The sequence below is a fragment of the Pistacia vera genome, unplaced genomic scaffold, assembly GCF_008641045.1.
Source record: "Pistacia vera cultivar Batoury unplaced genomic scaffold, PisVer_v2 Contig212, whole genome shotgun sequence".
Classification (NCBI taxonomy): domain Eukaryota; kingdom Viridiplantae; phylum Streptophyta; class Magnoliopsida; order Sapindales; family Anacardiaceae; genus Pistacia; species Pistacia vera.
Window position 1 is genome coordinate 989,300 of NW_022196016.1, and position 71,190 is coordinate 1,060,489.

The following is a 71,190-nucleotide window of genomic DNA, read 5'->3' on the forward strand; positions in this document are numbered from 1 at the left end:
ACCTGGTCTATTGAGCTTGTAAGTAGAATGATGTTACTTGGTCTTCCACAATTTACCGTAATAGACCCTATTTAATTCTTTTCAACTTAATTACAACTTTGTCCTTTATTAAAACTACTAAGTATGATATAGTTTTCCTTTCTAATCACAAACCTTAACTCAAAATTTTGTCTTTTAATCATAAATCTTAACCCTAATTTTTTTTTACTCTTCTATCGATTCACACTTAAAAACTAGACGAATTCAAGAGTATGTCATTCTTACCAAGCTTCAAAGATTTTGTGTTCTATTTAAAGCATTTTGTATTATAATCTTAGAAAACATATTCATTGAAAGGAAGAAATTTAAATACCTACAATGTTTCATATTGAAAAGCAAGGAAATATTACTACTAAAGTTTTTTTCAAATAAGAGGAAATTATTTAAAACTCAATACACCAAAGTAAAAGACAAATATGATATATGGTTGATATAGATAATGAAGAATATATAATCGATAAAGTATACTATTTGATGTGGAAAAATGACCAAAAGGGTATATTTAGATATTTTTATTTATTTATTTAAAAATTTTAATGAAGTAAAATTAGATCTAAGTCAACTAAGATAAAAAAGGAGAGGTGTCAATAACACCGCTTTTAAAAATATCTAAAATATAATAAAATATTACATCACTTAAATAATGCCTTATATATTATAGTTAATTATTAATTATTGAAACAAATTTCTTGATTGCCGTCCACCCAATTATTCTGAATTTTGACTAAGGAACCCAGAGTCAAATTATAAATAATTCAACCACATTCTAGCCGTCCAATTATCTGCTCTCGCAGTGGCCAGTAATGGAGACCACGCCACAAACCACCACAACTTTTTTTTTTTTTTTTTTTCAAAAACCAAGTGTTCGGATCAATTCACGTGCACTTCAACTAATCTTCTCAGTTATTAATATTTCTTAAACACAAAAAATCAAATAAGCTAAAATATTATTATCGTAGATGATCCCAAGTTTGAATCAGAAACTCAAATAAGATACAAATATCTTTGACCATCATGTCAACCAGGGGCGGATTCAACAAGTTTGGGTGGGCCATGATTTAAAAAAATACTAACATATATAGTTTTGGATTGGTCTACCATACAAAATATTAATGTGTAATTAGTTTTTATTTTAGTCCATCTAATAAAAATTTATGGATCTGCCACTGATGTCAACCTTTTAGGGTTACAACAACTTATTCTTTTCTATTTGATAATGTAAATTAAATTACATGCTGTTTAAATATTGGCACGGTGTCATAATTAAATTAGTTGTTAATCTTGATTAAGACCATGATAATTTTTATTATGTGTTTTTGGAATTATTTTTGTGAAATTCCCACCAATAATGTATCCTCTTGTGTTTGCCATTTAACTTAAACATATTTTATAGCTATCCAATCAACTTCTCTTGTAGTGACTAATAATAAGGAGCACAATAGTTTACTTTATTTTTGCCTTTCAAATGTCAACCCATCTCCAATTGGTCTTTACTTTCTCTGTAATTAATAATTATTTAAGTTTTTTAATCTTAATTACGTCTCTTTCTTTACCCTTCCAACCAACAAAATTTCTTATATTTGAGGATACAAGTCAAGTCAAATAATAATTATTTTACCATATTACTTGACCAATAATTCAAAGAGAAATAATTACTCTTTTACTAATTTCTTTCAATGTAAAACTCAACGCACTACTTACGTTAAACCTCTCATTAAGAGCTTTATTAGGCCTTGGCTCCCACAAAATTTTTAAAATCGATATAGAAAAATAACAATTTAAACTCTATAAATGTAGCCCTTTCTAGCCACCCCTACTTTTGAAGGGACCACTTAGTCCAATTAATTCAAAGAGAAAATATTACCTTTACTAATTTCTTTTCAATATCAGACTCAACCCACTTACTTACGTTAAACCCTCATTAAGAGCTTTATTAGGCCTTGGCTCCCACAATTTTTTAAAATCGATATAGAAAAATAATAATTTAACCTCTGTAAATGTAGCTCTTTTCTAACCACCCCTACTTTTTGAAGGTACCACTTTAGGCCCAGTAAATATCCCTCCCCCCCCCCCCCGAAACACAAAAAAAAAAAAATGATTTGTTTTTTTATTTTGGATATGATTTGGGAATAATATTGGGTTGTTGAAGAAGTGAGTATTACAGTTAAAATTTAAAATTTAAGAAAATACCCCTAGGTTGCTAATTTAGCTAAACACCCCAATATATAAAAATTTTGTAAAATGACAAAAACACCCAACCCACCACAGTGCCAGATTTCGGCCACCACAGCCGGAATCTGGTTGGAATATGCCGTTACGACACAGACGGTCAGATCTAGTTGGTGGTGTGTCGATCTGGCATTTTTTGGCCAGATTCACCACACAGATCTGGCGGAAAATGCCAGATCTACGAACCAATTGGCTGTCGACGACCGCAAAAGGCAGATCGATGAATAAACGGCTAGTTTCGGTCGTTTTTTAGGCCATTGTGACAGATTTCGACCACCATCGACGATGGTTGCTAGAATCTAGATGGTTGCCAGAATCTAGTAACTATGGTTTCGGCCGGATCCACCACCACAGATTTGGCCAGAAAATGCCAGATCTACGACCAAATTTGGCTGTCGACGACCGCAAAAGGCCAGATCGATGAAAAAACAGCCACTTTCGGTCATTTTTTAGGCATTGTGACAGATTCTGACCACCACCGAAGATGGTTGCCAAATCTAGTAACTATGGGGGGGGGTTGTTTTTGTTATTTTTAAACCTTTTTCTGGGGGTGTTATTAAGTTAATAAACTTAAGGGGTCTAAAAGTAATTAAAAAAAGAATAGATTCCCAAATAATTAAACAAACAAGTATTTTGGGATATGTTTTGAAAATAAAACAAACGGAGCCACAAATTCTTAACTAAATTCCTACTATTTTTTTAAATTTAAGAAGGGTTTATTTCATTTGCACTCTAAAAGATACTAAGTGTAAAACGTCCCAACGACGTTCTCAAAGTATTAAATACCCCCATAAAATTCCCCCCCCCCCCCCCCCCCCCCCCCCCCCAAAAAAAAAAAAACTATATATATATAATATAAAAATCAATAAAAAGACCTAAAAATAGATTTTTTTAGATAAACCCATTATTATCTCTTATAAGACTCGAATACAAGACTCATAGGATAAAAGACTTACCATCCCACCACAAGGAAACGAGAAAAAAAAAAAAGAGATATTTAATAGTTTCTAAGAGGGGCCGGAACGGTTTGACTCCTGGAGGCGTAAAACTGGCCAAAAAAACATCTCCTAGATTCTGTATGTCTTTGCTGCTCTTCTCAAAACGCCAACACAACTTAACTATTCCAAGTAAAAAAACTTGTCTCAAATTGTAATCTCACAATTCCAATTTAAGCAAAACCTGTTTCTTTTTGCCGTCAACACTCAACACCTCCCAGTCCCACCAATTATATGAAACAAAACCCAATTGGACCACGGTCTTTGATAAAGATTGAAGCATGTAAGGGCAAAATGGCTAATGGTTAATGGCTATGGCTATGGCTAACACATCAACACAACACTATCATGAAATTGATGCAAAGATTGAAACTGGAATTGGACCCAGAAATCCATACTTATCCATCCAAAATTTCCATTATAGAAGAGAGAGAATTCCTCATTCTCAAATGGGTCAACTTCAAAATTTAATGAATATATGATAATTATCTCTTAAGTATTTATTAGCCACATGGGTTAAATTAAGAAAGCTGACTCGACTAGAGTTGAAAGGTCCTGTAATGGGACATGGGTGACTCATTCGTGCTCAACTTAACCCCTAATTAAGCAAAGAGTTGAAGTGTCACAACTTGGAATAAAGCCAAATCTCTTAAAATCTTCAACACCAATAGATTCGCTATTTTATGCAAGATTTTCAAGGTGATTTTACGCCACAAATTGATGTAACCCACGCTTCAACTTTTGTTATATGTCAAAGAATTGGTGGGTTTATGGGTACTATAATTTACTTTTGATTTTTTTTTTTTTTAATAATTAAGGTATTTGGGTCAATTTACACAGACCTTAATTAATCTTTTAAGATCTTAAAATTACTAGTCAGATAAAAGCTCTAGTAGTCATCCCTATTGACAACCGTGAAGACTTTAACTCGAGAGACCATGTTAGATCCGAGTCTTACTCTTTTATCATCAAGAGAACTCGAAGTTCAGAGACTATATTAAATCATTTTTTGCTCTTTTACTATAAGATCATCAATTGGTGGTTCTTTTTATTTTTTTTCACTAAGCCATTGTCACATCCAACATTTTACTTTGTATTATTAGGTTTAATTTTTTTTTTTTTGAATTAATTATGTAATGTTCATATAAAGAGTAAAAGACTTTTTCCTATCCAAATAATGACTTAATGACATTTTTCCACCTACAGACATTTAAAATACTATTTTACTATCCAAATTTATATTTCGTTTCTAATTTCGACATCGTTGCAACCTCACACCATCACCATTCTCTTCCTGATCATCACTCACCAAAACCCTTCAAACCCTACTCATGCCAACCTTGCCAATCACCGACAATTGCACGATTAGGGTTTGCGCAGCCGCCATTCCCAAATCAAATTTCGATCAATCCCAACCATCAAATTCCAACCTTCCACTACCAAAAGACTTATCAGTCTCCCCACTTCAAAAGCCCTAATAGACTGGATTGTGTTTGTTTTTTGTTCGCTATCGAAGTATAAATTTAAATAATAAAGTGATATTTTAAAAGTCTGTGAGTAAGAAAGTATCATTAAACCATTATTTTGGTGAGAAAAAATCATTACTCTCATGTAAACTTTAAAGTTTATTGGGTTTTGAGAATATTGTTAATAATACACTTAGATAATAATTGAAGTTTTTATTTATTTATTTATTTTGTAATATTATTTAGAATCGATGATAATATTTATATGGTCTAAAGTTCATTCAAAACTCTTTACAAAATATCAGAACCACTTGCAATCTTTTTTAATATATAAAGTTAAACCACCCACCCACTTGTGGCTGAAATATATATATAGGTTTTTTTTTTTTTTTTTAACAGGTTTTTTATGAAAAAATAAAAAAAGTATTGGCAAAAGTGTTTTTGTTTTATATAAACATGTCAACTCATGGAAAGCTTTTGAGAAAAGTATTTTATCGTTTAGAAGAAGCACTTATTTTCACCTGCTCGATTTTATAATGCATGACAATATGTTGTCTTACAAGATTATCGCTCAGCTTAATATTATCTTTTATAAATGCTTAGATTTAGATGGATAATGTTTTTTTCGACACAATAATACTATGTGTTAATGCTTGATTTTAGACACTAACAATTCGCACATATAAAGTATTAAGAGAGCCTTAAAAATTACACGTGATGGATCATGAGATTTGAATATAGAGCTGAGAATATATATGTTCCAGAAAACATAAATAATAGGCTAACAAGAAATGTTTTTATAATGGTTCGGATGTTCAAACAAGCAACTCTTATATCCACTGTTATTTTATTGATCTCTGACTATATCTATGATATTGTCTGTAAGGCATACAAATATGAAGAAATACAGTGTTTACTGAGAGAAAGAATTGAACTCAAATTTATGTTTAGCTCTCATATGTCCAATTCCCACTTTTTGGAAAGAGAAGTGTCAATTTATACACCTTTGAATTCAATGTAATGAGTGTTTTGTGAGTTAATTACCTTGACACATGGAAGACTTTCGTCATTTATCTCTTGAAATGAGATAGGATTTGTATGAATATATTTAAAGAGATATGGGCTTGGTAGCTAGTACAAAAAGATATTTATTGAGTTGATATAAACGTGACTTTTTAGACATAATATTATACATATAGAGTTACAAATACTAAAGTGATTGAATAAATATTGAGAGATATGGTTAAAGTACACCGTCTTAGATTTGAATTTCTTTTAAGATTTAAGTAAAAAACATGAGACAATGGATTTATACGTTAGTCTTAAACTTCTCCCAAGAGTTAATTAAAATGCATATAAACTGATTGTAAACTTTGGTTAAGAAAAAAAAAAATAATAAAGTCGAGGAAGAAACAAACAATGAGAATAAAACAATCGAGAACCTTTTTCCTTGAGCCGGGGAGACTTGGGAAATGGGGCGTGACCCATCGAGACATAGTTGAGCCAGTCTTACTTTGTATTAACTTAAGACTCATCAAATTACATTCGGTTTCAAAAGTGCGCCGGACACCTGTGAAGGAAGGGCTGGTAACTGAGCGACAAGTAGTTGTCAGATTTAGACAAGGACTTTTCATGCCTGCGCCTGCGCCTGCGGCCTGACAAGAAAAGGCGTATTAATTAATATTTTTTTAATAAATAAATAAATAAGGCTGTGTTTGGGTCGGTCCTGTTTGAGACGTTAAGAGGGATTTACAGTTTAACACATGTCACTATCCCTAACTTTTGCTAATACGGTACGGCTATTAACAGTATTGTGATTATGAGTTAACAACTGTTTTCTATTTAACATACTTTTTCGACCATAAACAAAAAACAAACTTAAATCATCCGGTTTATGGGGATTGTTGAGAAAAAGAGGTTAACGAGTCTTTTAATTAAAAAAATTAGATTTGGATGATTGAGATCGAATCAGAATTTGATTTAGAAAGAGTGATTATACAAACCTTAATCACTTGATTATCGATAATCGATCGGGTCAGTGAGAATAAAATTTGAGGAGTTTTGATTAATGATGATCGATAAAGAAAATGGTGATGATGTTAGGTCGTAATGATACCAGAATAAAAAAACATAAATTTAGATAATAAAATGATATTTTAAAAGTCTGTGCATAAAAAAGGTGGGAAAAATAGTCGTTTACTCTTGTGATTATTTTGTTAATTCACTTTAATTAAGATTACAACTTTACTATTTCGGGAAGGGTTATACTACATATACAAAGAATTATATAAAGATTTCTGGTATAAAGTGACGTGTCAAGAGATTAATCAAAGTAAATATTTTGGCTTTTTATATTCACCCTTCCATTCATTTTTTGCCAAAAATTTTCTTTTTTGTATATTTTTTTCTTCTTACATTTGGCATTACTGTTCGTGAATGTAGTAAGATTACTATTTGGATTATATCATGTGCGTCCACCAAACTTTTGTTAAAATAAAAATACCCTTAAACAATTATAAAACTTCAACAACACCATCGTTCTCGTAACACTGTTTGTTTTATTTTGTATTTTATATAACATACACACTTTCACTGTCGAAAAAGATAAACTCGTGTTGATGTTTATCAAATAATTGGAAGAACATGAACCACAAAGTTTGATAAAAAAAGAAGACACAAATTATATGCAAATGTAATTAATACTCACTTTAATTCCCAAACCATGGCAAATTATATGCAGCTTCTTCTTCAAAATGCATATAATTACGTGATGAATTCTGNAGACTGTTTGTTTTATTTTGTATTTTATATAACAGACACACTTTTACTGTCGAAAAAGATAAATTCGTGTTGATGTTTATCAAATAATTGGAAGAACATGCACCAAAAAGTTTGATAAAAAAGAGACACAAATTATATGCAAATGTAATTAATACTCACTTTAATTCCCAAACCATGGCAAATTATATGCAGCTTCTTCTTCAAAATGCATATAATTACGTGATGAATTCTTAAGCTTAATAATCACAAACACAAACACACTTGTTCTTCGTCTTCTTCTTCTTCTTCTTCTTCAACCACCTTATCATAAGCTTTAGCTAGTAAACTCAAAGATAGTGACGGTACTGCTTGTTTTCAGTGGACACGGCATCTCTATCCCTCTTTTTTGAGTCTTTTACATTTTTTATTTAAATTAAAAAAAAAAAAATCGCTTTTTGAGAGAATTAGAATCTGTGCTCACCATGTGTTCGATGAATAACCCAAGAGTTGACCCCACCACAAAAAGAAACATCCAACAACAACAACAACAATAACAGTCTCAGGCTCTCAGCCATTACCCGCACCAAACAACACATCTCTCTCTTTCTCTCTATATTTAATATTTTAAAAAGTTTTTGAAGTAAACCCATATTCTCTTTTTTTTTTTTTTTTTAAATCTCTCTCTCTATATATATATAAATATATATATATTTTTTAAGTACACGTGTTACTTTGTTTGGTTTGTTTCTGTGTTTGTTGGCTTATTAAACTGGCCGGCGATGCCGACGCCGGTGGACTTGGTGAGGCAATGCTTGACGGAGGCAGCGGCGCGTGTTTTGGATGAGGCGGTAGTGGTGGCGCGTCGAAGGAGTCATGCTCAGACCACTTCGCTTCATGTGGTCTCTGCTTTGCTAGCTCTACCGTCGTCCATTCTACGCGACGCTTGTGCACGTGCCAGGAGCATCCCGTACAACTCGCGCTTGCAGTTTCGCGCGCTGGAGCTCTGTGTCGGGGTCTCGCTGGACCGGCTGCAGAGTTCGAAATCGGTGGAGCGACCTCCGATTTCGAATTCACTGACGGCGGCAATCAAACGGGGACAAGCGAGCCAGCGGAGGAATCCGGAGAACTATCACCTGCAACAGATTCACTGTAACCAACAAACGCCGTCGCTTTTGAAGGTTGAACTAAAATATTTTGTTTTATCGATTCTAGATGATCCTATTGTGAATCGCGTGTTTGGTGAAGCCGGGTTCCAAAGCTTTGAAATAAAAAGAGCGATACTTCAACCGCCTGTTGCTCAATTATCTTCCAAAATTCTGCGAACTCCCCGGTGCCCGCCAATTTTTCTTGGTAATTTGACTGACTCGGGTTTGGGTCTGGATCCGGTCCGAGCTGGGCCGAGCTTCCCTTTTGATTTTGAAGATGTTGACGAGAGTTGTAGGAGAATTGGTGAAGTTCTACTGAAGAGAAACGAGAAAAATGGGAAGAACCCGTTGCTTGTTGGGGATTATGCAAGTAAAGCTTTGAGGGGATTTATTAAAAATGTAACTTCTAGGAAACCGGGGGTTTTGCCTAAAGAAGTATATGGGGTGGATGTGGTTTGTATTGAGGAGGAGATAAGTGAGTTTGTCCTTGAGAATGGAAGTGAAGAGAGGATGCCGTCAAGGTTTAAGGAATTGGAGACTACTGTGGAGCAATGTTCAGGGCCTGGTGTTGTTGTGAATTTTGGTGAATTGAAAGCTTTGGTTGGTGACAATGTGTCAAGTGAGGCTGTTAAGTTTGTTGTTTCAAAATTGACCAGTTTGTTGGAGATGAATAGTAGGAACTTATGGTTGATAGGAGCGGCGGCGAATTATGAAGCTTATTCAAAGTTTTCGAACATGTTTCCGAGTATAGAGAAGGACTGGGGTCTGCAACTTTTGCCTATTCACTTCAAATCCAGGTGAGTTTTAATAAATATTAGTTGTCATTGCCTTAGCTCAAGTTTTGATATGTTTTCTTTTGTTTAATGGTTTGTCAATTTTTTTTTATTTTTTTTATTTTTATTTTGAATGTGTTGGGTGTGTTCTTTTTTAATAACCCTTTTCATTATATTTTAATGTCTTGTCCTTAATGGATTTCTAATTCCAAGCAAACATGCTGCATACATCATGGTTTATGCTTTGGCTCAAAACATGTAAAGCATTTGCTGCTATGTGAAGACGTGCTTTGCTGGCTGATTGGCGTCCGTTAACATGAAATGTAGCAAATGCTAGTTGACACTTGTACTGTCGGATACTGTAGCAAGAGCTTCCAACGCCGTAGTGACAAGTGCAGTTTGCATCTGACAATGCATATATTAATCATTCTTCTTTTGGACCTGTGTCTATTCAGTTCTTAACATGTTATTAGGTTTTGGTGCATTTCCACAATATTTTTATATATTGTATGTATGCATAAATTTGTGTGTGTGCACTGTAGCTTCTGACTGTTTCAATCAACTGGATCTCACAGTTCCATGCTCATGATATACTTACAGCTTGATGGGGTCCTTTGTTCCATTTGGTGGGTTCTTTTCTTTGCCACTTGACCCTAAAAATCCAATGAGAAGCAAGAATCAACATAGCCCTTGTTACCTTTGCACTGAGAAGTTTGAACATGAAGTTGCAGCTATTTTGAAGGAACGATCAATTACTTCAGTTGCAGATCGGTGCTCAGAAAAACTTCCTTCTTGGTTAGAAAGGGCAGAACTTGACACCAGAAAGGGTGTTGATATGGCCAAGGTGTGAGGTCCTTCAAATTGTGGAATCTTTGACCAATGTAGAAATATTGCACATGCACTTGTTCACGATAACAATTGTCTATACCTATACTTTGCACTAATGAACTTAATGTTTGATAAATCTACTGTATTTCATTGATTGATTTGTGAAATATTTATGTAAGAATGTGCCGCATCATTCAGTGCAGGCCAAGGAAGATGGCACGGCATTGCATGCTGAAGTCTTGGAGCTGCAAAAGAAATGGAATGATACTTGTCGTCTTCATCACCCTCAAGTACTCCCCAAATTAGATACTCCCGAAACAAGGTCCCAAGTCCCAATTCCCGAGGTCTTTCAATTTATTGCAGATAAGAAGGAAAGCAGCAGTAAAGATCCTGCGTCAAATGAAAATCTGTGTGCTAATCCAAATCTCAGTATGCAAATAGATTTGCGAAAGGTTTTACCCACAATACCGAATACTTCAATAGCATCAACTTCTCAAGCTGCGAATGTTAATTCCCAATCTAGGGTTCAGGTAAACTTTTCAAAAGATCAGCAACAGCAAATAGAGAATGAAGGCCACCCAGTTCCCCCTCACCCTCCGTCCAATCCAACCAATCCTCCTCACAACCCACCTTCTTCATCCCCAATTGCAGTAACCACAGATTTGGGATTGGGAACAATCTATGCTTCAATCAGGCAGGCGGCAGAAACTCCAGAATTAAAATATCAGAGTCTTTCTCCCCCCAAATCTCCTAAGTTTGATGCAGTTTGTGAGGGTAACTCTCAACATTTTGCCAAACATGGTTCGTGCTCCGGCGGCTCCATATCTAAGTTAGCAGAGCTAGCACATGACGGAGATGACAAGACACTTAGGAAAATACTTGCTGAAAAGGTCGGAAGGCAAGATGAAGCCATAATTACTATTACTCAGGCTGTATCACGTTGTAGAAATGGACATGGACGGCATCATGGCTCAAGTGGTAGAGGAGACATTTGGTTTACTTTCCTTGGGCCTGACAGAGCTGGAAAGAAACTAATTGCTTCAACTCTTGCTGAGATAATATTTGGTGACCAGGAAAACATAATTTGCATGGATTTTAGTTCCCAAGATAGGGGTAGCCGTCAGGAAAATATTTTTCAATGCCAACAATTGGATGGTTGTGATATGGAGTTTCGGGGGCACTATGTTGATTATATTGCCGAGGAGTTGAGAAAGAAACCAGATTCAGTTGTCTTCCTCGAAAACGTGGAGAAGGCTGATCTTGTGACCCAAAATGCATTATCCGAGGCTGTGAAAATAGGTAAATTTCATGACTCATTCAGGAGAGTAGTCAGCATCAGCAAAGTGATCTTTGTTACAACATCAACAATCATGCAAGGTAACGATAATGAATTTTCAGAGAGGAAAGCTGGTAGATTTTCTGAGGAAATAATTTTTGGAGCCAAAAAGTGGCAAATGCAATTGTCAATTAGTTGGCACTCCCAGGATGTCAGCAGACCTCATGAGCTGAAAGCGAATGTAACACCAAGCAAAAAAACTCCAAAAGCTGAATCTCGGAATAAAAGAAAGTTTATTGACAATGATGACTCTTCGGCTGAGTTGCAGGAAAGGAGTCACAAGTCGATAAGATCCAATCTAGATCTTAACCTTCCTATAGAGGAGGCAGAAGAGGAAATCAATTCTATAGACTATGACAGTGATGCGATCTCTGAAAGCACAGAAGCTTGGTTGGAAGATTTCTGTGATCAAGTGGATGCAAAGGTGTATTTCAAGCCATTGAATTTTGACTTGATTGCAGCGAAATTAACCAGGGACATCTATATACGATTTCAGAGAGCAATGGGATCTGAGGTAGTCCTTGAGATTGATGATGAAGTCATGATAGAAATACTTGCAGCGACGTGGTTATCAAACAAGAAGATGGCAATAGAGTTTTGGATTGAAGATGTTCTGAGCAGACACTTTGTCCAATTTCAGCAGATGTATCATCCCAAACCCGGGTCTGTTGTGAAACTAGCTGTTTGTGACGGTCGTCCTTTTGAACTGGAATCTTCTGAAATTTGCCTTCCCATAAAAATCAACATGTAACTGATTCTGGCTGTATCATCTATGCTTCTTCTTCTTGTAATTAAAATGTACAATGTAGATCTTAGCTAGCATCCAAAAAGCCTCGTTTGGCTATGTGTATTCTCCTGAGTTTTTTGGGATAATAGTTGTGTTATGTTTAGCTGTTGTTAAAGAATATGCATAATGTTCCCTTTTTGTGGAAAATTATTGACATGTTGCCCTTCACTGCTTCTTGTTAACCTTCAATTAACTGACCTCTAGTTAAAGAGTAATGTTACGTCCACAAGTCACAACTTATTCTCACAAATTTCTCTTATAATCCTGACGTGATAGTTGAGTTGGTACGGTTATGTCAGCTCTATCATACTCAAAATGCAAAATGATTTTTACTAGATTTAAGAATTTACCGTTTTTTCATATTGAATGGTCGTTCTTTATTGAAGGAATGTTCGTTCCTCTTTACGGAACGACCATTCTTTCCTTACAAAATGGCATGGTCGTTTCCTTAATGAAGGTATGGCCATTCCTTACGTTGTTCCTTAATGAACGTATGGTCATACCTTATGCCGTTCGTTTCTAATAGTGTATTGGGTGTCTTAGTGAGTGGTGTGAGCTGACGTGATAGTATACATATGCTAACACGTTAAGGCTGTAAGAGAAGTTCATGATATTAGGTTGTAAAAACGTAGTATTTTTCCTACCTAAATACTCAACGCCTTGGGCCATTAAATAGTCCAGTTCAAACCCAGATTGGAGTAATTTTGCAATCACAAGATGAGAGAAGCCCATTCATTTGCATTATAATAGTAAAAGATATACTTTAGAACTCTATTATTATTTATAAACAAATCATTTAAGATTTAATTAGAAAAAGGGTTTTTAATGTTGAAAGATGATTTCAATGTTTAATTCTTCAATAGCATTAATTTAAAACAAACAAAAGGGCTTTTTTTTTTTTCTTTTTTTCTTTTTTGGGGATTAAAAATAATTTATATTTTAAGTGTTCCTTTAAAGAACTTTTAATGGGTGCTTTTTTCAAAAGTAGTTTTCATATTATATATATTTAATAAAAAGTTTAAAGGAGTGGTTTTCAAATTGTAAAAGCATTTTAAATATTCTTTATCTTATAAATTACTTTACTTCATTTCCATTAAATACTTTAAAGTTAAATTAAACACATTCTTAATAGTACAAAAATGTTTTTTTATTTGAAGAAATATGCATAAAAACCCAACTTAGGGGGTATTGTGGAAGACCAACAAATCTCACTAATTGATATGGACACTTTTGTCAAAAAAGATGCCATCAAGGGGGCATTTTTGTCATAAAAAAATTATTCGATGAAATTGATAAAAATTATCAAGATTTGTATATTTTTTAGAGTTAAAAGAGATTTCAACTTTCTGTCTCGATTGATATAAACATTAATATATAATTATCCCAGTGTTAACATATAAGTATAACTAATTTTTACTTTTGCTCACTCTTTAAGAAAATTTCCCCATAATTTATTTAATTTTCATTATGTTTTCTCTATAGCCAAACACTCATTCTACGGTCGAAGATTTTAATATCCTTTTAACAATAAAAAATTGAGAAGGAACATTTGAAAGTGAGATGGGTATTTTTGTAATTTAGCAATGAGAGTCAAGCACGTGTTCACACTTTCTGGTAGTGATGACCCAATTCCTTTGGAAAAATCTACAAAGCAAACCTCCACTTTGCCTCTCTTTTATTGGATTTTGTTTTTAAAGTCAAGTCCACTCTTTCTTCCTCCTTTTCTGTATTGTCTTTGTCTCCATTCCCCGCAAAATCCCCTTTAATTTATTATATAAGATTATAGACCGAACGACTTACACATACCTAAGATCTGTGGTAATGATAAATTGGTACTCAAAATATTTTGAAATAACAAATAGATACCTTCTGTCATGTGCTGTTAGTAATTTCTGTTTGGTAATAGTGAAAAGACTAGAATGTCCTTGAAAGTTTGATATTTTAGTTTTTTGTAAATTTAAAAATTTCTAAAAAACCCCCTAGGTTTGCTAATTTAACTAAACACTCCAATATATAAAAATTTTGTTAAATAACAAAAACACCCCCACCACCTGCAGTACCAGATTTCGGCCACCACCGTCGGAATCTGACCGAAAAATTCCATTACGACACAGATCCGTCGGATCTGTGTCGTAACGTGTCGATCCGGATCTGGTCGGAAAAGCCAGATTTACGGCCAGATATGGCTGTCAAGGCCGCAAAACTCTCAACGGCCAGATCTGGATGTAGATCTGGCCTTTTCCAGTCAAATCGACGTGTTACGACATAGATCCGACGGGTCTGTGTCGTAACGCAATTTACCGGCCAGATTCCGGCAGTGGTGGCTGAAATCTGGCACTGCAGGTGGTGGAGGCGTTTTTGTTATTTTACAAAAAATTTATATGTTGGGGTGTTTAGTTAAATTAGCAAACTTTAGGGGCTTTTATAAATTTTTAAATTTATAAAAAACTAAAATATCAAACTTTCAAGGACATTATAGTCTTTTCACCATTACCAAACGGAAATCACTATCAGCGCATGACAAAAGATACCTATTTGTCATTTCAAAACCTTTTGGATACCACTTTGTCGTTACGGTAAACCTTCGGTATGTGTAAGTCGTTCGGCCAAGATTATATGGTATTAATTTCTATAATAAATTCTAACTCTAATCACTATTTCAAGAAACCATGCAATGCCGTCTTGGTTCGTTCTTACCGTTGTGCTACTCATGGGTGGGTCGTCCAAGGATTTGCTATTCATTAACAATTTTTTTTTTTTTTTTTTTTTTTGTCTCACAACAATTTGCTATTTCGCTAAACCTTGGGTGGGAACAATCGTTTGCTCTTTCTATGATAACTTTAATTTATTGGCTAATGTAAGTTTAACCGGTTAAATATGATTGTTTTAATAATATTCCTTAATGTAATGACTATTCCAAAGATATCTCTATATTCACCGATAATTTTTAGGGTTTTATCCGAAATTGGGTTTACGATAACATAAGAAGCTTTGATTTATAGACAATATTACATTTACAAATAAATATTGAAAATTTATATTTTAAGTGTTATGATGTCAGATTTTTAATAAAATTTTACTATACTACATTGTTTTATTATTTACGTCATCTGATAAATTACAATATCAGATTAGTTATTTCCCTAAAATCATTGTAAAAGGAATGGAATAATTTAAAAAAAATCTATTTATAGTATTTTCTTGTGAAACTAAAGTATACATGTTTTCAATTATGTTATTATTATCATTATTTTTTATAACTGGGGTATTCAAATGTACACCTCGATGAATTCTTGGATCTATTGAATATTTTATAAACCTAAAAGATCAAATAAATTACAATATAATAAATAACTTAAATGTTTTGAGCCTAGAACCTCAAGATAGGTGGATCAAGTATGTTAACATGTATAAAGTAATATATAAAATAACTGAAAGCTCGAGACTTTTTTTTCTTCACTTTAAATAAAATATTAAATAAAGTAAAAGTCACACCGACCTGATAATATTACCGTATCATTGTTCATGTTTATAATGAAACACTAAAAATTCTTAATTTTCAAAGAAAATTTCAGGAGTTTTTTATTAAAAGATATTTTAATTTAATAACACATTTTAAATAAAATAAATATATTATGTACAAAAATACGGTGCCTGTGCCTCCGTTGCTCCACATATTTCCAACATTATTTAATAATAAAAATCGTAACATAAACTGATCGCCCCATAAGGTGTTAATTATCACTACAACATCAACTGCTATGCAGTGCAGCTTTTCTCCACCGTCTGATAAAGACATCAGATGCCTTCCCCTAGCTTTCAGGGGCCCCCACTCGATGTGATATCATCATTGTCGTTTAATGCTTTTGTGGTGTGATGGGACCCGATGCATTGACTTTTCTCAATGTCGACGGATTCACACACTATATTAGCCAAAAGATTGTACTACGAGACCTCAGCCGTTGGATTTGTTTGACTATTTTGAATTGTCAAGTGTACAATCAGGATTTGCACTCTGCTGAGGTGTCCATTTGTGGAAATTTAAAAAGGCTGGGCCTCAGAGTACAACCGTTGAAGCATGATATTTATATTGGTGATTGGTCTGTATGCTTATCCGTTTAGAGTCAAATTACGGTTTGGTCCTTGTCTTTTATCTAGATTTTAAATTCCACCCTCCCTCTAATTTGTTAATTAATTAAATTATTATAAAATTTTCATCGTCATCCAATATTTTTATATAGGAAGTTGATAGGATATTTATTAATTAATTAGGATTCCATTTATAAATTAAATTAAATTAATTATAATTCAAATTTTAAATAAATAAATATTAGAGATATTTATTTTACCAAAGTTATTTAAAAAGAAAAAAAAATAAAAGTATTCTTCTAGAAGCCATCGAAGTGCCCTTGATGGCTCGATGGATTCAAGAAATTCGTCGATAAATCAATTTCTAATTTAGAAGAGTTATTCTCACTGACACAAACCTTTCCAGAACAGTCCTAGACCAATCAGACGCTGTCAGCTAATAGTTTTCTCCGAAATCGTACTCACGTGTCGTGTAGACTTAAAAGACAGGCAGTGAGAATAGCAAAACAAGGGAACGAATTAAGTTTTAAAAACATGCTGACGGTGCTAAATAAGGCCACGTCATCAACCAAGACAAAAACGCGTAAAGCATGGAATCTCGATACGGTCACCTTTTGGTGAAACCGTTTCAATAGGGTTTTTCGACACGTGGCATTGCATCACTCAAAGATGGTTTAGATATTAATATAATGAAATGGACCCACCACTTTGAAGTAAAAAAATAAATAAAAAAATAAAAATTTGGAAAGACATTCTCCGAGGTTTCGTCATTTCATTTGAATTTGCATTTGCATTTGCATTTGAATTTCACACAGACATTTGAATTTAACTCCATAATATTTAAATAAAATAAAATAAAATAAAAATGGAAAATTTAGAGGTGCAGTAGGCTGGCCTTTTTGACCCAGAACACATAAAAGGAGACGAAGCAAAAGTCTAGCTTTACTTCTTCTTCTCTTTCTCTATAGCTTGGTAGGCATTGTTGTTAATTGTATTGGTAATAATACTCAAATTATAATAACAATAGTAATAATTATAATAAAGTTTGAAGTTGAAGAAGAGAAACAAATCTGGGTTTGCTTTGCTTCAGGCTCTCTTTGTAAGGTATGTTTTGAGTTTTAAGTTGTGGGTTTTTTTATTTTTTATTTTTGTAGTTTTGGTGGTTTAAATTATGGGTGGTCTAAATTTGGAAATGAAGGAAGAAAGAGCTGTGGGAGTTCTGAGTTGAGTTTTGGTTTTGTGTGTGAGAACCAAATAAGAAGGGAGTGTGATGTTGTTTGTGTAGTTATGTTTGTTAAGGTTGTAACGGGTTTCTGTTCTGGTTATTGGTGTTTATTTGTGGATAAGTTTATTATGTGCTTATGGGTTAGCTAAAGTTAACATAGTTTAGTGGTAGTTCGTTTAATATAAATTTTGTGTTAAATGGTTGGATTAATTGTAATCTCCATGTCCATCTCTTTGTTTGTTAGTTTATCAGTTCTTGTTATTTCTTTTTTCGTTTGTTTAATTTTTTTTGTATGTAATATAGGCTTTCAAGGACATGTTAATAACCAAATGTTTCTGATTCTTGGAGCACCATTTGTGAATATTGTCTGTTTTACGATTTTGCAGAAAGAAGAGTTCGAAGAAGAAAAAGATTTCCATGTGCAGCGGTTCTAAAAGGAAACCAACACAGACTTGTTTCATCATGGATACTGATTCTCATAAACAAGACGGGTTGTGTTATAATTTCTCAATTTTGCTTGAATTGACGGCCTCTGATGATTTGCTTGGCTTTAAAATTGCTATCGAAGAAGAGGGTCTTGATATTGATGAGCCTGGTTTGTGGTATGGTAGGAGAACTGGGTCTAGAAAGATGGGGTTTGAAGAAAGAACCCCCCTCATGGTTGCTGCCATGTATGGAAGCAAAGATGTGCTTTGTTATATTATTGAGACTGGACGTGTTGATGTTAATAGGGCTTGTGGTTCTGATGGGGCTACTGCGTTGCACTGTGCTGCCTCTGGTGGTGCTTCTAGTTCACCTGAGATTGTCAAGCTCTTGCTTGATGCTTCTGCTGATATTGACTCTGTCGATGCTAATGGAAACCGGCCTGCTGACTTGATTGCCAGAGGTTGTCTTTTGGGTTTCCATTCAAGGAAGAAGGTATTGGAGTCTCTGTTGAGAGGCGATGCTGGTGTGGTAGAAATAGATGTTTTTTGTGATGGAGTGGTTTATGAAACGGGGGTACAAGAACAGCCTGAGATTTTGACACCCCGAATATCTAAAGATGGAACTGAGAAGAAAGAATATCCTATTGATCTCACCCTTCCAGATATCAAGAATGGGATATATGGGACAGATGAGTTTAGGATGTATACTTTCAAGGTCAAACCTTGCTCTAGGGCTTACTCGCATGATTGGACAGAGTGCCCGTTTGTTCATCCTGGGGAGAATGCTAGGCGCCGTGATCCAAGGAAGTATCATTATAGCTGTGTCCCATGCCCTGAGTTCCGAAAGGGTTCCTGTAGGCAGGGTGATGCTTGTGAATATGCACATGGTATTTTTGAGTGCTGGCTCCACCCTGCCCAGTATCGGACACGTCTGTGTAAGGATGAGACTAATTGCAACAGGAGAGTATGCTTCTTTGCTCACAAGCGTGAAGAGCTTCGTCCTTTATATGCCTCAACGGGTTCAGCAGTGCCGTCTCCCAGATCATTCTCAGCCAAAGGTTCTTCCCTGGACATGGTGTCTATCACCCCACTTGCCCTTGGTTCTCCATCAGGTGTGATGCCACCTACGACTACCCCACCCTTGACGCCCTCTGGGGTCTCTTCTCCAATGGGTGGATCGATCTGGCAGACCCAGCCTACTGTACCTACACTGCAGCTTCCTGGTAGCAGGCTGAAATCTGCAGTTCATGCCAGAGATATGGATTTTGACATGGAGTTGCTTGGTCTAGAGAATCATCGACGTCGACACCAACAATTGATTGATGAGATTTCTGGTCTCTCATCACCATCCAGCTGGAGCAATGGCATGTCTGCTGCATCACCCTTTTGTTCTTCTGGTGATCGAACTGGAGAATTAAATAGGCTCGGCGGAGTGAAACCAACTAACCTTGATGACATTTTTGGATCTCTCGATCCTACGATTTTGCCTCAATTACAAGGACTCTCATTGGATGCTCAAGCAACCAAATTGCAGTCACCCCCTGGCATCCAGATGCGTCAGAACATTAACCAGCAGCTCCGATCTAGTTATCCTTCCAATCTCTCTTCCTCTCCTGCAAGGACGTCTCAGTCCTTGGGGATTGATCCTGCCGGGGCCACTGCAGCTGCAGTTTTGAGTTCAAGGTCAGCTGCCTTTTCAAAGCGAAGCCAGAGCTTCATTGAGCGGACTGCTGTGAATCTTCATTCTGGGCTTTCTTCACCAGCTGCTACCACGACTCTGATGCCTTCTAACCTGGCCGATTGGGGTTCTCCTGATGGTAAGTTGGACTGGGGTGTGCAGGGAGAAGAGCTGAACAAGCTGCGAAAATCTGCTTCTTTTGGATTTAGAAGTGGTGGCAGCAATTTGGCCGCCCCTGCGGCCTCAGAGCCAGCAACTGCTGACGAGCCAGACGTGTCTTGGGTTCAGTCCTTGGTGAAGGACACCCCTTCTGTGAAATCTGGTCAACTTGGCTTCGAGGATCAGCAGCAGCAGTGTCATCTTGACACTGGAGTTTCAGAAATTCTTCCCGCTTGGGTGGAGCAAATGTATATGGAGCAGGAGCAGATGGTGGCTTAGTCCTGATAAGCCCAATATTGGTTTTCTAAAGTTTAACTTAACTAGTTTTTTTTTTTGCCATTTTTTGAATTTTTATTAATATTCATCATCTGTAAGTGGAAAGAGACGGGGTTTGGAGAGCATCAAAGTATGCACCAAGGAAGTTGAGTAGGATTAAAGCTTCTGCTCTTACCACTCTTTAGGTTCTAATCTAAGAATAAGTAGTTTACTTCTTTTCCCCTTTATTTTGGTTCTCTTTTTAGCTGTTCTCATAGTCATCCCAAAATGGAAGATGTGGGAAGCACAATCTCCTGCTGATGGGAGTAGAGAAGCAGATTAGTTCAAACTGCCTGGATTCAATTATTTCAATTTACAGATGGAAGATAAAAAGACATACTGATTTATTGGTTTATTTTTGAATATGTATCTACCTCAACTTGTAAAATTAATTACGCACCTAATAAAATCTTAGCATATTATTGAGTAATATCTTTATCTTTTCTTTCAGTGTTGATCATTTATTTGTTTACAGATTTGCTTCTGCATTCTTTAGCATCAGCACCTGGGCTTCAAAGCTCAACATTCTGCACATATATCAGATTTAATGGAACTTCGAATATGCTTCTGTCACATCTTTTTCTTTTTTTCACTCTCATCCTGTTATCGCCTTTTCTAATTCATCCTGCATATTACTTTGGGCATTCATAAAGTTGAGGGTGAGGTTCATTGATTCCATGATTCTCAATTGGGTAGATTGTTGAGCACTAAGAAAAAGGCCGGCATCCCTGCGGATGTTTAAACTTATTTTGTGTATTTAGTGGCATAAGCACTACCAGAAGAAAAGATGGTAATGCTATCATTTAGCTGAAGATGACCAATGTTTTGGTTCTTAAACTACCACTTATCTAATGGTGATGCAGAAATTAAAATATTAATCCCGTGTTTCCTAAAACTGAAAACGAATTCATCTTCATCAGGGTGCTTTTGACTGCTGCCGGCTTCATCAATGCAGAATTAAATAAACAGAACAGATGATGACACCATTGACAATATTTAACCTCACTGCGTATAGAATACGTAACATTCTTCCAAGTTTGCCGTTTCAAAAATATTCCCCCACACACCTCAAATTCAGCTCAGAATTTGGCGTAGTCTAGCTTGACTTAATATTTTAATTGAAATGTTGGGATATAAAAGATAAGGACAAAAAACAAGAGGTCATTTGTTCATCGAAAAAGAGAAAAACAATGTCATGTTCAAACAAAGCCACTACTAGAAGGTAAAGTTTGGCTGCTCAAGACTGCTCATGATGTCAATTTCAACATTCCTGGCACTTAAAAATTTGCTAATCAATCATTACTCATCCATAATTTAATATAAAACAAGGTCTAAGATATGATAATGTGATTGAAAATTCTTCAAAGGTGTGAAAACTTGTAGCCCACCATGTTCAAATTTGAATTCTGCAGGTGGGGTATTACTGTTGAACAAGAATGAATTGAAATTCTGAAAAAGGGTTTAAGAAGTTGTTCCTTTAGTTTAATATCAAAATTTACAGAATCTTACATGTATTAAGTCTACATTACATGGCAAGTCCAATAAGTTGATGAACCAGCTCATCTAGTGATTGATCAAGGATTTGTGACCCTAAATCTGCAGAAATTTCTTCAAAATCTTCATGCCTCATCATGTTCTTTCTGTGTAACCAATTTGATTCAGCTACCTCACCATCTGTCATCTTGTAAATTTGATCACAAATGTTGAAGTAATTGTGACTACGGATATATCTCTTTCTTGATCCAACACATTTGCCTTCAGATTTCTTTGGCTTTGGAACATCAAGGATCATCAAATTATTGTCGTTTCTTGGAGATTGGCAGTCGTAGTTTTGATCAGGCTCTGGTGATAATTTTCTTCTTGAATTTGACTCCACCAAGTTTGAACAATCCAACTCTGTTCACAATGTGATTGGCCAAACCAAAGTGAGAAATACATTTCGAAATTGTTATAAGAATTAAATATAAAAATTGAACTAAAAGCAAAACACACTATACCTGACATAATGAATTGATCAAAATCAAGAACAGAAACTGGGCTTGAATCTTCTGAACTGGACTCAAGTTCAATACTTTGAACTTGTGATGCTTCTGCTGATATTGACTCTGTCGATGCTAATGGAAACCGGCCTGCTGACTTGATTGCCAGAGGTTGTCTTTTGGGTTTCCATTCAAGGAAGAAGGTATTGGAGTCTCTGTTGAGAGGCGATGTTGGTGTGGTAGAAATAGATGTTTTTTGTGATGGAGTGGTTTATGAAACGGGGGTACAAGAACAGCCTGAGATTTTGACACCCCGAATATCTAAAGATGGAACTGAGAAGAAAGAATATCCTATTGATCTCACCCTTCCAGATATCAAGAATGGGATATATGGGACAGATGAGTTTAGGATGTATACTTTCAAGGTCAAACCTTGCTCTAGGGCTTACTCGCATGATTGGACAGAGTGCCCGTTTGTTCATCCTGGGGAGAATGCTAGGCGCCGTGATCCAAGGAAGTATCATTATAGCTGTGTCCCATGCCCTGAGTTCCGAAAGGGTTCCTGTAGGCAGGGTGATGCTTGTGAATATGCACATGGTATTTTTGAGTGCTGGCTCCACCCTGCCCAGTATCGGACACGTCTGTGTAAGGATGAGACTAATTGCAACAGGAGAGTATGCTTCTTTGCTCACAAGCGTGAAGAGCTTCGTCCTTTATATGCCTCAACGGGTTCAGCAGTGCCGTCTCCCAGATCATTCTCAGCCAAAGGTTCTTCCCTGGACATGGTGTCTATCACCCCACTTGCCCTTGGTTCTCCATCAGGTGTGATGCCACCTACGACTACCCCACCCTTGACGCCCTCTGGGGTCTCTTCTCCAATGGGTGGATCGATCTGGCAGACCCAGCCTACTGTACCTACACTGCAGCTTCCTGGTAGCAGGCTGAAATCTGCAGTTCATGCCAGAGATATGGATTTTGACATGGAGTTGCTTGGTCTAGAGAATCATCGACGTCGACACCAACAATTGATTGATGAGATTTCTGGTCTCTCATCACCATCCAGCTGGAGCAATGGCATGTCTGCTGCATCACCCTTTTGTTCTTCTGGTGATCGAACTGGAGAATTAAATAGGCTCGGCGGAGTGAAACCAACTAACCTTGATGACATTTTTGGATCTCTCGATCCTACGATTTTGCCTCAATTACAAGGACTCTCATTGGATGCTCAAGCAACCAAATTGCAGTCACCCCCTGGCATCCAGATGCGTCAGAACATTAACCAGCAGCTCCGATCTAGTTATCCTTCCAATCTCTCTTCCTCTCCTGCAAGGACGTCTCAGTCCTTGGGGATTGATCCTGCCGGGGCCACTGCAGCTGCAGTTTTGAGTTCAAGGTCAGCTGCCTTTTCAAAGCGAAGCCAGAGCTTCATTGAGCGGACTGCTGTGAATCTTCATTCTGGGCTTTCTTCACCAGCTGCTACCACGACTCTGATGCCTTCTAACCTGGCCGATTGGGGTTCTCCTGATGGTAAGTTGGACTGGGGTGTGCAGGGAGAAGAGCTGAACAAGCTGCGAAAATCTGCTTCTTTTGGATTTAGAAGTGGTGGCAGCAATTTGGCCGCCCCTGCGGCCTCAGAGCCAGCAACTGCTGACGAGCCAGACGTGTCTTGGGTTCAGTCCTTGGTGAAGGACACCCCTTCTGTGAAATCTGGTCAACTTGGCTTCGAGGATCAGCAGCAGCAGTGTCATCTTGACACTGGAGTTTCAGAAATTCTTCCCGCTTGGGTGGAGCAAATGTATATGGAGCAGGAGCAGATGGTGGCTTAGTCCTGATAAGCCCAATATTGGTTTTCTAAAGTTTAACTTAACTAGTTTTTTTTTTTGCCATTTTTTGAATTTTTATTAATATTCATCATCTGTAAGTGGAAAGAGACGGGGTTTGGAGAGCATCAAAGTATGCACCAAGGAAGTTGAGTAGGATTAAAGCTTCTGCTCTTACCACTCTTTAGGTTCTAATCTAAGAATAAGTAGTTTACTTCTTTTCCCCTTTATTTTGGTTCTCTTTTTAGCTGTTCTCATAGTCATCCCAAAATGGAAGATGTGGGAAGCACAATCTCCTGCTGATGGGAGTAGAGAAGCAGATTAGTTCAAACTGCCTGGATTCAATTATTTCAATTTACAGATGGAAGATAAAAAGACATACTGATTTATTGGTTTATTTTTGAATATGTATCTACCTCAACTTGTAAAATTAATTACGCACCTAATAAAATCTTAGCATATTATTGAGTAATATCTTTATCTTTTCTTTCAGTGTTGATCATTTATTTGTTTACAGATTTGCTTCTGCATTCTTTAGCATCAGCACCTGGGCTTCAAAGCTCAACATTCTGCACATATATCAGATTTAATGGAACTTCGAATATGCTTCTGTCACATCTTTTTCTTTTTTTCACTCTCATCCTGTTATCGCCTTTTCTAATTCATCCTGCATATTACTTTGGGCATTCATAAAGTTGAGGGTGAGGTTCATTGATTCCATGATTCTCAATTGGGTAGATTGTTGAGCACTAAGAAAAAGGCCGGCATCCCTGCGGATGTTTAAACTTATTTTGTGTATTTAGTGGCATAAGCACTACCAGAAGAAAAGATGGTAATGCTATCATTTAGCTGAAGATGACCAATGTTTTGGTTCTTAAACTACCACTTATCTAATGGTGATGCAGAAATTAAAATATTAATCCCGTGTTTCCTAAAACTGAAAACGAATTCATCTTCATCAGGGTGCTTTTGACTGCTGCCGGCTTCATCAATGCAGAATTAAATAAACAGAACAGATGATGACACCATTGACAATATTTAACCTCACTGCGTATAGAATACGTAACATTCTTCCAAGTTTGCCGTTTCAAAAATATTCCCCCACACACCTCAAATTCAGCTCAGAATTTGGCGTAGTCTAGCTTGACTTAATATTTTAATTGAAATGTTGGGATATAAAAGATAAGGACAAAAAACAAGAGGTCATTTGTTCATCGAAAAAGAGAAAAACAATGTCATGTTCAAACAAAGCCACTACTAGAAGGTAAAGTTTGGCTGCTCAAGACTGCTCATGATGTCAATTTCAACATTCCTGGCACTTAAAAATTTGCTAATCAATCATTACTCATCCATAATTTAATATAAAACAAGGTCTAAGATATGATAATGTGATTGAAAATTCTTCAAAGGTGTGAAAACTTGTAGCCCACCATGTTCAAATTTGAATTCTGCAGGTGGGGTATTACTGTTGAACAAGAATGAATTGAAATTCTGAAAAAGGGTTTAAGAAGTTGTTCCTTTAGTTTAATATCAAAATTTACAGAATCTTACATGTATTAAGTCTACATTACATGGCAAGTCCAATAAGTTGATGAACCAGCTCATCTAGTGATTGATCAAGGATTTGTGACCCTAAATCTGCAGAAATTTCTTCAAAATCTTCATGCCTCATCATGTTCTTTCTGTGTAACCAATTTGATTCAGCTACCTCACCATCTGTCATCTTGTAAATTTGATCACAAATGTTGAAGTAATTGTGACTACGGATATATCTCTTTCTTGATCCAACACATTTGCCTTCAGATTTCTTTGGCTTTGGAACATCAAGGATCATCAAATTATTGTCGTTTCTTGGAGATTGGCAGTCGTAGTTTTGATCAGGCTCTGGTGATAATTTTCTTCTTGAATTTGACTCCACCAAGTTTGAACAATCCAACTCTGTTCACAATGTGATTGGCCAAACCAAAGTGAGAAATACATTTCGAAATTGTTATAAGAATTAAATATAAAAATTGAACTAAAAGCAAAACACACTATACCTGACATAATGAATTGATCAAAATCAAGAACAGAAACTGGGCTTGAATCTTCTGAATTGGACTCAAGTTCAATACTTTGAACTTTCTTCTTCTTCTTCTTCCTTCTTCTCCTTAATTTTGCTCCTTCATATACTTCATTGTTCTTTATAGGTGTTGAAAACTCCATAATTTCTGAGCCAACACATGGATTTTCAGGCTTATTAAAGACTCCCTGCTCCTTGTTTCGACATCTGTCTCCTCTTCTCTGCTTCAATTCTCCACGACCCATCTCACATTTCTTCCTTCTTGTCCTTTTTTCTTCATCTTCATTTCTATTACCAAAGCTGAGAACAAAGAATTCTTCATTTTCTACCTCAAAAAAAGTCGGCATCTCTTGAATCGACAATGTACTACTCTTTACTCTTCTATGCTTATTATCATCACCTTCCGTCTGACCACTACTTGCCTCAAAATCCAATGAATTCATTGATCGACTTCGAGATATTTTACCAGTACTCGAATTAGGAACGCCTTCCAAACCCATTAATCTTGCAACAAGACTGGGCATAGCCTTGTCTTCAGACTTCCATTCTAGGTCCTTTTCACATAAAATAGAACCAACCTGAGTGTCAGTGTTAGTGATTTGATCAGAAGGGAGAGTCTTAGAGCAAAGAATTCTACGTAAAATGGCAGCTAGACAACCAGGAGTTGTGGCGCTTTTTGAAGCGGAAATGTTATTACTATTATTATTATTGGGATCAAAAGACGCAGAAGAAGATGATGACATAGAAGAAGAATTATATGATAACAACTTCAACTTCAGGTTGAAAGAAAGAAAAGACATTATTATTATTATTACGAGTAAACAAAACAAAAGAAATATCAAAAACCCACTTTGAAAACAGTAGTTTTCTTTTCTTTTCTTTTTGTTGGGATTTTAATCTTACTTTGCTGAAAGAATACAACTTTAACAAGAAAAAAGTAAAAGACAAAGTTGATTTGAATGTTGGTTTGTGGAAGAAAGTAAAAGACCAAAGAGCAAATGGCGGGCTTTGGATTTGAATGCTGTGTCTGTGTGTGGTTGGCAGATTGAATAGAGGAAATTTGCAGTATTTTCACGCGCGTTGACAGGTCAATTCTGCAATTTCATGGGTTAAAACTGTTTTAACACTCTCACAGCGCGCCCACAGGAAGAAGGACAGAGGTTTGTTTCATTTGAGCATCTTTTTCTAACTATACATAAAAGCAGATTGGCCTTGGATTTTGTGCTCATTATTTTCATGTTACACTTTGATACCTATTCTGGATATCCTGAACAATCTGATAAAACTTGAATTCAAGAACTCATATTATACCCTTTTGCTCTTTTATCATCCAGTAATAATTTAGATGACACTAATGATGCAAAACCCTTTATTATCGGTTATAACATACCCTCAAAGGGGGGTTTAAGTCTGGGCATACTTTGGGGGATTTACAGTAGTTATCTCATCCTTATCTAGAAAATACAACTTTGAAAAAACAAAAAAGACAGAAAAAGAGAAAAGAAGAAGAGTTATTGGAATTGGTGCAGGGGGGGCAGTAGAAAAGAAATTCTTTTGGGTTTGGAGCCGAAGATGCTGACTTTCTTACATTGTGTTTCTGTTTCTTTCAAACCAACTTTACCTTTTTTTTTTTTTTTTTTTGTTTGTGTTTTTTTTTAACTCTGCATCACTAAATGACTAATGTTAGACCAACTCTTCCGACCAACTCTGTTCCTTTTGCTTTCCATCTACTTTTTTGGTTGGTTCCATTTTCGTTTAATGCCTATAAATTGATGTGACTTGCCCCTGAAACATTGTTATCCAGGGATGTTGAACACTTGAACTGCCTACTAAATTTGACAATTTCATATATTGAAAATGGGTGCAAAACTACTGGGCCTTTGTTTCAATCAGTTTCTGTGGACTCAATATGGCCTGCAGAAAGTTCAACAATCCATGGGCTTTAGTGAGTGTGCAAAAGGATCCATTGCCACATGATTGCAGTTACATATGGAAGACGGTAATCGTTAAGATCACGGTTTTAAAACCCGGCCTAGCCTGGCCGGTTGAACTGGTTTGATCAGGAACCGGTGGCTAGACCAGATCGATTCATGTTAAAAATTAGAAATAGTAATTGACCTGCTTCCATTCGCAATTGAACCGGTTTTTTTTCTAACTAACCACCGATCCAACCGGTATAACCTGGGTAGCTACAGTAAAATATTAAAAAGGGTAAAATTAAAAGTAACCCTTTTAAGCTTTTCTCTTCTCCCTTCCCCATTTTTATTCGACAAAACCAACACTAGCAGAGAAGAAAAAAAAAAACCATTAAAATTTAAAATCTGCATTTTTTGTTTTGTTTTTTTGCTAATGTCATACTGACATCAGCATGATGATGTCATGGTCCGACCCGCCAATCGAACATTTCGACCCGTAAAACCCGTGACCCGGTGGCTTGGACGGGTTGCTCCCCGAGTCGAGTTTTAAAACCTTGGTTAAGATCTCATATCGACATCTCACACCCACCAAGTATGATACTTAAGACTAAGGACTCTCTCGTCTATCAGGCGAGTCTTTTGGGTTGGGCAGAAAGTGCTATTTATAGACTAGATTTAGGTGCAGTGTGTTTTTCTTAGAAGAGGGTATTGCATCGAATAATTGATAGATGAGTGAAGCCACCCGAATGGGAAAAAGGGCTACAATCAGGTCAATGTCAATATACTTAAGCGTAAAAGCTCTCCTTCCTATTGGGTCGATCCACAATAATAGTTTATGTGTGGTTTCCATAGCTATCTTATGACCTTCGAATTTTGTTGTAGTTGTTATTTATTATTATTATTTTTTTTTTGGTGAGATTGATAGACTTTGATTGAGATCTTCAAGAGGACCAGGTTAAGTCATATACAGAGAGGTAAGATAGCATCTCTTTTCAACAAAGAGAACACTATTTATTTCTCAGTGTGAAAGAGTATTGAAGGCAATCTGAAATAGTAATTAATAATATAATGGTTGTGGTTATATACAGAGGGTAGAGGGTATACATTCTCTACAAAGAGAATGGAATCGTCTGTCTTTCTAGAGAATCGACTGTTTGCTTGCCATCTCTCACGATAAACATTTCTTTCATTTATTAATGGGCATATCTCGTTTCAACGTCAGATCTTCTTTAATTGCTCCTGTTATACTATAGAGTTAATGCACCAGTAAAACAGCTAGCTACCCAACCAACCAACCAACTTCCTTATATAAATGCAGGAATCACTTCTTGATTCAATGGAGAAAGAAAGAAAGTTGAAGATGGTTTCAGCCAAAGCTGCCATCATGTGTTGGTGGGTGAAGATGAGTCCGCACATAAAAGTCTACTGGTTTAGATTGGTTTATAAAAGGGGTAACCCTCCCATTCAATAAGGTTTTATTAGGTGAAGAGTCAAGCCCATCTTAAATTCTATACCTAGTTGAGTTGAGTGCGCAACTACCTCCATTAACAAGCATGAAATCACGTACATGCCAGTAAACATGACCCAAGCTGAAGCCATGTTCTGTTCTTGGACATAATTGAATTATATGTGTCCCAAAACAAAAATGGCTAACCTTGAGCCAGTGAGAAAAGTGACTAGAAGAACCAACTGAAGAAGTGCAGTGCAGTTGCCATCAATGCGAAACCCACAAACACATCTTTTAAAACTACATAACTCACGCACTTCCATTGGTTCTTCATTCTCTACCAATGCTCAACAAGGGCAGTTTGTATTGTACTCATGCCTTTTGATTGATGCAACCAATGCACGATTTCGATGGCTTGGTACATTACAGAGCGCAGACCTTCCTGAAATATTGCGCAGGACCTATTTCTTGATTCAACGGAGAAAAAGATGGATAAAAAGGAAAAAAGTTTCAGTAATGAAGATGGTTTCGACCCAAGTGCACCTCCTCCATTCAGTATAAACAGATCGAAGCTGCCATTCCTGAGCATTGCGAAGTGAAGAACTCATGGAGGTCACTTAGTTGTGTCTAAGGGATGTAAATTCGAATGATAATTAATAATGAAAATATTATCATTCTTCTAACAAAATCAAACTCACTCACATCAGTTCATCACTTACACAGATGATTATAATGAAGAGAATATATGGGCTAAATGAATTGATGATAAAGACTAAAGAGGTGAAAGATTTGCTACAATGTAAACTTCAAAACTGAGATTATTGAACCAAATGGTAGGTTAGATATATCCCCGATTGTTTTGCTAGACTAAGCTCTAAAAAATATCAGTTCAACTTGCCAGCGGAATTTTTATACAGATTAGGCTCAGTTTCATAATACACAATTTCCCCAGTGTCACTTACAAAGTGGTCTTGGCTCAGGCTTCTCGCTAAACTCTTCATCAAGTGGAATGGAATGGGTCCAGATTTCTTCGGCTCACGATAGTACTTTCCCAGAACTGGCTTTGCTGCCTTTGTCTGCATCAAAATCATTATAAAGAGAGGGAGTCACTTGAATTATATTATACTATATATACATTATATTTGCAGATATATAAAAAATAAGTTCTTCAATTGAGTAGAGATGATACCGCTTCTACTAAGTGATAGTGTGGGATTTGAGGGAAGAGATGATGTATAACATGAGTGCCAATGTCATGGTGGATATTATTGAACATTCCATAATCTCTATCAACTGTTGTAAGCCCTCCCCTTAAATAACTCCATTCCTGTCAAAAATTGCAGAAATGAGATATTACTTTTAATTACAGCAACCAAATTAATGCTAGTACCTTTCCACGGTACCAAGGAAGTTTGTGTTCATCATGACCATGGTGATGCAAGTATGTTACAAAGTCCACCCACATTACGAAAATCTGCAAAAGGTAAAACATGGAGATTATATTACTATCAGAAATTAAGATCATATACGAAGAATTTAAAAAAAAATTCACCAAATTTGGAAACATTGTAGCCATACCAAGTAAGGAACACCATAAATCTTAAGCATTTGGACAGGACCTACTACAAAGGATAAGTAGGCTAGCAAAACAACCATTAGAGTCCAACAGAGAGTTGAAGTCACCACTAATTTCCTCTCATCTGCTTTGAATAAGCTGCTATTGGGGTTGAAATGGGATCCTTCCTTTCCTGGAGTTCTGAACCACTGTTTTGTAACCCAGAAAACATGAATCAGAATTAGTACATTACCATCCATAAAGGGTCAAAACAATTGAACTTTATATTTAATATCTAAACCATAGTTGGTGTATATATATGATCACCAAGTAAAGAGGGTAAGCCAACATTGGGAAAGGCACAGTAAATCTCAATATTCGAGATTTGGGAGGCAGTTCCTTGAAAATCTTTTCAGTCAACTGGCAGAATAAGAGAACTGATAAACAACACCACCATAATTTAACATATATTTGTTCCCATCAAAGAAATTTATAGACTTTTCTATACCGGAACCCAAGACTCATCTTTTTCAATGTTTCCATGGTTCTGATGATGAGTCCGATGACTAATTCTCCTGCAAGATTCAATGAATAAATGAGTCTGCCAAGTAAACAAGTTCCAGAAGAGATAACAAAACAGAACACAAACCATCCGTGGTAAGGCACAAGGATTGAAGAATGCAGGACATGTCCGACCAAGCTGTTGAGCTTAGAATTATCTGAGAAACTTCCATGCCCACTTCACAATCAAAATGTACACGAAATTAAGAATATGCATCAAAAGAGATAAAAGATAACAAGTTAAGGTGTGGTACCAATCATGTCCGAGCACGAATATCGCCCAGAACATGGTACCCTGAGCAGTCCAGTAAAGCGGCCAGAAAAACGAATTGTTTAAGTGGGTGGAAGCTGCTATGAGCGTAAAAATAACAAGCATGTCTCTTAAAACGTAGCTGAGAGATCTCCATGTGCTCTTCACCCAACAATGCTGAGGAATGGCAGCTCGAATCTCGTTTATTTTGAATGAAGGAGGGGCACTGAGGTCGAAACCATCTCGATCATTAATGAACTTTCGTTGTTTCTCCATTGGATCAAGAAATGGTTCCTTCATTTCTGGCAGGAGGTTGGCTGTCTAGCTATAGCTTTCGTTAGTGTGATCTTTAACAAGGAAAGAAGGATTCATATTGTGAGACGTCATGATCCCTTTGATATGAGTCATAATCAAATAAAAAATTAGATACATAAATTGAGTTATGAAACAGATGTTTACCAGAAGATTTATATAGAAATGACAAAAGCTTCTTTCCCTTGAATGTTAAGTTGATTCGTTTCTCTTTGTAGATGTTTTGTTGTCACTCTCATCAATTCATGTTATCAAAAGAACGACCATTACCACTTTCTGTATGTTTCATGTTCTTTATATATACATATATTACAATATATTTCCTGGCTTGCATTACCCTTTGTATATGAGTAGTTTCCTCATCCATGAAAATTTCCAAGTGAAGCGATTTGAAGTTATATGAATCCTATCCGAAAATATATCATTTATCGTTTACCAAGTCTACCCTAAAAATCTCACCTTACCTGCGAGAAGAAAAGACATTTAGAACTTCGGTTATAGAAATGAATCAAATGATGACCATTGATTGGCAATACTTTATATGCATCTCAAGTCACCAAATATTAATACACTCGGCAAAGACTTCACATCATGATGGGTAGTATAGCATATTAGTAAGTGAAATGAACTATTATTGGACCGAAATTTTGAATAATTCACAACATTTTAAAGNTGAAACAGATGTTTACCAGAAGATTTATATAGAAATGACAAAAGCTTCTGTCCCTTGAATGTTAAGTTGATTCGTTTCTCTTTGTAGATGTTTTGTTGTCACTCTCATCAATTCATGTTATCACCATTACCACTTTCGGTATGTTTCATGTTCTTTATATATACATATATATATATATTACAATATATTTCCTGGCTTGCATTACCCTTTGTATATGAGTAGTTTCCTCATCCATGAAAATTTCCAAGTGAAGAGATTTGAAGTTATATGAATCCTATCCGAAAATATATCATTTATCGTTTACCAAGTCTACCCTAAAAATCTCACCTTACCTGCGAGAAGAAAAGACATTTAGAACTTCGGTTATAGAAATGAATCAAATGATGACCATTGATTGGCAATACTTTATATGCATCTCAAGTCACCAAATATTAATACACTCGGCAAAGACTTCACATCATGATGGGTAGTATAGCATATTAGTAAGTGAAATGAACTATTATTGGACCGAAATTTTGAATAATTCACAACATTTTAAAGCTTTTTTTTTTTTTAATAACTTACCAGTCTGAGCTTGCTTACGCACACCAGTACTCATCCTTAGGGGGAGCTATCACACAACAACCCACTGCCATGGGCCTCTAGGTAAAACATGGGCAAATATGCTATCTTTGTATCCAACGGGAGAATCGAACTTGGGATTGTGAGTTGTACCATTTACAGTCCCCTTGGTTCACCGTTACCGTTGGGCTTCAGTTTAATAACTACCCTATATGATTGGAAACCCATGGTTGAAAAACTTTTTGCAGGCTAGAAATGAGCTTGCACATGGAAAAAAAAAAAAAAAAAGTCCCATTGGTTTTGCCCTCAACTCCATTTCTAGTGTATTTAAATAATGGAACCTCAAAGCATTGATATTTAAATTTTAAACCCCCTNTTGGATCTTATTGCCTTCTTTATCAAGATTACTCCATCTTCCAAATTATAGATTTTAAGGCATTAATTCTTAATTTCTCATATAAAACGAGTTTGGGTAGAACTCACCCCCAAAAGTTAGCTTAAGGAAAGAATGAGTTCAATCACATATATACATCATAATAACCTACCAAATTTGTGATGTGCGACAAATACAACTTCTAATAGATGTGATATTTTTTTATTATAATTTATTAAGAGAAAAGTTAGTTGGGTTTAATATTATTATGTAAGACATGTGTATAGCAGCTGTGGGGACTCGAACGCGGGAGATCATATTAGATTATTTTCTTGCTCTTTTGCTGTCAAGAGAATTCAACATTGGGAGACCATATTAAATCCTCTTTTGCTCTTTTACCATCGGACCACTCAATGATGGTTTTGTGAGGGTCTTGTTCTATCATGGTTTAAGAAGAAAGAACCATATAATGCACAAAAAATTGGATTAATGCATGTCAAATTAATTAAGTTCTCAACTAATTGTGGAGGCTATAATTTTTGGTAGGTTACCAATAAAATAACCCAATTATTTCCTTTAAATGCATCCCCGACAACAGTTTACATAGTACCAAAACACAAATTTTTCTCACATTAATATTGTCTTTTCGTTAGGAGATCGCGCAGCGAAAAACATACATTCGAGATAAATAACAAAAGAATAAAATTACACCACACAAAGAAACATAATATTTACATGGTTCGGCATAACCTACCTACATCCACGGATGAGAGAAATTCACTATAGTTTTATGAACACGATATACAAGAGTACACGACACTATAAATCCGATACATAAAACAAAGTGGAAATAAACCTAGTTTCTAACCACGCTCAGCCCAGTACTTACAGTAGAATTCAACTGATGCATATTAGAATTCAACTTCCATTTTGGAATTCTTCCTTCCACAAGCAATAGAAACAATTCATTTATTGTAAACGAGATAGGTGAGACAATATTGAAATAATATTAACTCTACTGATGTATTTTTAATTGGATGAACCAGTAAATCGCGTATTACTTTTCTTTATGTTGAGTGGTTTACTGTTATCTTGGTTTCGTATTAGTCTCTATGTTCATAAGTATGCTCAATTCAAACACGAAAAGCAATTCTAAAATTAACTAGCTTCATTGCAGGAATAAAGGATTAAAGTGTTCTTTTTTTTAATGACAAGGGTTTGAATAGTTTACCACACTTCAACTAATCTCCAACGTTAAAGTTGTATTATGAGTCTATATTGTGCGAAAAGTTTAAGGTGATATATATGAATTGAAAAATTGAGGTATGGAAATGGAAAGATGTTTTATACAGGAAGGTTGAAAAAAATCAGATGCATGCAGTATCTTTGATATCGTGTGTCTCTTTATACCACTACCATTATCACCCACATCAATTCCTCTTATCATTATTGCTTAGCTCACATTTCCGTCACGCCAATAAAAATATCATAGTAATTTGAGATAATATAATCTATGTAGACAAATTAATATCAGAACGTTTTGTAGAGAATAACTCTATTTATTTATCATATAAAGTAATTTAAAGAGAGTGAAACTAAATAATAATAAAAAATTGAAAATTGATGAAGTGATGAGTGATGTTAATATTTATTTATACTTTTCTATTATATAAACATTTTTAGTTAGGTGTTGAAGCCAAGTTAGTGTATTTAACTAATCTCAGATGAGACTAGCCAGTAATCACCGTCATGGCCACCCACTTAAATGTGAAGGCGCATAGGGAATTCGTCTTAACCATCCCAGGCATCTGGACAAATAATAAAATGATATATTTGAATATACTGTATTTTCTTGAAGGTTTCCTTCTTCATGATTTTGGATGTAAATTGAGTTAATAACATGAAAAAGTATTCTTGAAGTGTTCTCATTGATGATGTGTATTGGTAATAATAAATGTATTTTCTTTAAGTGTTTCCTTTCATTGATGATTTGGCAGTAAATTGAGGTAATAACATGAAAAATGTAAGCTTGTGGGTTTGACATATATGTTGGCTAGACCATAATGGTTTTTGGTATTAAATTCAAAACGTAGCATGTGAAGCAATATTCATTTTTAGCACCCAATATTTGAAAGAGATAGCGGCAAAAGTTTGACAAGCAAAGTTTTCAATTAATGCATATTAGAATTCAACTTCCATTTGGAATTCTTCCTTTCCAATGAGAGATTTTATTGAATCCCCTGTTTATTTAACTAGACAGAGCTCTAAAATATCAATCCAACTTGCTAATAAAACTTTTGTGCAGACTAAGATCAGTCTGATAGTATAAAATTTCCCCGGTGTCGCTTACAAAGTGGTCTTGCTTCAAGCTTCTGATTAGATTTTCTATCAAGTGGAATGGAATGGGGCCAGATTTCTTTGGCTCCCGATAATACTTTCCCAGTACTGGTTTTGCTGCCTTTGTCTGCATCAAAATATTCAGATAAGTAGAGATAAATATCAGTAATCAAACCATCATTTAATGATATAGAGATGGTACCGCTTCTATTAAGTGATAGTGTGGAATTTGGGGGAAGAGGTGATGGATGACATGAGTGCCAATGTCATGGTGGATATTATTGAACAATCCATAATCTCTATCCACTGTTGTAAGCCCTCCTCTCAAATAACTCCATTCCTGTCAAAAGCAGATTTATTCAGTTTTGTTCTGAAATGAGATGTTTAAGCACTTTGAATTGCAGAAACCAAACTCATGCTGAGCTAAAGAGTGTTAATACCTTGCCACGGTACCAAGGAAGTTTGTGCTCATCGTGACCGTGGTGATGCAAATAAGTAACAAAGTCTAACCACATTACAAAAATCTGCAAACAGAAACACATGCTATCAGAAAATTAACATCTTAGATGAAGAATCTATAAATTTCACCAGATTAGGAAAGCATTATAGACATACCAAGTAAGGAACGCCATAAATCTTAAGCATTTGGACAGGGCCTACTACAAAGGTTAAATAGAGCAGAAAAACAGCCATTATAGTCCAACACACAGTTGAAGTCACCACTAATTTTCTCTCATTTGCTGTGAACAAGTTGCTATAGGGGTTGAAATGAGACCCTTCCTTCCCTGGACTTCTATACCACTGTTTTTGTAAACACCAAACATGAACAAAAATTAATGTCTTACCAGCCATAAACGATCAAAGTAATTGGAACTTCATATGTATTCTTACCAGATAGAGAGGATAAGCCAACATGGGGAAAGGCACTGTGAATCTCAGAATTCGAGTACTATGAGGTAGTTCCTTGAAAGTCTTCTCAGTCAACTGCAACAATGATAGAAAAAATTAACTATAGCACTACTATTTTTTAAAACATGTGTTTCCATCAAATAAGTGTATAGGCTTTTTTATATACCGGAACCCAAGACTCATCCTTTTCAACGTTTCCATGGTTTTGATGATGAGTCCTGTGGCTAATTCTCCTGCAAGATTCATGAATAAAATGAGTCCGCAAGTAAACAGCTTACAGAGACAAAATGAACAAAAAACCAGAGTTATTAAATACACACCATCCGTGGTAAGGCACAAGGATTGAAGAATGCAGGACATGTCCTACAATACTATTGAGCTTGGAACTGTCGGAGAAACTTCCATGTCCACTTCACAATAAAAAAAAAAAAACAAAGCTCATTTTAACGCAGAATGTATAGAAATTAAAGTATATGCATCAGAAAGACAAACAAGAACAAGTTAAAATGGGAATACCAGTCATGGCCAAGAACAAAAATTGCCCAGAACATTGTTCCCTGAGCCACCCAATAGAGCGGCCAGAAGAACCAACTGTTGAAGTGAAGTGCAGCTACTATGAGTGCAGAGACAAGAAGCAAATCTCTTAAAACATAACCGAATGACCTCCATGGGTTCTTGACCCAGCAATGCTCTGGAATGGCAGCTCGGATCTCGTTTATTCTGAATGGAGGAGGTGCACTTGGGTCGAAACCATCTTGATCATTAAGAAACTTTCTTTCTTTCTCCATCGAATCAAGATATGGTTCCTGCATTTGTGGATGGAGGTAGTCGGCTACTACTTAACTCTTGCCTAAAATGCGCAAATACAATGTTTATAAAGCGCAACTTAAACGAGGAATATAAAGGGCAAAAGATTCACTGCAGTATATCACTGTATATGGCCAGAGAAAGGGAGTTTACTGTATGTAAAACGCGGGATACGTCATTCATCCAACTTAAGGTCAATAAAATTTATTCTTTCTCAATCACATTAATTATCAGCGAATCTAAATGTTAATATTTTTATATATTAGAATAAATTTGCCGAAAGCTAGAGACATAAAGAGGACAGATTGAACGTGCGGAAGTGGTGAAATTTGGTTGAGTTATATGCAACTAACGTGCTAGCTGCTGTTGCGTCTGGAAATAATTTCTCTGATCTCCTCAATAGTCGGGCCAAGTATAAGTGTTGGAGTTGTCTATTACTTCGACATTAAATGAGCACTCATACGCTCATACGCATTAGAGAGTCCTTGGTGAGTAGGTGGGAGGTGTTGGGGGCAACGCTCCCAACCCCCGAGCGGTTTGGGTCATTTTCAAGTATTATAAGATTTATTTAAATTATTAGTTCATTAATTCTTTATTGAGTTTGGATGGAGAAATAAAGATCCTTGTAATATTAGGTTTTAGCCTTTTAAACCTAGTGAGAGCAAATAATAGAACAAATTCATTCATTATAAACGAGATAGGTGAGACAATATTGAAATAATATTAACTCTGTTAGATGTAGTTTATTAATTGGATGAATCACGATAAATCGCACGTATTACTTTTTCTCTTTATTGTTTGAGTTTGTGTGTTTACTGTTATCTTGGTTTCGTATTAGTCTCTATTTCGTTCACCGAGTACTGCTCAATTCAAACACGAAAAGCAATTCTAAAATTAACTAGCTTCATTGCAGAGAATAAAGGATTAAAGTGTTTCTTTTTTTCAATGACAGGGGTTTTTGAATTAGTTTACTCACACTTCAACTAATCTCCAACGTTAAAGTTGTATATTATGAGTTATATATTACGTGCGAAAACGTTTAAGGTGATATATATGAATTGAAAAATTGAGGTATGGAAATGGAAAAGATGTTTTTACACGGAAGGTTGATTTAGATATGAAAAACAATGCAGATTCTTTGATATCGTTGTGTCCCCTCTTATCACCACTACCATTATCACCCACCATCAATTCCTCTTATCATTATTGCTATCACATTTCCGTCACGCCAATAAACTATGAGATAATCAAATAAATCTTATGGTTGAGACGAAATTAATATCAGAACGTCTTGACTAGAGAATAACTCTATTTATTTATCATATAAAGTAATTTTAAAGAGAGTGAAACTAAATAATAATAAAAAATTGAAAATTGAATGATGGTCGTCGATGAGTATGTTAATATTTATTTATACTTTTCTATTATATAAACATTTTCTTTTTTAGTTAAGGTGTCTAAGCCAGTTCACGTGTATCTCAATTAATCATCGAGTGAAACTAGCGCAGTAACCCACCGTCATGGCCACCCACTTAAATCGTGAGGGCTCAGATGGGAAATCGTACCTGAGATCATGCGTATATCCATACTATCCCCAATTCGTCTTAACCATCTAGGCATCTGGACAAAATAAATAAAAATGATTATATTTTGAATATACTGTATTTTCTTTGAAGTGTTTCCTTCATTCATTGATTTTGGCATGTAAATTTGAGTTAATAACATGAAAAATGTATTTTCTTTGAAGTGTTTCCTTCATTGATTGATTTTGGCATGTAAATTTGAGTTAATAACATGAAAAATGTATTTTCTTTCAAGTGTTTCCTTCATTGATTGATTTTGGCATGTAAATTTGAGTTAATAACATGAAAAATGTAAAGCTTGTGGGTTTTGACATATATGTTGGCTAGACCATAATGGTTTTTGGGTATTAAATTCAAAACGTAGCATGTGAAGCAATATTCATTTTTAGCACCTAATATTTGAAAGAGATAGCGGCAAAAGTTTGACAAGCAAAGTTTTCAATTAATGCATATTAGAATTCAACTTCCATTTTGGAATTCTTCCTTCCACGGGGATCTTATTGCCTTCTTTATCAAGATTACTCCATCTTCCAAATTATAGACTTTAAGGCATTGATTCTTAATTTCTCATATAAAACGAGTTTGGGTATAACCCACCTCCAAAAGTTAGCTTAAGGGAGGAGTGAGTTCAATCACATATATACATCATAATAACCTACCAAATTTATGATGTAGGACAAATATAATGTCTAATACATGTGACATTTTTTTATTATAATTTATTAAGAGAAAAGTTAGTTGGGTTTAATATTATTATGTAAGACATGTGTATAGCAGCTTTAGGGACTTGAACTCGGGAGATTATGTTAGATTTTTCTCTTACTCTTTTACTGTCAAGGGAATTCGATATTGGGAGACCATGTTAATCATCTTTTGCTTTTTTACTATCAGACCATCCGGTTTTGTGAGGGTCTTGTCCTATAAGAAAGAACATATAATGCACAAAAATTGGACTAATGCATGTCAAATCAATTAAGATCTCAACTAATTGTGGAGGCTATAATTTTTGGTAGGTGACCAATAAAATAACCCAATTATTTCCTCTAAATGCATCCCCGACAACAAATAATGTGCTCCATTGACATTTTCCATGGTAACAAAATACACATTTTCTCACATTAATATTGTCTTTTTGTTAGGTGGTCACGCGTTGAAAAATATACATTTGAGATGAATAACAAAAGAATAAAATCACATAACACAAAGAGACATGATATTTATATGGTTTGACAAAACCTGTCTACATCCACAGATGAGAGAAATCCACTATAGTTTTATGAACACGATATACAAGAGTATACAACAACATAAATCTGGTACATAAAACAAAGCGGAAACAAACCTAGTTTCTAACCATGATTAACCCAGTACCTAGAGTAAAAACGATCCCAGTTTCTAAGATACTCTCTCCATGGTGTTTAATAACTCTTACATCAAATGTTATGTGTTCTCACATTCTCTCATAACCTTGAATTGGTTCTTACCCTTATATTTATAGGTAGGATATGAGATATTCTATTCCTAATAAGATTCATATTTCAATTCCTAATTAGACTCTCATAATTCTATTCCTATTTAGAATGGTATTTTTTACTAAAGAGTTTTCCTAAAGACATATAATTTTAGATGAGAACAAATAAGAAAACGAGCCACAATATCCCAACACTTTTCTCATTTATTAAACTATATACCTACAACTACTTTTGAACCGTCGAGTGGTTCGATAGGGATTCTTGGATATATTATTTAAGAGGTTCTGAGTTCGAGTCCCTCTTTGATTGTTAATAGGGGTAGCCATTGAAACCCTTATCCGGCTGGTAGTTCCAAAGTCTCGAGAGATTAGTTGAGATTGCGTGTAAGCTGGTCTAAACACCTGCGGTCATAAAAAAAAAAAAAAAATTATATACCTACTAAATTATATAGTACCAAGACTTATAAACTAATTCGGCTCATGTTCACTAGAGATATGAAATGTGACAAATAATCTCTTAGTAACCATGAGAGAAATTGAACATTGTTTATTCTTTTCTTTTCAATTCATAAGAAAGTTCTTTTTCTTTATAAAAGAGAAGTAATGAAATTATGTCTTCTCATACAAGGAACGCAGCCACAAAGTGTCTTAAATAATAAAAAAAGTGGGGCGATTAATGTCACAAAAATGAAAGACCAACAAGACCTAAAAAACTCAAAATGATCCCAATTACGGCAGCTCATTGGAGAAAATCCTGTGAAAAAGTTTGTACTAATGTTGGTTAAGGTGTTTTCACGTTCATGTTAATGTGTCACAAAAGCTAAACAAAATTAAAGTTGGCTAATCAAAACTCTCTTTTTCTTTTTTTGCGAGCGTGTGAAATGATCATTATATTATACCCTTTGTTCTTTTTGAGGGAACCGACCGAAAGCAGGAAATTTATTTTAGGGTCAAAATAGAATGTTCAAGGAATAAAGGGGTTCGATGAATTTCCATTTAAAAGGGGGTTAAAGTGTCAATTTGAACGAATAGGGAGGATCATACTGAAAGTAAAAAAAAAAAAAAAACCTGAATATTTTGGTGGTGGGGTGGCCAGTCTAGCCTCTACACACAGAGCTCCGCCACTAACCGAAAGGGATGCTGCCACGCCACTATAATATGAAAGAACAAATCTTCAAAGTTGGGATTGATGTACTATTTCAAAGGCGTTAATTTAAAGATGTTTTAAGATATATTTTATGCTTTCAGATTGAATGTTCTATGTTCTTTCTTTCTTGTTTTCTCCTCTTTTTTGCTTTATATAAAAGTGCTTAGAGGCTTTGTAGATTTTTCTTTTGAAAAGCAGTATAAGTGCCTTTATGCCATAAAATAATACAATGGGATATGTCAAAGAATTTTAGGGTATGAACATTATTCCCATTTATTTCTTTATACAGTCAACTCTCCATGGAAACATATCCTTTTATCAACTTGAATTAGTGAACGGATTTCTATACCATGAAGGTGACTTTGATACCATACTAAATAAGCTTAGACAGAAGTCCCTTCAAAGTTAGGTCAAAGAAGGAGGAAGTCCAATCATGTGTGTGTGTGTGTGTGTGTGTGTCTTGACGAGGAAGTCCAATCATGTGTGTGTGTGTGTGTGTGTGTGTGTGTCTCGACGCAACCGGTTCTATTGGTTCAATCGGAACCAGGGGCCTTCACCAGGTAAGGTTAGCAATTTTTCTATTCATCAAAAACCCTAGGAATTGGGACGATGATCAACAAAAAATTGAAGGCCAGGATGTTGAAACTTTTGGAGAGAAAGGGCTGGTAAATGCAATGGTGGCGACATAGTTGATTTTCGGTAAGTGAATCGATCAGAAATTGAAAAACTAAATTAGTGGCAACAGTGGCTTTTTGCTGCCGATTGGCGAGGCAATCGAGGGAGGGGTGACATGGTTTTGGTCAGGAAGCTGAGGGTAGTGTTTTCGTGGTGATAGGGAGTGTTATCCTCACTGGAACCAAGCCCTATTTTCCTTGGTTTGTCGACAGCGGCAGTGATATTTGGGGTGTTTTTGTAAGATTTCAAACCTATAGGATTTATAATAATTTTCAGGAGTATTTTTATTATATTTCAAAGTTTTAGACAATGGTTTGACCGGTGGGTTAAACCGATCAACCCGAGACCTAGCCACTTTGTCAAGTTTCATCCTAAGTTGGTTATTAAAACACTGATATATATATACACTATAACGACGCTCCAACTTGATGATATGGGACAAATTCAACCTTTAATATATATACAATCAAAGTTCTTGAAAGACTATATAGATTTAATTAATGAATTAATTTTTTCCCTTTGAGCCTTAAAACTACGTCTTTGCATTTTCATGAAACGAAAAATTACTAGTGTGTTGATCTTCGCATTTTCCATCTTTACAAAACAAAAAAACAAAAAAAAAAAAAAAAAATGAGACTTTACGTAAAAATTTGAGTAAAATTTCAAAATAATGACATGTGGATGAATTCAAACAACAGAAACTATAATAGACTTGTATCAAATTTCAATCAAACATAAGGCTTTTCTTCTCGTTTTATGTAAACTAAGCATTATAAATTCCCAAAAAAAAAAATGATGCAAAAATTTCGGTGCTTAAAGCAACTTTCATTGTATTAGTGCTTGTGATTTCTTTGCGTATTTGATGTTAAACGCAAGATAGGGTTGGAGTTTGAGAACGGAGAAATTATTAAGATCTCAAACGTCAAAACTTCGCCTTAAATAAAAAGGATCCAGGCTCCGTTTGGTTGCCAATTGGGAATACTACTTTTAGTATTCCCAAAAAAGTTAAACAGTAAAATACCCAAAAACTCACAATATTATTCAACTTTATTCAACATTTTTTAAACCCCCTAAATTTGTTAATTCAATTAAATACCCCTAAATATTTTTAATGTTTTTGTTACAGCAACTCCGGCCACCCTCCGGCGGTAGTGGCCGGCTGTCCGTATTTGACATTGGGTTGGGGGTGTTTTTGTTAACTTTTAAGATTTTATTATAGGGGGTGTTTTGTAAAGAAACAAATATAGGAGGTATTTTATTAATTTATAAATCCTACATCGTAATACCCGCCCAATTTAACTTTTTTTTTACTTTTTTCAAAAAACTTTTCCCAAAAACACCCAATTGTGAACCAAACGGAGCCCCAATTTTTTTCAAAAATCAATTAAAGAAAAAGGTCCAAACTCTAGAGCCTGTCAATTCAAATTGTCATTTGTGGTATTTACTCTGTTGTTTTTTTTTTTAAGATATGGCTTCAACTCAAATGCTTTTTCTCATGAAAAATTTATTTGCAAATTTTACTAATCTTAGGAGATCTATACGTATATGGTTTGATTTTGAAGTTTTTGCATACAATTATACCATTACTTCAAACAAAAAACTCATTAAAGTTGGCTAATATTAATAGGGGTGTCGAAAAATCGTATGAATGTACGTGTACGACACTCGTTTAATCGGACAAACTAGGTATATAGATGTTCGAGTGGGATTGATATGACTTTGAGTCTTTTCACTATGCGCAAGTGACTTTTAAATTTATAAGTTGAACTTCCAATTTTATTTCTTTTATTTTGTAATAAATACGTAAGTTAATCGCAAAGGGTTGACCTGATAGTCAAGAAACTTTACTCTTTTCATTGACTTTTTTTGTTCAAACTATTTTGAGACCACTTATCACATTTACAGTTTACTTGGAATATTGGATTTGTAGGATGGTCAATGGATCCTGAAAATTAGTTGAAGTGTACTCAAATTGGTCCGAACACCCTAGTTATCAAAAAATAAATATATGTATAAATACATCATAAATACATCAGTGAATCTTACTACAGGAATGAGGAAGCTTCATCCCTATTCCCCTAAATCACTGACAACCCTTAGTTTTTTTAGGTACCTTTTTGATAATTTTTTAAACCACAGCGAGGCAAAGATATGAGGTTCCAAATTCCAATGGTAATTTGGTTCTTCCATAGAACTACTGTATTTGCTTTTAGTACAGTCTTTTCAAGCTTGTAGCCATAAAGTAAATAAAAAGAAATAAAAAATTGAAACAAACAACTTGCAGCAGAAAGTTGGTCCCTGGGATTAGATTCTAAAAATACAAGTGCAGAAATTTTGCATTGAAACAAGTGAAGCCAAGCCTTGGATAATAATAACAAAATAGCTTTTAATTCAATTCTTTATTCAGGGAAAAGCTGAAGCTCAGTGACAATATAGTACTAGAGGGAANAAACAACTTGCAGCAGAAAGTTTGTCCCTGGGATTAGATTCTAATAATATAAGTGCAGAAATTTTGCATTGAAACAAGTGAAGCCAAGGCTTGGAGAATAATAAATTAATAACAAAATAGCTTTTAATTCAATTCTTTATTCAGGGAAAAGCTGAAGCTCAGTGACAATATAGTACTAGAGGGAATGAACCAGAATGTAATTAGCTTAAGTAGAAAATCTCTGTTGAGATAGGGTAACACCATTAACTACTTGCAGATCCATCAGTTTCATCTCTCTCTGGCATTGCTTTCCATATTAGAAAAAACCCAGAAAACATGACGGGACTGGGTATGATTAAAGATAAAGGTAAGCATCACATGTGACTGATAAAAGCACTTCTGACATCAAACAACATCTTAAATATTAGCTTTTAACTCCATCCATCACCATATAAAACTAGACTTCTAAATCAAATAGAATGTTGGTTCCATTCAGTCTGGAGTCTCGTTTAATATCGAGAGAACAATGAAGTATAAAAATCTCATATTGCCTGGTTAGAGAATAGAGACTCCGTTTCTAATTAGAACAGCTGTTTTAGGCGAATAATATGCAAATAAATATCATTGAATTAAATTGGTTTGTGATGTAAAGAAAAGAAAAAGGGTGACGGGTGGTAGATATAGTTGTGAATGGCTGGCTATAAATGACTGGGTACTGTTTTATCCTTTTCCAAGAAACATCATCAGATTGATGGGGTCTCCAAAGTTAAATCTCTTTCAAACTTTATACTGTGAATCATACATTTATTTCATATCAAAACTTGCAATATCTAACTGTCAGAAATTGATGACATTTACAGCACAGTCTTACTGCACACTGCATGTGTTATCAACTCAATTACTTTGTCTACACTGTAATTGGGGGTGTCCTGTCTTCATCTACTTCCATCCATGAACGATCTAGTTTTCAATTAACCTTATAGCTTACAGCTATCCTTCTCAGAGATAAAATGTTCTAAATATTCCTAGAAATTATCATTTTAACCTACCTATATTTATTTGCATTAAAGTTCTACCCAATTCATATATCAGAGGTCAGAGCATACAAAAAACCCCATTTTGTTAGATTTTCAAATTTGATAAAAATGTAGATTAATTGAATAGTTGATGCTGATACAAGACAACCCAGTTCAAACAAAGAACAAATGGACAAATTTAACTGGAGATTGCAATCTTATACCATAATTTTATTATTAAATATAGTGGTATCAGCCTATCAGGTGTCTATATGACGAAAAATCATCTTTCCTGTGTATTATTTTAAAACTATGAATGCCTTGGACAATGCATTCTCAACTGCTGCATCTTTTTATGATTTAATATTTTCAATTTGGCGTCAACTTTGATGTATATTATAAACAAATTGAAGTACATTGATGACCCCTTCATGGCATTTAGAAGTTAAAAACAATTACTAAATTTGGGAATGTAGAGACAGCAGGAAGCAGCCCATTAAAAAGACAACTACCCACTGAATAAGCTCATGGACCCAATTTAATATAAGCTAAAGCTAAGCGAAGGCCTACTGTTGTAACTGGAATAAGAGAAGAGCTGTTGGCTTGCTGTTAATTTTGTAAACTCTTAACTAGAACTATATATTTTATCATCAACATGTGACAAAAAGTTAACAGAAACTTTACGACAAAGCCAAACTTGTTAAGGATTTCTTTTTTTTTTTTTTTTTTTTCCGATTCACCAAGCCCAACTGGCCTGTCTGGAGGAAGGCTATGAACTTTTCAGGAAAGTATATTTGTTTTTCTTTGTTCGAGACACTAAATTAACTTGTTTACAAGAGGGAATTGCAGAAGATATTTCAATATTTTTAATCTGTAGGGATAAAGTTTTTGGTTTGATTGAACATCTAAAGGAATGGTTCACATCTATCAAGCTTATATCAAGTTTCTGAAGGATTTAATCTTCAGGATTCAACAAACTAACTTTGACACTTGTTTTACCAATCTCAATGAGGGTGCATTTTTAGACACAGTCGGTTGTCTTGAATACATGTTCAAGTACAGGCATCATGAATTTAGTGTCAAACACAAATGCCTCGAACAGCTTCAATTTCAGTTCTTTCTATTAGTCTACAGAGTAAATGATGCTAAAATGCTTTATCTATAATCAAATAAAGAAGGATGACGGTCTTTGGTTCGAGAAGTCATGGTTGGCACACAGTTAATGTCGAAAAAGCGAAAGTCGTTTGCAAAATCCAATTGTGTGCATACTTGGTTTAGCATCCTTAGTTTCTCAATTTCTTATGAGGTAACTGTAATCTATATGACTATATTCAAACTAGAAATAACAAACACATTGCCTCCTAGAGGATTATATAAAGAGTTTGATTGGAGAAGAGCAAAAATTGCTATTGACACAGAAGCCAAACTGTCTAAAGTGCGAACTAATTGTATTTATAATGTACACATAAGTTTCTTGATCGATAATGCACATAACTTAAGCCAATTTCATATGCTACGTCAAGCAAAATATGAATTATGTAACCACTATACAAGATAAACTACCATAAATTACAGAACATTACAACATTGACAAAGTAGAATTACAACTTTCATTCATTACCTACCTCGTGAATGAGCTTGACTTGAACCTTTTCCACTGAAACCCGATATCTGCTTTAGGTTTGTAAGAGCCTCTTGAGCATGCATCTTGGCATTGGCATTCCCGTGCTTAAACGCTTCTACCAAAGCCCTAACAAGAGATTGATTGAGTGAGTATCGGTGACTGTGGCCTTCCACTCTCAGTATCCTCTCTATCATCCAAAGTGCCCTCTCTTGAAGAACCCCAGGACGAACTTCTGTGAAAAGACCAATCACAGCATCAACCACACCTTGTTGATCCAGCTCATTAACAGCTCTTTTCAAATTTTTAGAAGTATCCACAATGAGAGTTGAAAGTGCCTCCACTGCGGCAATTTGAACGTTAGTGTCCTCATCCATGAGAAGATCAACCAGTGGTCTGATGCAATTGCTCTTTAGCAGGCACAACTGACTATCGTCTTCACAATGAGCATTGTGTATAGGACATGTGGAAGGTTCTGGAGGAGGCCTACCACACATGGCTACCAAGACAGCACAGACTCCCCGAGGAGTTGGTTTTCCAGAGTCTGCAGCAGAAAGCAACCTTCCAGCTTCTGACAAGTTCTTTAATCCAAGGGCAGCCAGTTGCTTCACTTTTGGTTTTGAAGGAAAACTGAGTTGCTCACAGAAAACAGTCATAAGACTCTGTTCTCTCGCCACAATAAGACTTGGTGGATCGAGACTCCTTGTAAAGTGAAGTAGAAGCCCATGTAACCCTTCAACCATGCTTGGTATATGTCGGAAAAGTCTTGCATTGGAACTGCGTTGCTGGTTCTTAAGATTGGTCACTATCCATTTTATAAAGTTAGCTTCGAAAAGTCTTTTCACTTCTTCTTCTGAGAGCGGAATATTGGCAAGTATGCATGCAGCATCAGATTTCTCACCATGTGTTGATTGGTCATCTAATAGCTTTTCTTTGAAAAATGAAGGTTTGTTAAATGGTTTTAGCTCATAAGCTAGATCTTGACCAAAACATTCTGAGAGTATTCTGGTAAGCCTAAAAGCATGAGCTCTGTATTCAACTTCAGGGTGTTCAAGAAACAGGAAAATGCTTTTAATGCCATCTCCAGATTTTACGTGAGTAGCCACAGAACCTGCAAAGTGAACATATACAGAAAGAAATGTCATTCTGCTATTATATTTAATGGATAAGAATCCTCAGTCATGCAAAATTCAAAGTAATTCACATAATGAGTATTGTCTCCCTGATTTATGTCCCACGCCTGGCAATTACATCCTAATATATGCAGACTGACATCAAAAATTTAGATAATACCATAGATTTAGTAAAATTAATTAGATAATGGAAATCCACATACGAACATCTTGATAAACTAGATAAGACTAAGTCCAGTATTTTCATACAAAAAATGGTGATGGCAACAAATTCTAATTAACAAATATATTTGTCAACAAACAATTACCTGCTGCTTGGGGAGATGAAGCGATTCCGCACAGGATATGGAGAATGGACACTTGACACTTTGGAGATGCAACAGATAAAAGAGCCAAAAGACTGGAGACAACAGATTCTGACTGCATTGAATTCCCTTTCTTGTCAGCAGATGATAACTCCCAGTGCCCTGGATTTGACACTATGTTTGCAATTGTAGCTGCAGCCAACTCATTCAGTTCTGGTGAAGCATCCTGGTCTTTAAAAAGAATGTCCATTAGAGCTGGAAGCACGGCAGAATCAACAAGGATGGTTGCATTGTCATCCAACCCGGATAGGTTGTACAATGCTTGCAAGCTTGCTGCTCTTCCTGCCGACTTATATAGCAACTGAACTAGTACTTTAGCACATTGTCTAGCAATTTGTTCTTTACTGCTATTAGTCAAGGTCATCTTTCCCACCATGTATGCCATCTCTATTTTAACATCATCAGAACCTGTTCACAGCAAACACCTAGATTAGAGTTTGATCTATGATTTTCTGCCTTAGGATAAAGGCTATTGACAAAAGCAAGGACTCTTTGTCTCCCTAGTTTAGAAGCAGGTATTCTCTTGGCTGATCTTGCCCCTGTATACATTTGCCACATGATTGATATGATTATTTCTCTATGTTAATATAGAAACCAACGCAAGACATACCTTCACATAAACGACTAATCAATGGTTCAAATCTTCCAGCTGCTGCCAGAAGCTGAACATTGTCATCTACCTTCTCCAAATTCTTTAACACCTCCTCAGCTAGATTGGACAAAGCAGGATGCTCCAAATTTCCTGCCATACTTGTGAGAAGAACTAATGCCCCTTTCTCTAATGCTACTGATATGCAGTAAGCTCTATCACTAGAGAACTCAAGTAATAACTTCACCGCATACTCCCTCTCTTTCTCTGAGCTTCCAATAAGACTATGTATGGCCAATTTACTGACACCCTCGTCAAGCATGATTTTCTATAAAAAATTTAACACATCATTAGCAAATATGACAGTGACAGTGTTAGAAACCATTTATCTAGCTACAGAAACATAAATCATATTAACTGAAATGTTTCATTTATCGTTTACTAAAACAGTAAACATAAACCCAAACCAAGTGGAAAACTAATTTCTAATGATTCTATAACAAATAAAATACTCACCTTGCTTTCTTCGTCCTTTGCCATGCTAAGCAAAGCCATGAGAGCTTTACTCCTCAATTGGGTTCTAATACTCTTAGAAGAATTCCTGAGCACTTTAACTATAAGCAACACAACACCAGCATTCCTAACCCTGTACCTATTGAAAGGATACTCCTCCGAGATCTTATAAACAATGTCCAACACTCTTTCAACACAATCCACTTGAGGATTCTCCTCACCTAGAACCTCCACCGCTTTGTTTACCTGAACATCAACATTCCTATTTACCCACTCCTCAATAGCTCCAGCCAAACCGATATTCGGTTTCAGCTCCAATGACTTCAACACCTGCCCTGTTACAGGGCAAATCGGGTCTCGACAATCGTCTAAACACCTCTCAAACCAATACTCAATTGCCTTTCTTTCATAAGTCTGTGATGACTCCAAAACTACTGGTTCTTTCATAACTTCTTTAGTTAAAGGACATAAAAAGCTTTTAAATGGAGAAATGTTAACATCATCTTCCGTTTCAATATCATAATTTAGGCTCGAAATGTCAGGAACAATACACCAAGAATCCAAGATTCGTTGTAATGAACTCAAAATTCGTCTCTCAGGAACCGAACTGGAACGCGCCAAGTCAGTCCTTAACTGCTTGATTTGTTTCGTTAATTCAGTTAAATCATTGGATTCAAGACCTAACGTTCTCATTAAGTCCATTATTATTGCGCTCTGAACTGCTTTCGTCGTCTGTCTTCCTTCACCCTCCTTCTGTAGCGTGCAATGCACACGCTCTTCATTTTCAGTAACCTACAACACACAAAACAAAAAGCGTCAGAACACCACGCGCAAATATAAAGTACTGTTAGTGAATTACGTTAAGCCAAGTTCAGCGTACTTTGAACAAAGTTTCCTTCATGTCACGCGAGAGATCGACGATTTTTTTCCGAAGTTCGGGATGATCGTGAAGAGAGGTTTCGGTCAAAGCGAGCCATGCGCCGATAGCTTTCGTGCACTCCTGGAGCTCATCGGACAAAGAAATGCAATTAATGAGAACAAAAATCTTACTTCTGTTTCGGTAAACCAACACCGTTTCCACGGCCTTGGCCAAATCTCCAGCGATGCCTTTCAAAGCGGTCTGCACGGACGGAGAAAGAGTATCAAGCGAGGAAGAAGTACGGATTAAAGTGTTGAGAGGGAGCTGGAGGCGCGTGACGTAGCCGCAGAAGCGGCGGGGATTCTCGAAGAAGTCCTGGTTATTGCTGTTGTCGCTGAGGTCGGAGAGAGAGAGGTTGATTGATTCTACAGCCTCCGCCGTAGAGAACGGCGTTGGTGAAGTCATTTAACGGTCAGGATTGGTTGCTGCGGTAGTAACGAACGGCAGTTATGACTTCGGAGTATGGGTGGTCGAATTCAGTTGAAATTAAGTCAAGTCTTTGGCTGAGCTTTGAACTGCCGCCTTCAAACTTTTGAAGGTTATAAAACGCGGAAATTTAATTAGCTAGGCCCCCCAAATTTGCGTTTAAAAAAATAACCCGGAAATTTTTTTACAATTTCTTTTAACTTTAATAATCATGTGATGTTGTAAAGTCCGAAATTCATATTAACGTCCCTTGATATGGAGTGGACAAATATTCCAAAAAAAATAAAAATAAAAGGGGGACCGCTTAAGCGACCCAGTGTTAATAAGCCTTCGTCGCTTAAGTGATAATGTAAATCGCTTAATCGATCTTGTGAAAGGCATAGTAAATATCATTTGAATATACTAGATTGTTTAAGCGATTTCAGGTCTCACTTAAGTGATTCAGTATATTTAGCCTTAGTCACTTAAGTGATGAACAAATCGCTTAAGCAATCACGTACAAGCCAGAATCAAGATCACTTAAGCGATTCTTCACTTTTACCCTTAGTTGCTTAAGCGATCAAGTTCAAGGCAGAATGAAATCACCCTAGGTCCACGATCTTTAAAAGATTTAGGTTCTTACTTAAACGATTCTTTACTTTTATACTTGGTCGCTTAAGCAATCGTATAAACGATCTACGCGATCAAATCCAAGGCAGAATCAGGATCACTTAAACGATTTTTCATGTTTAGTTTTAGTCGCTTAAGCGATTTAAGATTGCTTAAGCAATCACGTCCAAGGCAGAATCAAGATCATCTTAAATGCACTGTCGCTTAAGCGATTTATATATCGCTTAAGTGATTTTTCACGTTTAGCCTTGGTTGCTTAAGCGATTTATGATCGCTTAAGCGATCAAGTCTAAGGCAGAATCAAGATTATCCCAGATGCATGATTGCTTAAGCGATTTATGTATCGCTTAAGCGATTCTTCACGTTTAGCCTTGGTCGCTTAAGAGATTTAGGATTGCTTAAGCGATCAAGTCCAAGGCAGAATCAAGATCATCCTAGATACATGATCGCTTAAGCGATTCTTCATGTTTAGCCTTGGTCGCTTAAGCGATCAAGTCCAAGGCAGAATCAAGATCATCCCAGATGCACGATCGCTTAAGCAATTTATGGTCTCGCTTAAGCGATTCTTCACTTTTAGCCTTGATCACTTAAGCGATCGAGTCCAAGGCAAAATCTAGATCATCCCAAGTGCACGATTGCTTAAGTGATTTACGGTCTCGCTTAAGCGATATTGTATAGAAAACCCTTGATCGCTTAAGCGATATATATAGTCGCTTAAACAATCATGGGCAACACTTATTTTTTTTCCAGTTTTTCTCCTGAATTTTGACAAACTAAAATCACCAACACATTAATCCCATTTAACAAGAATACCAAATAAACTCAAACTCAAAATAGGTAAAAAAATACTGAATTGCTTTTGTATAAATCTGAAATGTGTCAATTACATTAAATTACAATATTATATACAACAAATAAATGTCCTATATACATCCAAAATAAAAGCAGCGCCAGCAACCTCCATACTCCCTCTTCATCATTCTCTTCAGCCACTTCCCCATCCTCCACAATTATTCAACACGCCTTCAGCATCAACAACAGCAGTAGCCTCTTCGTCTTCTTCTACAGCACCCCTTCCAATATTATGCAACCTTGGCTTTGGCTAGAAAACATACATAATACCCAAGTATCAATAGTTTGACGTTTAACAACACCAATTGATCCAATTCAAGACAATCCAATTATTCAAGACAATCCAATAAGAAATGCATTTCACATAAACTACAAAACTCTATGTCTAACTTCCATACTTGAACTTATCTGCAGATCTTACGGCATGTTGCTTGCTTTCTTGCATTTGATCGATTCGAACCTAATTTTCTAGATCTGCATGTAATCAATTCTAGCAACTGTTTCCCTTGTGGCAAGGTTGCTTGCAAATTAAGCACTTATTCATCATCCGAGGAACCTCACAGGCTGATGGAATACGCTTAACTCTTTTTCTCCCAGTTTCTGTCTTCTTGAATGGCAGATGGATGATAATGTCAACCAACTCTGGCGGCACCACCCACTCCTCTTTTAGAGGAACTGGATATATCATTCCGAATAAGCCAACATGTAGTGGTTTGCCATCTAGAGTAGGGAGCAAAGTTCCATGTAAATTCTTGAACCAAAATCCGGCTTCTATTGGTGTTTCAGTGTTGCTAGTGCATGAGGACAAGGTAAATGTTGAATGTTAAGCACTTTACAACTGCAAGTTTTACTAAAAAGGTTAACTAGGGCATCCGAACCATAGCCACTCACGGTAAACTCTTGAGCATTGAGAGGATAGACAAACAATGCATTTGACAGTTCCATACGTTCTCACAATAATTTTTCAGCTGACGGAACAAGGGTTGTGGTAAAATTATCTGACTCCGTATGACGCTCATAGAACCATCGTGACAATGTCTTCTAGATTGCATCAAAAAGAGCAACAATTGAAAACTTTCTTTCTATTAACAACTTTGAATTTATGGACTCGGTTATGTTCGTGGTCATGACATTGAACCTTCTTCCTGGAAAGTAAGCTCTACTCCATCGCTCGAAACCAACATCATGCTCAAGATACTTAGCAATTCTATCATCCTTGATTCAGATTTGCTGGAAGTGCTCCTCAAACTCATCAACTCGATAAGCTTTTGCTACCATGTAGTATGTCTGAAGGAGGCCAACGCACTTAAACTTTTGTTTTATGTTCTCACCAAGGTACCTCATATAGAATCTGTGATATGCTTAAGGGTAAATAGTGGCAATCCATTTCTTTATAAAGTTGTGCCTATAAGATATTATGTACAACTCATCACTGTTAGGCAGCTATTATAGTAATTTTGGAAAAACCAAGTCCACGACTTGTCGTTTTCAGAGTCAACCACACACCATGCAACGGATATGTGTGATTCTCGTTGTCCTTGTAGTGGCCACCAACAATGTACCTCCATACTTTCTCGTCAAAAAGCCCATCAACACCAACACCTTTCTTATGTTTACAAAACCCTTATAGTAGCACCATAAGCAACAAAAATATTTAAACCTCATATTCTTGTCCCACTTCAAAGTCATCTTGCTATCGTGGTTTGTCAACTCAAGCATATAACGATGCACTTCTAATATTGCGTATCGTGCTCTAGCATGGCCCCTCACAAAATCTTGTGCATGTTGTCTCCCTTTCTAGCATTTCCAATAACTAACATCGCATCCCAACTCTGTGCGCACAAGTCTTGGAATGTCCTTAGGAGATAGACATTTCCTTCAACAAACTGACTTTTGACAATTATCCAATAACATCAGGGGAGGCTTGTTGATGTTCGCCTGAAATATGTCCCAACCCTATGTGTGCTCACGGGTAGAGTTGGGCAAGGACCGGTCCCTTGTGGGCCTAGGCCTGGACCCTTTGGGATTGGTCCCAAATGGACCAGTCACTCATGGGCCTGGGACCGTCCAGGCCTATGAGAAAAACCAGGACCCGACCAGGCCCTAGCCTGGTCGGGACTGGTCCTATGGGCTTGGATAATTTTTTCCCCCCTGATTTTTTTTATTTTTAGGGGCGAAATGAAGTTTTATAGGGGGTTTTTAGTATTTTTTAGGGGTTGATTAGTAAGTTTCTAAAAATTTAATTAATTTGAAAAATAATAAATTAATAGTTAATTTAATTTTTACATAAAGGTAATATTCACATTTCACACATTCACGCTTCAAATAAACAATTAAATAATTTTTTAAATTAAATTATTCTCTCAATTCATCGTCAACAGTTACATTTCAATCTGTATTCCTAAAGAGTTCGAGTAGTTCGGGATCTTCAGGGTATTGTTGTAGTCTTCTTTCTGCATGAGTCCAATCCCGTAAACACGTTATCACTTCAATCATCTCATCGGTTAAGAACATCTTCTGTCTTTAACAATCCGATTACTCTTGAAAATGTTGACTCGGATACAATTGTAGAAATCGACACAATAAAATGTCACGTGCCATTTGGATTTATGGGGAATCGACTTTCATGTTGGTTCCACCATTGAAGAATATCCATGTCAAGTTGCTCCTTCATCGTCATAAGGTCAGGTCCACCTGTAGGTAGCGAGTCATCTCATTTGGTCTATGTATGTACAGCTGGAGCTCCGCCACGTTTCACATACGCCCACTTGCTCGATCCTCGAGGGGGGGCTGCATCAAGGTCCGATCGCCTCTCCTAGACATTCCACTTCCACTTCCACTTCCATTGTACATGTTCTCATATAAAGAAAAAAGTCTATCCAATTTGTGTTTAAAGTCAATCAAATAAGACGTATAATCATATCCTAAATGCCGGCCTAACTCAGTAATTACATCGTTAACTACGGATAATTTAAACCTAGGATCTGGAAAAAGGCCTAATCCTATAAAAAATGGATAATCAACCATATCTCTTATTTTTTTCTTTCATACTAAAACAATTTCACGTAGAATGTTATCATATCTATATTGAGCAAAAGTTTTAGCAATTTGAACTAAAATATCTAACACTAAATTAGTAGTTGGATAAAATACCACTTAATGTATTAGTACCATCATAAAAAATTTAAGAAATGAATAAAAAGTCACAAACCGCCCAATCATCATGCTGACAACTTCCTCTGGATGTTCTTCTCCGGTTGACGAAATCTGTAATTTGTTTCGTGGTTGCAAAGCTTTTTCCAACATCAAGTAAGTAGAGTTCCAACGATAGACATGTCTGTACATAACTTCAAAGGTCGAACCGATAGCTCCTCTTGCTTACAATATTTGACGTACTCCTGCCATCTTTTATTACTACCGCCGACAATAAATCCAATAGTTCTACGCACCCTTTCCATCTTTGAATGTTAGCATCTAAATACTTTAACTATCAAATTGTGATGCGACAAGCACATCTCGGTGATAAAAATTTGCCTTCACCAACGGATCCAATCTCTTTTCAAATAAAGAGATTGCCGCGGTGTTAGCAGCTGCATTATCAAGTGTTAGCGCTACAACTCTATCAGTTAATAAATATTCTTGCAAAACTTCAATAATTGTAAAATAAATAGTTTCAGCACTATGTTTTCATATAATGGTTTAAAACCTATCAATTTTGTTGTAAACCCCAATTATGATCTAAGAAATGTACTGTGACAGTTAAAAAATCGGTTTTGATCTACAAGCCCATAGTCGATGTAAGTGCAATAGATTGTTAGAGTAGATGCCCTAGAGCTAATCAATTATTGTAAATTGACTCTTTGTAATAATGTTCATTAATCAATAATAAAATATATTTTCTTCTGTATCGCGTAAATCATTATTATTGCATATGTATTGATATATTTCCTTAGAATGGTAGAACTGTGACGAGGGTATCAAGTGTTTCAATCTTATAGTGAGAACCCTATGAGCACTATGGTGGCCATTCTAGAAACGTTCGAGCCCCAGTATTATTCTGAAGTAAGGGCACAAATAATACGGTAAGCTATCATAGTGTTGAACGACCCTGTCGAAAGGCAGTGACTGATCTCACTTGTCAAGGTTGTTTGTTGACAACCTGGTGCAACACGGGGTGTGCTGTAGGCGATACACCATAGCAAACTTACTGGACTGACCCACTAGAGCAGTCTGTATGATGGAACCCCAGTGTCTATGGGACAAATACTCTAACGAATGGTGATGCATGTGATCCTTAGACTTGAGATCACCGGAGCGCTTTGTGCACCGATAGTGCAGTTTGACACTAGCCTAACGCTTCTTTTCAGACTGTCAATACGGTGGGATTGGCTGCATCAATGAGTGTATCAAGACTATGGTGGATAGACAGAGGATTCATCACTCTTGGTACGGGAGAATTTATCTCATGGGGTAATTCAGATATGGAACTAAACACTAAAACTGTGGCACAGTGGGATTGAATTGTTGCTCTATCCGGATTATAATACAGGTCATTGGTCCAGAAACTGAATACATAATATCGAGAGTGACCGAAGGTTGACCTATTTCTATGCCTTCGTCTCGTCGATAACGTATGATGAAAGGATCGAATTGTACGGTAACCATATCGTTGACAGTAGCTACTTTGCTGAATCCGAATCTAGCGGTGGCCATGATACCTTGCTAGGGGCCAATCTTGGTCTTGTGATATGAGACGATTAATTGGTGTTAATCGCGATACATCACTACCGGTATGATGAGGAGCCTATGGGTCACACACATAGAAGATAATTTAAGACTCAAGAAGAAGAAGAGTGTTTCGTCTTTTTGGGCGAAAGGGTATTTTGGTAATTTCACAGTGCAATTAATTTGCTGAGGTCGTAGCCTTTATTTAATTTGTTAGAAAAAATTAAATAAGTGAAATTCCGTTTAAATATATGTTCGCATATATTAAATAAATTATCATTATTGTTAATGTTAATATATATTCAATATATATTAATTGATTTAATTGAGATAATGATGAATTAAATTAAATATCTAATTGGGAGTGTTTGGCAAATTTGAGGGTGTTTGGGTTGGAGCCCAAGCCCATTCCATATGGGAATAGGCAACTAAAATAACACTATAAAAGAAAATGTTTTAGTTGAAAAAAAAAAAGTAGTGTGTGTATTTTTATTATTTGATTTTTCATTGAAAAGAAAAAACCCCAGCCCCAAAATACTCTCCCACGCCAGTTTTTGGTTTTTGCCAAATCAAATACCTTTTGTTTTCTTCTTATTTTAAGGTCAAGGAGGATCTAGCAAATCCCTCCTTGGTTCTTGTTGATTGTCTTCGTGTGGACCTCTACAGTTCGATCCTACACTTGGATCGGTAGCAAACACGTTCAGAGACAATATTGGTGGAGCCTCCAAACGTGGGTATGTTTTCTAAACCTTGAACTGATTTTTCTGCATTTGATTATTTGGTATAAACTGTATTTTTGTACCCGGATCTTGGTTCTAAGGAATGATCCATAGAGTTTATGTTTTTGCTTTCTGCTGCGTAATTGGGCCGTTTACTAACATAGATATATTCCTAAAATTTTGAAATTCGTTTTTAAGTTTATTATTTATTTTGTTATAAAGTTTTAGTATATCTCTTCTACTTGTACTCTACTAACATGGGTATATGCTGAACAAAATGCAGTTTTAACCATATTAACAAAAAAAAGATTTTCAGATAAACAAATGGGAGAGTCCGTAGCAACTATATATCTTGCTATTTCTTCTCGTGCAACATGTGTATTGTATTGCCATGTTGAGAGAGTTGAGGATTGTGGATTAAAATTAAGTTGAGTTTGAATTTCTCTACCTGATCCGCTTAAAGATGCATTTATTTGGGGATGCTTATTCTCTACGTGTCGTTGCATCGTCGAAGTCCCCTTCTCAGCGCCAATAATGGTTCTACATAAATTACATATCCCACACGATTCTTTCCCCTCCCCATTTGTCTTTGGCCGTTTTGATTTGGTGAAGTATCACCATACATTGGACATGACCCTCTTTGACAGTCGGGGGGGTTGGGCTATGCCCGTGCCCGTTGACTCGCAGCTTGCATGTGTTTGGCTACACCTCGTCCCGACCGAATGTGGTTGTGGAATTGCAGCTGCTTCCTCTGGAGGAAATGGTGAAAATGGATTGAAGCCTTCAATTTCTTCGGTGGATGGAACATAAAACTCATTTGGGGAAGACATTATAAATTTATGATAAAATAATAAATAATTAAAATGAAAAGAAATTAAATAATAATATGAAATTATGATGATATTGAAAAATAGAAAAAAAAATTTGAATAATATAAATAAATAAGATGAATAAATTATAAATATAAATTGAATGAGAAATTGATTAGAGATTTGGAGTAGAGAGATTGAGAGAATGAAAGATTGATTGGTGTGAAAAAAAGGAAAGATTTTAGGGTTATTTATAATGTAGTTGTGGGGGAAAAAATGAAAAAAAAAACTTATAACTAACAATATAATTATAACCATTGGCTGCTATGACCGTTGACAGCCAAAGGTTATAAAAAGTTAAAATACTTTTTTTTTTTTTTTTAATAAATTTTATAAAATTTCAGTTTAGCCCTTGTAATTTATACTTATTTAAAATTAATAAGGGGTTTAATATAATTTTCAGGGGAACTAAAGGATAAAATACAAAAAAAAATTGGGCCCAGGCCCAAGCCTTAGAGGAGGGCCCAGGCCCTCCTCCTTAGGCCTAGTCCCGTTTTGGGACCAGGCCTCCTAGGATCGGTCCTCTCAAGGACCGGTAGACCGATCCTAGGACCGGGTTTTGAGGCTGCGCTTTTGGGCCCGATCCCAAATGTCCAGCTCTACTCACGGGTATATGTGCTAACAATAAATTTTTTGGACTCTGTCAACCTTCTACAATAAACCCACCACTTGTACTTTCGGTCACGACATGCAACTGTCACTACCGATGAATTAAACTTTTTAGTGATGAACTCAAAATTACCTCTTACGACAATAAGTTTTAGCTTCCTCACCACTTCCTCCTTGCTGTCAAATAAATAACTTACGCATAAGTCCGATCCATCAGTAAAAACGTGAGTTGATTCACTACTACCCACAATTGCCACATTTGAACCTGTATAAACGACCATAGTGTTCTCTTCCTCACAAACTACACCTTTTGCATAATCTGAATTTGTAGGAATCTCTACATCTACAGGAACATGTATAGGGTCCTCTGTCCACATTTTCATTCTGCCCCACACGAACAACCTCTTCTACAGTGTCCTCCTCACCACCAAAATCACTACCCACTTTTGATTTTTCAACAAAGAAATCAATGCCCTCGCAGTTAAAATTAAAAGCAGCATTCCCCCCAGCAAATCACCGCTTACTCTTGAACCAACTTTCAAAGCTTTATCCACAACTGAAACCGTTTAAATCGGCCTCGAATCATTATCGCTCACATCAAGCATAAATAACTTCACATCTTCATCAGACATTAATACAACGGGGGTACTTAAAATTTGTAGAAGCTCTGCTTAAAAAATACTTCACAACTATATCATTACATCAGCAACTCAACCCACCTCTTCTGAAATCAATCAACTCATCAAAACTAACTTTTGTACTCACAACAATTGCTTTAACTTGTTTGTTATTCCCAATCCACTTCCAAGTTCCAACAACTTTCTTCCTCTACCCACTCACCAAAATATTCAACACCAAAACCACTTGTCTCATGTCTAATAATAGCCAAGTACTTATAATACAAAAAAAAAACAAAAATTATTAACCGATATATTAAGGGTTGACATATTTTAAAAAGCATATCAAAGTCACTTAAGTGATGTGGTTTATCGCTTAAGCGATTTGATATATCACCTACTGGATCGCTTAAGTGATCTGATATAAATAAACCTGATCGCTTAAGTGATCTTATGTCATATACTTAATCGCTTAAGCGATCTACTACCATATACCAGACTTATAGCATATCGCTTAAGCGATCTTCTGCTATAAATTTGATCGCTTAAGCGATCTGCCATCTGCTGCATTAAACCAGACATACCAAATTGCTTAAGCGATCCATCAGATCTAGAACACATTTTCAGTCATCTCCACCTACAATCGGTACTACGACCCCCACTACCCACAATACAAGAAAATATTCAACAAATTTCACTCATTTGAACTTGCATTACATCAAACACAACCTAACAACCTAAACAACTAAATCAAAATCAAGGAGGAAGAAGATGTAGAGGAAGGAGGCAGTTCCCTTCAACAAACTGACTTTGACAAAATATCCAATAACATCAGGGGAGGCTTGTTGATGTTCGCTGAAATATGTCCAACCCATATGGGTGCTCACGGGTAGAGTTGGGCAAGGACCGGTCCTTGTGGGCCTAGGCCTGACCATTTGGGATTGGTCCCAAAAGGGACCAGTCACTCATGGGCCTGGGACCGGTCCTAGGCCTATGAGAAAAACCAGGACCCGGACCAGGCCCTAGGCCTGGTCGGGACTGGTCCTATGGGCTTGGATAATTTTTTTCCCCTGATTTTTTATATTTTAGGGGCGAAATGAAGTTTATAGGGGGTTTTTAGTATTTTTTTAGGGGTTGATTAGTAAGTTTCTAAAATTTAATTAATTTGAAAAAATAATAAATTAATAGTTAATTTTAATTTAACATAAAGTAATATTCACATTTCACACATTCACGCTTCACAAATAAACAATTAAATAATTTTTTTAAATTAAATTATTCATCTTCAATTTCATCGTCAACACTAGTTACATTATTCAAATCTGTATTCCTAAAGAGTTCGAGTAGTTCGGGATCTCAGGGTATGTTGTAGTCTTCTTTCTGCATGAGTCCCATCCCGTAAACACGTTATCACTCATCATCTCATCGGTTAAGAACATCTTCTGTCTTTAACAATCCGATTACCGTTGAAAAGTTGACTCGGATACAATTGTAGAAATCGACACAGATAAAATGTCACGTGCATTTGGGATTTAATGGGGAATCGACTTTCATGTGGTTCCACCATTGAAGAATATCCATGTCAAGTTGCTCCTTCATCGTCATAAAGGTCAGGTCCAACTGTAGGTAGCGAGTCATCTCATTTGGTCTATGTATGTACAGAGCTGGAGCTTCCGCACGTTCACCAACCCACTTGCTCGATCCTCGAGGGGGGGCTGCATCAAGGTCCTGATCGCCTCTCCTAGACATTCCACTTCACTTCATCCATTGTACATGTTCTCATATAAAGAAAAAAGTCTATCAATTTGGGTTTAAAGTCAATCAAATAAGACGTATAATCATATCTAAATCGGCCTAACTCAGTAATTACATCGTTAACTACAGGATAATTTAAACCTAGGATTGGAAAAAAGGTAATCCATATAAAAATGGAATATCTAACCAATATCTCTTATATTTTCTTTCATACTTAAAAAAAAATTCACGTAGAATGTTATCATATCTAATTGAGCAAAAGTTTTAGCAATTTGAACTAAAATATCTAACACTAAATTAGTAGTTGGATAATAAATACCACTTAATGTATTAGTAGCATCATAAAAAAAATTTAAGAAAGAATAAAAAGTTCACAAACCGCCCAATCATCATAGCTGACAACTTCCTCTGGATGGTTCTTCCGGTTGACGAAATCTGTAATTGTTTCGTGGTTGGCAAAGCTTTTTCCAACATCAAGTAAGTAGAGTTCCAACGGATAGACATGTCTGTACATAACTTCAAAGGTCGAACCGATAGCTCCTCTTGCTTACAATATTTGACGTACTCTGCCATCTTTTATTACTACCGCCGACAATAAATCCAATAGTTCTACGCACCCTTTCCATCTTTGAATGTATAGCATCTAATCTACTTTAACTATCAAATGATGGATGCGACAAGACATCTCGGTGATAAAAATTTGCCTTCACCAAGCGGATCCAATTCTTTTCAATAAAGAGATTGCCGCGGTGTTAGCAGCTGCATTATCAAGTGTTAGCGCTACAACTCTATCAGTTAATAAATATTCTTGCAAAACTTCAATAATTGTAAAATAAATAGTTTCAGCACTATGTTTTTCATTAATGGTTTAAACCTATCAATTTTGTTGTAAACCCCAATATGATCTAAGAAATGTATGTGGACAGTTAAAAAATCGGTTTTTGATCCAAGCCCATATGTCTGATGTAAGTGCAATAGATTGTTAGAGTAGATGCCCTAGAGCTAATCAATTATTGTAGAATTGACTCTTTGTAAAATGTTCATTAATCAATAATAAAAATATATTTCTTCTGTATCGCGTAAATCATATTATTGCAATATGTATGATATATTTCCTTAGAATGGTAGAACTGTGACGAGGGTATCAAGTGTTTCAATATTGATAGTGAGAACCCTATGAGCACATATGGTGGCCATTCTAGAAACGTTCGTAGCCCCAGTATTATTTGAAGTAAGGGCACAAATAATACGGTAAGGCTATCATAGTGTTGAACGACCCTGTCGAAAGGCAGTGACTGATCCACTTGTCAAGGTTGTTTGTTGACAACCTGGTGCAACACATGGGTGCTGCTGTAGGCGAATACACCATAGCAAACTTACGGACTGACCACTAGAGCAGTCGTATGGATGGTAACCCCAGTGTCTATGGACAAATACTCTAACGAATGGTGGATGCATGTGATCCTTAGACTTGAGATCACCGGAGCGCTTTGTGCACCGATTAGTGCAGTTTGACAAAGCCTAACGCAGTTCTTTTCAGAGCTGTCAATAGGTGGTGATTGGCTGCATCAATGAGTGTATCAAGACTATGGTGGATAGACAGAGGATTCATCACTCTTGGGTACGGGAGAAGTTATCTCATGGGGTAATCAGTATATGGCAATGACACTAAAACTGTGGCCACAGTGGGATTGAATTGTTGCCTATCCGGATTATATACAGGTCATTGGTTCCAGAAACTGAATACATAATATCGAGAGTGACCGAAGGTTGACACTATTTCTATGCCTTCGTCTCGTGAGATAACGTATGATGAAAGGATCGAATTGTACGGTAACCATATCGTTGACAAGTAGCTACTTTGCTGAATCCGAATCTATGGGTGGCCATGATACCTTGCTAGGGGCCAATCTGGTCTGTGTATAAGTGAGACGATTAATTGGTGTTAATCGCGATACTATACACTACCGGTATGATGAGGAGCCTATGGGTCACACACATAGAAGATAATTTAAGACTCAAGAAGAAGAAGAGTGTTTTCGTTCTTTTGGGCGAAAGGGTATTTTGGTAATTTCACAGTGCAATTAAATTTGCTGAGGTCGTAGCCTTTATTAATTTGTTAGAAAAATTAAATAAGTGAAATCCGTTTAAATATATGTTGCATATATTTAAATAAATTATCATTATTGTTAATGTTAATATATATATTCAATATATTAATTGATTTTATTGAGATAATGATGAATTAAATTAAAATATCTAATTGGGAGTGTTGGCAATTTGAGGGTGTGTTGGGTTGGAGCCCAAGCCCATTCCATATGGGAATAGGGCAACTAAAATAACACTATAAAAGAAAATGTTTTAGTTGAAAAAAAAAAAAGTAGTGTGTTATTTTTATTATTTGATTTTTCATTGAAAAGAAAAAAACCTCCAGCCCCAAAATATCTCCCACGCCAGTTTTTGGTTTTTGCCAAACAAATACCTTTTGTTTTCTTCTGATTCTTAAGGTCAAGGAGGATCTAGCAAATCCCTCCTTGGTTCTTGTTGATTGTCTTCGTGTGGACCTCTACAGTTCGATCCTACACTTGGATCGGTAGCAAACACGTTCAGAGACAATATTGGTGGAGCCTCCAAACGTGGGTATGGTTTCTTAAACCTTGAATGATTTTTCTGCAGATTTGATTATTGATAAACTGTGATTTTTGTACCCGGATCTTGGTTCTAAGGAATGATCCATAGGTTGTTTTTGCTTTCTGCTGCGTAAATGGGCCGTTACTAACATAGATATATTCCTAAAATTTTGAAATTCGTTTTAAGTTTAATTTATTTGTTTATAAAGTTTTAGTATATCTCTTTCTACTTGTACTTTCACTAACATGGGTATATGTCGAACAAAATGCAGTTTTACCATATTAACAAAAAAAAGATTTTCAGATAAACAAATGGGAGAGTCGTAGCAAATAATCTTGCTATTTCTTCTCGTTTGCAACATGTGTATTGTATAGATTTATGATCGCTTAAGCGATCAAGTCTAAGGCAGAATCAAGATTATCTCAGATGCATGATCGCTTAAGCGATTTATGTATCGCTTAAGCTATTCTTCACGTTTAGCCTTGGTCGCTTAAGAGATTTAGGATTGCTTAAGCGATCAAGTCCAAAGCAGAATCAAGATCATCCTAGATGCATGATCGCTTAAGCGATTTACGGTCTCGCTTAAGTGATTCTTCATGTTTAGCCTTGGTTGCTTAAGCAATTAAGTCCAAGGCAGAATCAAGATCATCCCAGATGCACGATCGCTTAAGCAATTTATGGTCTTGCTTAAGCGATTCTTCACTTTTAGCCTTGATCACTTAAGCGATCGAGTCTAACGCAAAATCCAAATAATCCCAAGTGCACGATTCTTAAGTGATTTACAGTCTCACTTAAGCGATCTTGTATAGAAAACCCTTGATCACTTAAGCGATATATATAGTCGCTTAAACAATCATGGACAACACTTATTTTTTCCAGTTTTTCTCCTGAGTTTTGACAAACTAAAATCACCAACACATTAATCCCATTTAATAAGAATACCAAATAAACTCAAACTCAAAAGAGGTAAAAAAATACTGAATTGCTTTTGTATAAATCTGAAATGTGTCAATTACATTAAATTATAACATTATATACAACAAATAAATATCCTATATACACCCAAAATAAAAGCAGCGCCAGTAACCTCCATACTCCCTCTTCATCATTCTCTTCAGCCACTTCCCCATCCTCCACAATTATCCAACACGCCTTCAGCATCAACAACAGCAGTAGCCTCTTCGTCTTCTTCTACAACACCCCTTCCAATATTATGCAGCCTTGGCCTTGGCCAGAAAGCATACATAATACCCAAGTATCAATAGTCTGACATTTAACAACACCAACTTATCCAATTCAAGACAATCCAATTATTCAAGACAACTCAATAAGAAATGCATTTCACATAAACTACAAAACTCTAAGTCCAACTTCCATACTTGAACTTATCTGCAGATCTTACGACATGTTGCTTGCTTTCTTGCATTTGATCGATTCGAACTTAATTTTCTAGATCTGCATCTAATCAATTCTTGCAACTGTTTCTCTTGTGGCAAGGTTGCTTGCAAATTGAGCACTTATTCATCATTCGGGGAACCTCACAAGCTGATGGAATACGTTTAACTCTTTTTCTCCCATTTTTTGTCTTCTTGAATGGCAGATGGATGATAATGTCAACCAACTCTGGTGGCACCACCCACTCCTCTTTTGGAGGAACTGGATATATCATTTCCGAATAAGCCAACATGTAGTGGTTTGCCATCTAGAGTAGGGAGCAAAGTTCAATGTAAATTCTTGAACCAAAATCCGGCTTCTGTTGGTGTTTCAATACTGCTAGTGCATGAGGACAAGGTAAATGTTGAATGTCAAGCACTTTACAACTGCAAGTTTTACTAAGAAGGTTAATAGGGCATCCGAACCATAGCCACTCACGGTAAACTCTTAAGCATTGAGAGGATAGACAAACAATGCATTTGACAGTTCCATACGTTCTCACAATAATTTTTCAGCTGACGAAACAAGAGTTGTGGTAAAATTATCTGACTCCGTACGACGCTCATAAAACCACCGTGACAATGTCCTCTAGATTGCATCAAAAAGAGCAACAATTGAAAACTCTCTTTCTATTAACAGCTTTGAATTTATGGACTCGGTTATGTTCGTGGTCATGACATCAAACCTTCTTCCTGGAAAGTAAGCTCTACTCCATCGCTCGAAACTAACATCATGCTTAAGATACTTAGCAATTCTATCATCCTTGATTCAAATTTGTCGGAAGTGCTCCTCAAACTTATCAACTCGATAAGCTTTTGCTACCATGTGGTATGTCTGAAGGAGGCCAACGCACTTAAACTTTTGTTTTATGTTCTCACCAAGGTGCCTCATATAGAATCCGTGATATGCTTAAGGGTAAATAGTGGCAATCCCTTTCTTTATAAAGTTGTGCCTGTAAGATATTATGTACAACTCATCATTGTTAGGCACTATTATAAGTAATTCTGGAAAAAACCAAGTCCACGACTTGTCGTTCTCAGAGTCAACCACACATCATACAACAGGATATGTGTGATTCTCGTTGTCCTATGTAAGTGTGTAGTGGCTACCAATAATGTACCTCCATACTTTCTCGTCAAAAAGCAACCATCAACAGCCAACACCTTTCTTATGTTTACAAAACCCTTATAGTAGCACCATAAGCAACAAAAAAATATTTAAACCTCATATTCTTGTCCCACTTTAAAGTCATCTTGCTACCTTGGTTTGTTAACTCAAGTATATAACGATGTACTTCTAATACTGCGTATCGTGCTCTAGTGTGCCCCCTCACAAAATCTTGTGCATGTTGTCTCCCTTTCCAGCATTTCCAATAACTAACATCGCATCCCAACTCTGTGCGCACAAGTCTTTGAATGTCCTTAGGAGATAGACATTTCCTTTCAACAAACTTACTTTTGACAAATTATCCAATAACATCAGCGGAGGCTTGTCGATGTTCGCCTGAAATATGTTCCAACCCATATGTGTGCTCATGGGTATATGTGCTAACAATAAATTTTTCGGACTCTGCCAACCTTCTACAATAAACCCACCACTTGCACTTTCGATCACGACATGCAACTGTCACTATCGATGAATTAAACTTTTTAGTGATGAACTCAAAATTACCTCTCACGACAACAAGTTTTAGCTTCCTCACCACTTCCTCCTTGCTGTCAAATAAATAACCTACGCGTAAGTCCGATCCATCAGTAAAAATATGAGTTGATTCACTACTACCCACAATTGCCACCTCTGAACCTGTATAAACGACCATAGTGTTTTCTTTCTCACAAACTATACATTCTGCATAATCTGTATTTGTAGGAATCTCTACATCTACGGAAACATGTACAGGGTCCTCTTCGTCCACATTTTCATTCTGCCCCACATGAACAACCTCTTCTACAATGTCCTCCTCACCACCCAAATCACTGCCTACTTTTGATTTTTCAACAAAGAAATCAATGCCCTCGTAGTTAAAATTAAAACCAGCATTCCCCCCACGCAAATCACTGCTTACTCTTGAACCAACTTCCAAAGCTTTATCCACAACTGAAACCGTTAAAATCGGCCTCAAATCATTATCGCCCACATCAAGCATAAATAACTTCACATCTTCATTAGACATTAATACAACGAGGGTACTTAAAATTTGTAGAAGCTCTGCTTAAAACATACTTCACAACTATATCATTACATGAGCAACTCAACCCACCTCTTCTGAAATCAATCAACTCATCAAAACTAACTTTTGTACTCACAACAATTACTTTAACTTGTTTGCTCTTCCCAATCCACTTCCAACAACTTTCTTCCTCCACCCACTTACCAAAATATTCAACACCCAAAACCACTTGTCTCATGTCTAATAATAACCAAGTACCTATAATGCAAGAAAACAAAAATTATTAACCGATATATTAAGGGTTGACAGATTTTAAAAAGCATATCAAAGTAACTTAAGTGATGTGGTTTATCGCTTAAACGATCTAATATATCACCTACTGGATCGCTTAAGTGATCTGATATAAATAAACCTGATCGCTTAAATGATCTTATGCCATATACCTAATCACTTAAGCGATCTACTACCATATACCAGACTTATAGCATATCGCTTAAGCGAGCAGATGGTAGATCGCATAAGCGATCAGATTTATAGCAGAAGATCGCTTAAGCGATCCATCAGATCTAGAACACATTTTCATTTATCTCTACCTACAATCAGTGCTACCACCCCCAACTACCCATAATACAAGAAAATATTCAACAAATTTCACTCATTTGAACTTGCATTACATCAAACACAACCTAACAACCTAAACAACTAAATCAAAATCAAGGAGGAAGAAGATGTAGAGGAAGGAGAAAGAAGAAGATGTAGAGGAAGAAGAAGACGGAGAGGAAGAAGATGTAGACGAAGCTTAGAAGAAATAACAACCAAAGGGAGGTGCGTTAATGACAAGAGGAAGAAGAAGAAGGTGTTTGGGTTTGTTTGCAAGAATTTCGATTTTTTTAGGACATATTATAATTTTTAAAAGATTATACAATACTTTATTGACCCTATTTAACCACTAATCATATTTAATTAACCTTAATTAATAATAAGACTATTAACTTTTAACACTTTCAAACTATACGACGATTTTAATTAAACTTGAACTTGCCATTTGTAAAACAAGTCAAAAGTTTAAATTTGGCGCAGACATTATTGCAGTTATAAACCGGGTAATGCCGGTTCATCATTTTGAACCGGGAAAAAACCCACTACGAATAAGAGTTTCTGTTAACCAGTACAAGATATAGCTCTGTCCAGGACCCGTGCGAAAATATCCCACTATCCAAACGCAAGCAGCAGACCAGCAGTTTAGTTTCGTCACAACGATATCTAATTTTTACTTTTCTTAATTTTTGCTTTGTCCTCTCTTGACATCTACAATGGATCGAGTACATGTCCTTCTTTTTGGGCTACCACTCTTTCTCCTATGCAGCGACCTTTTAAACCTCTTTACTCCACCGCCACCACCTCCTCCGTCGCATCCGAAACCCAGCCACCACCACCATCACCACCATCACCAACCCCAACTTAATCCGGAAACCTCAGAATTCTCTACACCGGTAATCTCATGAATCTTTCAATCACCTCTATCAAAAGATTAAGTTTTTATATCTGGGTTTTTGTTAATTGTATTATTACTGGTATAATTTTTTTTTGTCTTACTGCAGAAACCTGTGGGAGGACTCGGGTATGGCAGTACAGTAAACATAAACTTTTGCGCTTCTTGCTCATATAGGTATTTATCTGTTTTTTATTGGATTTATAATTTGTTTGGTTTTAATGGTGTTTGATTGACGTTTGATGCTGGGATCATAGACATGTGTAGCATAGAATTTAAATTCTGTTGATTATGTTTAGTGCGTATTCTTTTTAAGTTAATTGTGATTGAAACTATGTTGTACGCATGTTAATCTGGAGGTTATTTGGAAAATTAAACGGAGGAAGAGTGCTTAGTTTACTTGAACTTTTGGGGTATTGCTATTCTTTACCAATATCTAGATATATTTGCTTGTAAAGGATCGGAGCTCAGTGAATACGCCAAGCAAAAGCCGCTTGTGAAAATAGGGATATGGCTACTGATTGCTTTAGGCATTAAGAGTCAGATACTCGATCTCATTGTTTTTGGAGATTTTACAATGGCACTATGATTGGTAGATTACCTGGCTTGCCTTTTTTTATAGATTTACTTATTGGGAAAGTAAATTAGTTACTTGGTTAAAAGCTCTGAAGGAAAGTTTTAATCTCATCTTCGTGTTGCTTTCCACAGGGGTAATGCAGTAACCATGAAGAAGATGTTGGAGACTCAATTTCCTGGAATTGATGTTGTCCTTGAAAATTATCCCCCACCTATGCCCAAGCGTCTGCTTGCTAAAGTGGTCCCAGCTGTTCAATTTGGAGTCATTGGGATTATCATGGCTGGTGAACAGATTTTTCCAATGATGGGAATTATGACACCTCCTCCGTGGTATTATTCTTTGCGCGCCAATAGATTTGGATCTATTGCATCCACCTGGCTTCTTGGAAACTTTTTGCAGTCCTTCCTACAAAGCTCTGGGGCTTTTGAAGTATA

At 36.1% G+C, this 71,190-nt stretch overlaps 8 protein-coding genes across 8 annotated transcripts in view; 4 read left to right on the forward strand and 4 right to left on the reverse strand.

Annotated features, from left to right (window-relative positions):
- The first annotated feature begins 8,228 nt into the window (after positions 1-8,228).
- Positions 8,229-12,517, forward strand: LOC116129621 (protein SMAX1-LIKE 6). Its single transcript, XM_031415346.1, has 3 exons — positions 8,229-9,431; positions 10,008-10,251; positions 10,439-12,517. The coding sequence occupies exons 1-3, from the start codon at positions 8,269-8,271 to the stop codon at positions 12,320-12,322; spliced, it is 3,291 nt and encodes a 1,096-aa protein (XP_031271206.1). The 5' UTR covers positions 8,229-8,268; the 3' UTR covers positions 12,323-12,517.
- Positions 12,518-17,320: 4,803 nt separating this feature from the next.
- Positions 17,321-20,679, forward strand: LOC116129560 (zinc finger CCCH domain-containing protein 66). Its single transcript, XM_031415278.1, has 2 exons — positions 17,321-17,551; positions 18,059-20,679. Exon 2 carries the CDS (start codon positions 18,090-18,092, stop codon positions 20,211-20,213), a length of 2,124 nt encoding a protein of 707 aa, XP_031271138.1. The 5' UTR covers positions 17,321-17,551; positions 18,059-18,089; the 3' UTR covers positions 20,214-20,679.
- A 760-nt stretch (positions 20,680-21,439) lies between these two features.
- LOC116129512 (zinc finger CCCH domain-containing protein 66-like) lies at positions 21,440-24,520 on the forward strand. The gene is given in 2 exon segments (XM_031415248.1): positions 21,440-21,471; positions 22,275-24,520. Coding segments are annotated over 2 exon segments (1,812 nt in total). The 3' UTR covers positions 24,055-24,520.
- Positions 24,521-25,465: 945 nt separating this feature from the next.
- On the reverse strand, positions 25,466-26,876 carry LOC116129629. The gene is made up of 2 exons (XM_031415359.1): positions 26,088-26,876; positions 25,466-25,986 (listed from the first exon to the last, which is right to left on the reverse strand). Exons 1-2 carry the CDS (start codon positions 26,851-26,853, stop codon positions 25,616-25,618), a joined length of 1,137 nt encoding a protein of 378 aa, XP_031271219.1. The 5' UTR covers positions 26,854-26,876; the 3' UTR covers positions 25,466-25,615.
- Positions 26,877-30,357: 3,481 nt separating this feature from the next.
- Positions 30,358-32,139, reverse strand: LOC116129513 (omega-3 fatty acid desaturase, endoplasmic reticulum-like). The gene is made up of 8 exons (XM_031415249.1): positions 31,844-32,139; positions 31,678-31,767; positions 31,537-31,603; positions 31,356-31,448; positions 31,052-31,237; positions 30,864-30,947; positions 30,663-30,800; positions 30,358-30,549 (listed from the first exon to the last, which is right to left on the reverse strand). The coding sequence occupies exons 1-8, from the start codon at positions 32,137-32,139 to the stop codon at positions 30,358-30,360; spliced, it is 1,146 nt and encodes a 381-aa protein (XP_031271109.1).
- Positions 32,140-35,984: 3,845 nt separating this feature from the next.
- On the reverse strand, positions 35,985-37,860 carry LOC116129441 (acyl-lipid omega-3 desaturase (cytochrome b5), endoplasmic reticulum-like). Its single transcript, XM_031415175.1, has 8 exons — positions 37,521-37,860; positions 37,325-37,414; positions 37,171-37,237; positions 36,987-37,079; positions 36,711-36,896; positions 36,536-36,619; positions 36,298-36,435; positions 35,985-36,222 (listed from the first exon to the last, which is right to left on the reverse strand). The coding sequence occupies exons 1-8, from the start codon at positions 37,814-37,816 to the stop codon at positions 36,031-36,033; spliced, it is 1,146 nt and encodes a 381-aa protein (XP_031271035.1). The 5' UTR covers positions 37,817-37,860; the 3' UTR covers positions 35,985-36,030.
- A 9,712-nt stretch (positions 37,861-47,572) lies between these two features.
- Positions 47,573-51,712, reverse strand: LOC116129585 (U-box domain-containing protein 44-like). The gene is made up of 5 exons (XM_031415303.1): positions 51,233-51,712; positions 50,356-51,144; positions 49,861-50,167; positions 49,194-49,658; positions 47,573-48,863 (listed from the first exon to the last, which is right to left on the reverse strand). The coding sequence occupies exons 1-5, from the start codon at positions 51,674-51,676 to the stop codon at positions 47,749-47,751; spliced, it is 3,120 nt and encodes a 1,039-aa protein (XP_031271163.1). The 5' UTR covers positions 51,677-51,712; the 3' UTR covers positions 47,573-47,748.
- An 18,226-nt stretch (positions 51,713-69,938) lies between these two features.
- LOC116129574 (selT-like protein) overlaps positions 69,939-71,190 on the forward strand; it is a 2,256-nt gene continuing 1,004 nt past the window's right edge. The window contains exons 1-3 of the mRNA XM_031415292.1: positions 69,939-70,180; positions 70,289-70,356; positions 70,888-71,190. The exon at positions 70,888-71,190 is cut by the window's right edge and continues 16 nt beyond it. Coding sequence (XP_031271152.1) covers positions 70,001-70,180; positions 70,289-70,356; positions 70,888-71,190 — 551 coding nt within the window. The 5' untranslated portion in view covers positions 69,939-70,000. The remainder of the gene's footprint in view (positions 70,181-70,288; positions 70,357-70,887) is intronic.

What these genes read in the sequence shown, in the direction of transcription:
- LOC116129621 (XM_031415346.1), top strand. Translation starts at nt 8,269, where the DNA reads ATGCCGACGCCGGTGGACTTGGTGAGGCAATGCTTGACGGAGGCAGCG. An exon ending in CCTATTCACTTCAAATCCAG is followed by an intron (nt 9,432 to 10,007) that starts GTGAGTTTTAAT and finishes ATATACTTACAG; the next exon opens with CTTGATGGGGTCCTTTGTTC. An exon ending in AGGGTGTTGATATGGCCAAG is followed by an intron (nt 10,252 to 10,438) that starts GTGTGAGGTCCT and finishes CATTCAGTGCAG; the next exon opens with GCCAAGGAAGATGGCACGGC.
- LOC116129560 (XM_031415278.1), top strand. Translation starts at nt 18,090, where the DNA reads ATGTGCAGCGGTTCTAAAAGGAAACCAACACAGACTTGTTTCATCATG.
- LOC116129629 (XM_031415359.1), bottom strand. Translation starts at nt 26,853, where the DNA reads ATGTCATCATCTTCTTCTGCGTCTTTTGATCCCAATAATAATAATAGT. An exon ending in TGATCAATTCATTATGTCAG is followed by an intron (nt 25,987 to 26,087) that starts GTATAGTGTGTT and finishes CATTGTGAACAG; the next exon opens with AGTTGGATTGTTCAAACTTG.
- LOC116129513 (XM_031415249.1), bottom strand. Translation starts at nt 32,139, where the DNA reads ATGAAGGAACCATTTCTTGATCCAATGGAGAAACAACGAAAGTTCATT. An exon ending in TTCGTGCTCGGACATGATTG is followed by an intron (nt 31,768 to 31,843) that starts GTACCACACCTT and finishes TTGATTGTGAAG; the next exon opens with TGGGCATGGAAGTTTCTCAG. An exon ending in TGGCTTACCCTCTTTACTTG is followed by an intron (nt 31,238 to 31,355) that starts GTGATCATATAT and finishes GTTACAAAACAG; the next exon opens with TGGTTCAGAACTCCAGGAAA.
- LOC116129441 (XM_031415175.1), bottom strand. Translation starts at nt 37,816, where the DNA reads ATGCAGGAACCATATCTTGATTCGATGGAGAAAGAAAGAAAGTTTCTT. An exon ending in TTTATGGCGTTCCTTACTTG is followed by an intron (nt 36,620 to 36,710) that starts GTATGTCTATAA and finishes TTCTGTTTGCAG; the next exon opens with ATTTTTGTAATGTGGTTAGA. An exon ending in ACTATCACTTAATAGAAGCG is followed by an intron (nt 36,223 to 36,297) that starts GTACCATCTCTA and finishes ATTTTGATGCAG; the next exon opens with ACAAAGGCAGCAAAACCAGT.
- LOC116129585 (XM_031415303.1), bottom strand. Translation starts at nt 51,676, where the DNA reads ATGACTTCACCAACGCCGTTCTCTACGGCGGAGGCTGTAGAATCAATC. An exon ending in TGAAGGAAACTTTGTTCAAA is followed by an intron (nt 51,145 to 51,232) that starts GTACGCTGAACT and finishes TGTGTGTTGTAG; the next exon opens with GTTACTGAAAATGAAGAGCG. An exon ending in TTCATCTCCCCAAGCAGCAG is followed by an intron (nt 48,864 to 49,193) that starts GTAATTGTTTGT and finishes TTCACTTTGCAG; the next exon opens with GTTCTGTGGCTACTCACGTA.